Source organism: Cupressus sempervirens, chromosome 3 (assembly GCF_028749045.1).
Source record: "Cupressus sempervirens isolate cs-2001-9-10 chromosome 3, ASM2874904v1, whole genome shotgun sequence".
NCBI classification, from domain to species: domain Eukaryota; kingdom Viridiplantae; phylum Streptophyta; class Pinopsida; order Cupressales; family Cupressaceae; genus Cupressus; species Cupressus sempervirens.
The window spans coordinates 485,281,058-485,336,439 of record NC_143120.1 but is presented as its reverse complement, the minus strand read 5'-3'; the positions used below and the strand labels follow the sequence as shown (position 1 = coordinate 485,336,439).

Here is a 55,382-nt window from a genome sequence, read left to right as displayed (position 1 = left end):
TTTGAGGAGCACAAGGTTGTTGCACTGAAGGGGGATTTTTTGCAATAACAAGTAAATGAGTTAAATTGGCATACTCTTTTTTTTTAAAAATTGTTATAAGTTTTTCATTAACCAATAGAACATAACATGCATTTTTCTTACCTGACAATGCCACATCATGTACAATAACATTTTGATCAGTCACCACCTAAACATGCTAAACACTTCGAACATGCTCCACTCATTCACCATGATGTTCAACATGCTCTACAATATTCAAAAAAAAGGTTACATGAAAAATTTCAATTGAAGATGTTAAATTCTATTAATAATTATATAATTAATTTCCAATAGTAAATTAATACCTCCACCATTATGATGCACATCATGGCCTTCATCACGTGCATGTTTTGTAATAAGATTTGAAGGCTACAGTGAAATGTTATGCGCATTGTTATCATAATTTGATATATAAAATAGAAATAGTCAATTTATGTTTGAAATTAACACCAAACATGAAATTTCTCAACCATTCAATATGATTTAATTTTAATTTGACTTACATGTGTCTGATCTTGTGCACCAGATTCTTCGGTATGGCTTTCACATTCTTGGCATTGGTGTGCAACCACAACTTTATAGTCTTGCTTTAAGGAAAATTTTATATCTTCATCTGTGGGCTCTACATTGAATTTTGTGCCCTATACTTTTTTCTTAATAATGTTAGTTTTACATGTATGACTTGATTAAACAATTTTTTTTACAACATTATATATAAAAAATTAATATTAAATTCTATTGCTACTACTTACAAGTCAAGAGTGAAGTTTTATGTAGCCACCAGAGCCAAGTTTGTGTTCGTCAACCTTTTGTACTCTCACTTAGGTAGCTTTTGATGTGTCTCACAATCTATGAAAAGTTTGAAACATGTTAGATTATATAAATAAAATGTCACTAATTAGTGCATAATTACATTCTACTTAATACTATCATGACATACCTTCTTTTTCTGTCTACTAGTTGAATTCCTCTACCCTCTAGCTTTTTCTCATTTGCATCTTCCATTATTTCATTCCACTCCATCAGTAGAATCATAGGAGGATGCTTCTACTTTGGGATTTCCTTTAGAGCCCTTCTATATTGGTCCCTCACAATCTTTATATGTTTGGATTCTCTTTTAAGAAGTATGGCACTATCAATAATATTTTTTTTCCAAAAGGTCCTCAAAAGATGTACTAAGCTAATTTTTTAGTTCAAGACCCTATTCATTCCACCTTTTTTGAAAAAAAAATAAAAATTAGATCAATAACTTTAATATAGTACAATAAATGGAAGAAAAGAAAAATATTGTACCAATAATATGAAACTACATACTTTTTATGTATGGTGGTTCCAAATAGCTTCAATGTCATTTCAAAAAGAGTATCATAGAAAACATCATTTCCTACAAAAAACATCATGGGTTTATCAATCCAAAATGACTTATGTATAAGTAAACTACAATTACACTATAAATAATAACAATTTTAAAGCACTAAGAAGCTTTGGTACTTTTAATAGAAACAAATTTTTATTGTTCAACAAAAATGACCCCGCAAATGAACCAATACTAGTAACACAGGCTGATCCAGGAAATGGTTGAGCTTCACTAGTAGTGGTATTTTCTCTTGTATCAACTATAGGTGTATTTATTAGTGCACAAAATAGGTCCATGAGTATAAAATCCACCCAACAAAAAAAACAATGCATGATTAGCACATAACAAAGTATAGCAAAGTAAGGTTTTACCAGTTGTATTTGGTATAGAAGTTCTATGCAAGCTCCTTGTTGACAATACAGTCGGCAATATCAGAGTGGTGATTGAAAGAGGCATCCACACTTCATCATGATCTGAAGAATACATTGGTAGAAAATACATTTACAATGGATAAAGATCAAATGGGATACTAGCTAGAAGCATCCCAAAGGTTAAATGAATAGTTAAAGGTTTAAGGATTATTTACATGAAGGTTGTGAACTACAACCCTCACCATATTGACCACGTAGTCTCATAGGTGTCACAAAGTCTTGTAAGAAGAACATATAATATTTTAGATCACGATCCATTAAAATATAAACATCTATTGAACTTTTACTATAAACGTCTATTGATCATGATCATGATGCCTCAATTTTAGATTGCATTTGATTTGCTATCATTTTTGCTTTTCCCTATCAATTAGTATCAAGTTGTGACATCAATATCAGTAAATTTTTATAAAAGTATCTCTAGAGCCATAAAGAAAAGAACATAATAATATGACATTTTCTTCTATATAATTTGTACAATTACAATAATTAAGGTTTACCTTTGTCAAAGAAGGTGTTTGAGGAACATCCCCGCCTATGTCTTGTGGTGGATCCATCTCGCCTTTTCACAAAGATTAATAATTCTTAGCAATCGGTAGTGAAATAAAAGTAATAGGCTTAGCAAAAATATTTATTAATAAAATATTAGATTGTCTATTGGAGTCAATATTAATTGGAGGCAATTGGTTTTAATTTTATACTAACCAGTCTCATGATAGTGAATTTTGTTGTATCTACAGGATTCAAAGTGTAATCTATTAGAATATGTTCCCCTACACTTATTGATTTTATTGCACATACAAAAACACAATTCCCCTCGCATGCCTCAAATATACAATTTGACCACTTATTAGTTGACATAGGTCAAGAACTATTTATAAATCCTTCAATATTCCCTATTGCTTTTGGCCTTCCATCAATATACATAGTGAGCCTTTTTCTTTGATCATTTTCTTTGCATTGTATATAATTTGTTGGCAATGCATACCTATGCATACTTTTATATATTGCACAATCTGCATCTAATTGTTTTAATTGTAACAAGGTCCTACATACTCCATTAATTCAACAACTTTATTATAACAGACCTTTATGCCATCCATGGAAAATAGGCCCAAACTATGTAATGAAGATGGAGCTATGTGATATATCCTTTCATTAATAGAAAAATCAGTGTTAAATGGAGGTAGTTCCTTGGGTAACCATTCTTTTTGAAGATGTGTGTACCTTAAGAGAACCTTCCTATCACCTTCACTCTCATTATCATAAGAACATGACCCCCCCTTAGCAAGAAAAATTTGCATTCATTTATTGAATTTTCTTCTAGTCTTTTGACCTCTAGTTGATCTCCCTATTTTAGAACTACTAAATGTCTCACTTTTGTCTTATATTCTCTCATTTTCCTAACTCGAGGAAGATAGATTAGATAAATACCTATTTGGTGATACATGCAATCCATAAAATGAGAGACATACTAGGACTAAATTTGATGTTGATAATAAATAGAAGATATGAAAATAAAAAATTGTATCTCTAGGATCTATTGACTTATACCTATCAATCCATGCCATTGTGCATGATCCTAGTCAAAGGCATTGAAATTCCTCCTTCTATAAATAATTTATCTTAAGTTAGTGAAAAATTACATGATGTATATGATACAAATTATTTAGAAGAAAAAAATTACATGATGCATTTATCAAAATTATTTTATTTTTTTAATTCCTTACCTCTACTTTATGTGTGGTAGCTATGCAAAATCATTGTATATACTCCATGATAGTAGAGTTCAACATAATAACTTAATAATAAAAACATACAAGTCAAACAAATTTCTATGAATAAGTCACTCCATCATACTTGACATTGATCATCCATGTCATCATCATCACCATCATCACTATCTTCATCACCATGATCATCATCATCATCATCATCATCATCATCACCACCACCACCATCATCGTCAGCATCACTAGAATCATCTTCTTCTTCTTTATCATTGTGTAACAATCATTCATGATCATCATTTACTTCATCTTTGGATTCTTCAATATCTTCTTTTTTTATCACATTATACTTTATTGACCTTTCTCTTGGATCATCTCTAACAACAAATGACCAACCCAATTTATGTGGAATGCCAAAGTAAAATACTAGTTCACATTGGCTTGGAAGAACATAGGGCTCATCTCCACCTGGCTCATATGATCTTGTATTAATCATTGTAAACCTACTATCATGTTCAATAATAGTCCTATCAAGATCATTTTGATTTAGTTGTAGCATGTACCATTTGACGACAAATAGAACTAATTTTAATGAATTAAAATTAAACTCAAGTATATCATCCAAAATGCCATAGCATCAATTTTCAAATTGTTGAGGATGTATGTCATTTCTAGATAAAATATTGGTGACCTCAAAGACTGCACTTATCCCAGAATTAAAAGTTTTCTTCATTTCACCTAAGTTTTTTATGTAAAATTTATGGCCATGGTAGTACATATCTTTATGGTGTTTGATATGCAATTATTCAAATATATCAAAATTATTTGCATCGATCCATGAGTTGATATTAAACTTACGAGTCATGATTAGTAATCTTATATGTATATTTTTATCTCTTAAGCCATATGCTAGATCAAGTACCATTGACGTAATATTGAGATCTTGATTATGATGAGATTCTTTAATGAATGATGCAACAATGTCCCATGTTAATGAGTGACCATTTTCTTGAGACTTTTGAATCCATACCGTCATCCAATCAAGATTGTTTAAAATATACAAATGTAGTGCATCCCACTCATGACCAACTATAAAGAAAACAACTAGAGCACTAAGAAATAACTTATATTGAAGATTTATAAGAATTAATAAACTACAATAACATCTTATAATTACCTCCCACTCTCCTCAATCTACCACTCCCCATCAAGTATTCCCCCTCGAATTTGTTAATAGAGTTGGGATCCCAAATGTAATCTACATGGATATTTGTTAAAAATGTGAGAAAATATTTACTAATATACACCATATATCCCTCTACCATATAACCCTTAGGACGTGCTTTCTGTTGAGCCAAGCCCTTCATAAATTTCAAGTGCCTCTTAGCCATCCACATTGACCTAGTTTGTACAAGTCCACACAATTCAATCTCCTCAATTTGATGTATGAGGTAGTATTTTTGAGCATTGAAAAAAGTTGAAAGTAGACACTTTTTCATTTCACACATAAGCTGTGGGATTATTCTCTTCCAATACTTTATATCTTTTTTATCAATTTAGATGATAACCACCTAAAAGAGATTCAACATGCAAGAACATATTAACAAGATTTTAGATAAAAATATACAATAAATTACATAAAAATTAAAGCAAGTCATAAATGTAACATTTGAATAACAAATCTAATAAATAACTCTTCTAACCTCATGTATTTTTCAAGATCACATATAACTCATTTAATACTATTGCTAAATTGGTGTGGGAGGGATAGAGGTAGGACATAGTGGACTCATTAAAAAATGATCTTTTCAAGATATTATAAAATAATACAATAAAAAGTACATGCAATTTTATAAATATATTATAAATAGAGAACATGACTTACCTTGATGAAGCTATGTCAATCATGTGTTTTCAACCCTAGCCCAAAATCACCTTTCATTGATATAAGACTACTTATATTTGCAGTAAATCCTGTGAGAATTTTTTAAATTTTCTTTATGAATTCTTTTAATGCATCACTTTTTTGCTTCATTAATAACCAAGGAAGGGCACTAATATCTATGTGGTCTCCATTGTTATTTGATTCAATGAATATTTTCAATGCATGATTGGATTCATGAATATCATTACAAATTTTTGAAAAAAATTCTCTATCACACCTTCCATCCAATATTTTCCATTGTGTCTATGTTGCATTCTTTCCAATATGCATAACATCAAACAAATGCATGACTGAGAGATCCTTGTAGTATAGTAACCTACTAAATTGAGTAGGATAATTATTTATTCATCTAAAAATTTTATCATTGATGCTTTGATGACCTTCACGAACATCAATTGCATCATTACTAAATAAAAGATAATATCAAAATATAAATTTTAAACAAAAATTATCAAATAAACATTACCTCATCAATTTAGTCAATTGTATTCCAACTTCCATAGATGAAATATTATTCTTTGTGGCCTTGATGTTGTCTCTTCTTTCCCATTAAAAATATGCTTTTAGTAATTCAATACTTATGATTATTGTGGAGAAAGTTCCTAAACTCATCGAACACATTCTTTCCTAAACTTTTTGAATGATGAGATTTCATCTTCGGACCACAAACTAGACATGTGAATTTTCCCTTTGTCTGAAGACCTAAAAGATCATGTAAAATTATCATGTGCAACTTAAACATACAAAAATAATGTGTAAGAACTATGATATACCAAAAATATGTGACCTTAACAATATAACATACCACAAAAATGAGTTAGCGTAGGGGCATCATGTATTGTCCATAGAAGCATTGCATGGAATTGAAATTGTCTTTGTCCTATTGATCTAGAGATGTCATAGATAGTGACCCCATTCCATAACTTCAAAAACTCATCAATTAGGGGCTTAATATAGACGTTCATATCTTTAACTTGGTACTTACCTTGTAATTGAATGAGTATAAACATTACATAATTATTACGCCCATTTATAGGCCACACTAAGTAAACTAACCTTATATCTCCAAATAGATTGACACCATCTGCTACCAATGAAAGCTTGAGATTATGAGGTTATTCTTAAAGTGTGGCCATATTTTTCTATGTATTTAAATGTAGAACCATCTACAAGTATTCACATAATGTCATCTTGACTTCTATTGCATGCATGGTAATTGATGAATTGTGCCAAGCTAGTGCACCTAAATAATCATTCAAGACATAGAATAATGGGAATGAACCAAACAACCTTGTGAGTTATCTTTTTTGTTATTTGATCTGACTGATATCTACTAATATGGAAATCAGGGCATTCTGTTACAAATTCATGTTGTTTATGATATAGAATGTCATCATTGGGACATGCATGTATTGTCTGATACTTCATTCCAATTTGATTCATAATGGTAGATAATTCTTAGTATGAATAGGGAAAAATATTTGATGGCGGTAACACAAACTCACCTATCAACCTATAACAAAAAATTGAATTGTTAATATAATGAATAGTGATGGTATACTAACATTGAAGATGACAAAAATGGCATACCTTAGCATATGTGACATTGCTACATTGGATAAATCATTCATAACCTTCAAGTTCACCAACAACAATATAGAAAAGAGAAGAATTGTTTGGGAGCCTTGTTATAGGGGCTTTTCTTCTCAAGTATAGGTATATCAAGACCATCTTCATCATCATTATCAAATATGCTAGTACCATCATCGTGATCATCTTGATTAGCTACACCAATACCATCTTCTTCAATCATGTCCTCTGGAACATTATTAGCTATGCTAATACCATCATCTTCAATTGTGTTCTTTGCCACAAAATCATATTCTTCCATGGGAGATTATCCCCAGCTTGGATATTCACACCTCCATGTTCCTCTGGTTGGAAATTCACATTCACCAATCAACAAAAATTGTGCCTCCCTTCAATGTGGTCGTGTTTCCTATGATGACTCTAGGTTGTTGTGATTAGAATTCTTTGATTCTTTAAGCCCTTACACTTTTTTCAAGGACAATTACATTTATCAAATTTTCTTCGAAATTGAGACCATAATCTAGCAATTGTCTCGTTATTTTGTTCTAGGTTCATATTGCCAAGTGTGGTCTTTCTTCACAGAAAAATATTTGAGCTATAAATATACAAAATATAAACATACAAGAATTATTAGTATCTTTTATATAATCAAGAATAATAAAATATTACAACATTATATATGATTTACAAATATACACACAAATCATGCTCACAAGATTAGGCCAACTAATTTGCACATTCCTTCCCAAATCATATTTCCTAATATCTTTCCTCCACCATAATTTGGACTTATTATTTTCATGTGATTAAGGATTTTGTCATTCTATAATACCACATAGACACACACATGATCTCACACACACACACACACACACACACACAAAGTAAAATCATGTGAAAATTTATGGAACCAAATGTGATGGAAATTAGATTAAATGGTATATGAAGGGTTTTTTTCTTCCTAACCAAGTTTTGAAATAAATGATGAGGTGGACTATGAAACTTTTACATTGGAATTCTCAATATTAGTGGGTGGTGGTAAAAGGTGTTGCATTGTTAGCATCCTTAGCATTTTCATTTAATAGTTCATGGTTATGTAATGAAAAACTTCTATTCAATAGTTCATGGTTCATTTATCAATGGTTCATATTTCATGAAAAATTTATTTCATGGTTATGTAATGAAAAACTATTCACTTTGGAGGGTCATTTGATTATTTCATTTTTCATAATACTTTTAAATTGCTCTAAAATAAAATTGTCCCTGAGCTCCTATTCACTTTCTAAGGACTATTGTGGATTAATGTCTCGATATACGTTTCATATATAGATATGATCAAGACCACTTTTTTATTGAAATTAGATACTCTATGGTTCCTAATAGAAATTAAAGAAGGAAATTTGAAAGTAATTTAGAGGTTTCTTTGAGAGTTTTGTCAATCAAGTCCTTGGTTTGATGTTCCCACCTCTGGAACAACTAGATAAGTAGATAACCAATGATATATAAATAAAGTAATAGAGCTCTTTGGTGTTTGTAGAGGTTTTCATGGCCGCTCTTTGCCTTTATGTATTGTTTTATTTTGGTGTAATTTCTTTTGCAAAGCATCAAAGGGTATTCAACTGCCCACTTTATTATGAGCCTTGACTTGGTAAAAATACATATGACATTTAAGGACTTTGTTCAGGTAGGCAGGTGAGACGTTATGTACAAGAGAACATAACTATTTGTTCTATATAACCATGTTTCTTGATAAGTTTCTTAAGTATATGTTTTACTGCCTAGTACTTCCAATAGCTTTTATGATTCAGTAAGATTTTATCAAATAGAGTGAAGAATGTGTGAAAATGGGCTTTCCTCATTTATAATTTTATGTAAAGATTTTTTTGTAATCTCTACTAAAAAATAATGAAACAAACATCCATTTATGCCATGGTGATTAGTGAGCTATCCCAATTTAGAACCTTATTCTAAGGAAAAGAGAATATTTGAATGAAAGTGTAGGATATTGAGTTGGTGAAATTTCATGTATGTAAGGATATTTTGTAATCTTTACTCACAAATAATGAAACAACATGATATGTAAGGATATTTTGTAATCTCTACTCACAAATAATGAAACAAACATCCATTTATGCCATGGTGAATAGTGAGCTATCCCAATTTATAACTTTATTCTAAGGAGGAACAGAGAATATTTGAATGAAAGTGTAGGATATTGAGTTGGTGAAATTGCTTATGAAGAAGTCTTCTCTAACCCAATAAGAAAAGGTGATAAGCTAGGAGAGATATGGAAGAGTCCCCACAGTTTATTTGGTGGCCAAGGAAGATAAACTCATTTGGGAAGAGTTAAAATGATTTATTATAACTAATTTAAGACTAAACTACTTTATTCTTCCTTATCTTTGACAAGCATCTCAATAATATATGACAAAGAGTTAAAATCATTTATCATAACTAGTTTAATTTAATCTTTAACAAAAAAACTATATATATTGGAATAACAATATTTATACCACTAGGTCATTAAAAAGTATATCAAAATATGTGAAAAGGAATAGAAAAAGATTGAAAGAATATATGAACATGTTATTTGGAAAGGGTATCCATAGCTATTAAATAGCTAATTTCATGTACTCTAAGTTATTAATAATATAGAGCTATTGTTTTGGCTTATAAAGAGTTTAAGGATTTTCAAAATTAATGAAGATGAATTTGAAGCTGTCATCAACATATTGGTTTATGATAAAATCTTTGAAGAGGGGTTATGTTCATGAAAATCTCATATTAGAAAAAATTCTTATCAATTTGATTGTGATCTTCAAAAGAAATTAGATAATTCTAGTTAAAAATTATTAGTGTCCATGTTTATATAAAGAATCAATAAAATTGTTGGTTTAGACTACAATTTCTATCTTCAACAAAGATTAGTGAAATGTGAGATTTTGTGATATAGCCACGATGACTTTAAATCACATATGTAACACTAGTAATCTTTCTTTTATTTTTAATTCACTTGATGATGTCATATAGATATGTTTCATCATTCAAGTTTTTTTTTTCCTTTAATTCATGTCATATGATATGATATAGCTATTATATGTGTTCATCTTTTCTTATAATCAACTATTGATGACACATGTTGGTAGTAGATGGTTATTTCAAACAATATTGAAGTTGTTAGTTTTGAAGGTAATTTATATGTCCAATATGAAGAATTGTGAGAGGTGATGAATCCATAATAATTCATGTTGGTAGTGAATATTTTTAATGCATATGATCTTTGATTTCTTGATTTACTTGATCATGTGATCTAGATATATCTCATCATTCAAGATTTTTCCTTCAATTCACATGAAATGTTGTAATCTATCCATTGTATTTTTTCGCTTTCCCTTTAACAATCTCTCTTTTAAAAAATTATGACACATGTGTTGGAAATATGGTTAGTTAGATGTCTTCATGGTTTTCATTTATGGCAACAAGTATTTAGTATTTCATTTATGCATTCATAGACAAAAAATTGTCTAATTATTAGATAGTTTGCAGTAGTTCAAGAACAAATATTAAGAGTATGGATGATGGGTTGAGAGTTAGCTTATGTGTAGTTGAGGGAAGCTTCATGATAGTGTCATGATAATGTATTCTAGTACGTAGATGTGTACAAACAATACAACACAAGTTATAGTAAGATTAACAATGTAGAATAGAGCATATGAGTAATTAGAGTTTTATGGCTTTAGGAATTATTTTGTTTACAAAATAATTACTAATTTATGTTGAGCCAACTATGTGGATGTTATTCCATAATTTATTTTATACTATGTCAAGTGTGTGAAGAGATGAAGGCCAACAGTGCAAAGTTTTGTGATTATACAAGGTATGAGTAAAAATCTTATCTTGCCTAGATAATGGGGAAGTTATGTGATTAGATGTGACATGTGAACTATTGTGAGAACTATCTATGAGCCTTATTTGATGCAAAATCTAATGTAATATTAGAGAAAGTGCGAGTTATAGCAACAAAGCAAGTATTGTATGTATACCTTTCTTGTAAAGGAATTGAATTATATAATTGCATGTTAGAGTAGTGGGCTTTTCTTGCATACATTATAATTTTTCTACCAACTCCTAAAAAGGTTGAGGCTTCTAACAAGGCCTAGTCCTCTAAAAAGGACTTGAGACACTATATGTACTTCATAGACTCCTAACAAGGTCAATATCCTTAACAAGATCTTATTATTTAGTGAATCATCCTCTCTAGGGTTTTCCCTTGGCCAAGGTTTCCCTAGTTAAAAAATAATGGTGTTAGGATTTCTCTATGTGCATGGTTATATTTATTGTTTAACATTGTTGGTTTATTTTCATATGCAAGTTATAAAGTAATTAACAATATTCAGCCATGGGGAAAAGTTTGTAGAATATTGATTAACCCCCCCTCGCCCTTGTATTATATATTTCTAACAATTGGTATCAAAGTATAGTTACTTTAAAGATGTTTAATAGCTTAAGTAAGATCCAAATGAATATGGAACAGTTGAAGAAGAATCTTGAAGAAGCCCTTGAACAGATTGATCTTCTTATTGAAGAGAGAGATAACTTGAAGGATAGATATAAAGATGCAAAAGTTTACATTGGCAAACTAGAAGATGAAATTGATGATCTTAAATTTTGAAAAGAACCTTTTATGTAGACCAATCATAATGATGATACAAAAAATCTCAAGAAAGAGAATGAAATCTTGAAACATGAGTTGAAAATTCTTGAACTAAAGTTGAGTCTTAAAACTAGTGGCAATAAGATTGAATCTAATCTAAAAATGAGAATGCAGACCTTGGATCCTACTTGAGGAAAGTGATATCTAAATTAGATTCTATTAAGATAGAGCATGCAAAGTTGGAAAAATACAACATCATTGTGAAAGGAGATTGACACAAGAAAAACAACAGTTAGAGAAACTTTACATAAGTTCTGAGAAAATTGATGAACAAATATTTCATCAAAGACTTTCCTGTGACAAGACATGCCTTGGATATCTTCTTGGAGAGAATTCAAAAATGAAAGATGAGATCAGGATAGAACTAGATTCTATATAAGAAATCCCTAAAGAAAAGTTCAAGTACTCTGATGAAGTTGAGAAAATTGTATTGACAAAGAAATTTAATGAACCTAGAACAACAGAGTAAGTTGAAGAACCTAAGCAAGATGATTCATCCAAAGAGGTAAGAAATGAATTCAAAGGTAGATGCTACATATGTAATAAAGTTGTACAAATGAATAGAGATTGCACAGGTAATTATTTTAAACCTATTACTAATTTCTATTGTTATAATTGTCGTGGTTATGGACATAAGGTAATAGAATGTAAGAAGCCTAAATTCATTGATGATAAAAGAATAGTAGAATGTTTAGGAATACTAACCCTATAGTTAATGAAATAAGTAGATCCAATGATGGAGAGAAACCTAATGGTGAGAGAGAAATTTGTTTGTTACAAATGTAACAATCTTGCACACATTGCAAGAAATTGCAAAGCACTTGAAAGTTAGAATGGAAACAATCAAAGGAGAAATGAACTCATATGTCAGTTATACAATAACTTTGGACACATAGCAAGATTATATAGAATGGATAAAGAGAACTTTAACAGGAACCCTAATCATAGAAGGAACAACAATAGGAATGATAGAAGGAATGAAAATGAAATAAAACAATAGTCAGAAAGAAGCAACCAAGGAACATGTTGATGAATTCAAAGAAGAATTTGTGAAGGCTTGTAATCCAAAGAGTTCACATACAATATTGGAAGAGCAATTATTTGATGCACATGATGGAAATTTAAAATCATAGATTGTTTGTGGCTCAACCTATTTGAATTAAACTATTCTAGAAGAAATAGAGCATCAATTGATTAGAATCGATGTTAGAGAGTGAGTTAGACATTGCGCACTCAACAGGAAGGTAGAAAACATAGAGAGGAAACTATGGTTCAGTGTATAAGTCTAAATGTGTCGTAGTAAGTAGGAATTGTAAGAACAAGGTCACTGGTGAATAGAGACAATATTTTGAGTTTATGGTAGTTACGCATTTAATGCATAGTGCAATTTCAAATGATTTAAGGATCACAAACAAGATTTGATGTACCATTTTTTTATGTGAAGTGCCTTGAGAAAATTGAATATTGATTTGATATCAAATGAACTGCAAAGTAAAGTTTGTGAAGCCAAAAGTTGAAAAATCCCTAAATTGTGAAATTAAGGTATTTTATATAGTATTGAATCCAATTTATTGTAGCATTTATAAATATAGAGCAATGGCCAATCAGAGAGTGTATGATGTTAGTGACTGAGCAAGGTATGAGTTCAAGAAGCACCCATTTGTTTCTTTATTAGATGATCTAATAGGCACATTTTTGCAAGTTCCAGAATATATGTTACGTGTAGAAGATGTAAAGAATTATATACATTGAAAGATTGAGATCATAGGAGATGATGAAATTCACAAGGATTTAGGAGTCATGTGCAATAATTACTTATCCCTAAGTCTAAATATGCACACCTTGAAGATTTAAATTTAGTGAAGTATATGTTCTACATGAAATTTGATAATCATGAATGGACCCAAATCATTTTGAGCAGAATACATGATTATATGTTCAGGTTGGGTGATGCACAAAGTGTCATTAATAATGACCTAATTCACAAAGTCATATGATTAAGCAATGAAGGTCAGGCAAATGGTTGAGAAAAATCTAAAAACTAAATTTGACAGAAGGAATATGAAAGTTGATCCTATCCAAGATAAAGGAGTTAAGTCATTAACCAAGATTTTTGGGTACAAGTTGAACCATGGATCAAGGGTTAACTCTATACTAGCTAGATTTATTCATGCAGTATATGTAAGTGCTATTGAGAGAAGGAAAGTAAACTTATGCAACATTATGTAATGTCCCTTCTTTGAGGAACATTAGAATTATTAAGAAGGAACAAATTTACAATATTAAATTTGACTATGTAAGCTGGAGATTTATTATTAAAGGTCAAATTGATATTCCATGTGGTCAGAAGAGGAAAAGGAGGAATAAGATGATTTATCAAAGAGAAGTTGAAGAGTCACAAAGAATACGACAAAGGCTGAGGGAAGTCAAAGAGTCTCAATTTGTCTATTAAAAGGGGAAAAAGACTCATGCTTGGGCATGCTTGATTTTATGATTCGATCCATTTTTCTCTCTTGTGAGAGTTTCAAAAAGCTTTATTTTTCAGCTAGTTGGAGGACGTAGCCCCTCGTGCTAGCAAACAATGGATGCAAACCCATTATCCCAAGAAACATCATTTCAAGTGTTTCATTTGCACTTATAGGCTCTTATCCTAGCATTCCAATCTAACTATTAAATCTGTATTTAGGATTGGGTTTCGTGTACTGGTTATTGTATTGTTGTTGTATAATACAATAATGTATTTGCAGAGTTGTATGGAAGTTTCTAGTTTTAATAGTATAAGTATTTAATGCATTTCTATATGCCTAAAATCTTGAGCATTAGTCTAAAAAGGATTGGTTATTAATTTGTGAAGAATCTTTTAGTTTAAACATCATAGTCTATTTTCATTGCTTATGTTTGAGCTCGAATATTATAATTAAAGATAAAACTAGTTAAAAATCAGGTAGGTATTGTATTGGATTTGTGTGTTGGAATTTATTTGTAATGTTTTATTTTTGAAAGGAAAAATCAATAAATTTCCTGTTCAGGATATTGCAATGGTATCAAAGCTAGTTTTCTTGCTAGACTGTGAAGCTATAATAAAGCCTAATTATTCTGCCAATCTAAAGGGTTACATTGAAATAATGATATTCTTTTCTGAAGTCTAAAGAAGATTATTTTGATGAGGTTGTCATCTCCTTTAGACTCTACATATACATCAATTATTATAGGTTAGTAGTTTTTCCTACTAAGCTAAGGAATCATTTTCCAAGACAATCTGTGTTGGGATTAGAATATTTCTAAAGACATGACAGATAGAGAGAAAGTACAATGATCAAAGAGGGGGAACAACTGATTGGAAGGTTTGTGAATCTTAAGACAAGCTAAATAGAAAACTAGGATGCTAACAGGAAGAGTGGTCTTTTATTACTCTGAGATTAATTCTCCATGTTGAGTGGAAATAAAAATTATTAATATATATGGGGAGAATTTCATTATACTAGAGGTTTTTAATTCTAGAAGAGTTTCCAATTAATAAATAGGCTATTATTTTACAATGGAAGTTGGATGGCTTTGTTTAGTATCAAACTACAATGAAGAATGCATAGTAGTTGAGAGTAACTAACCTTACTCAATTTTCCTCTTGGGTAAATTCCGCACGTGATTGCCTCCATTCTATAATAGTAGGTCAGGTTAATAGCAAGTAGAATGCATTGAGTTTGGATGATCTATAAATGTTAAACATCTGTAGGTGAGCATTATTATCAATTATCATGCACAAAGGTAGAAGTGGTTGTAAGAGCATAAAGATCCTTGGCATTGATTTGGAAGTAGTAGTTTAGTGTTGAGAAATTTTTCTCTCTCAAATTCTACAAGGTCACACAACAACACACATAGAAAGTGGTGAATCTATAAAGAAGTAGTGAATATGCTCATAATTGGATTTAGTAGGAACAGGTGACATCGGTACATAAGATCAGCAATCTGGAGTGGACAACATGAAGATCTAACTCAAGAACAATAGTAACAAACAAGGTCATGATTTGTGAAGTGAATCATTAATAAAATCTATTATAAGGTAATATATTTAGAGGTATCATGGGAAGTGCATAATATGTGACTCCTAAAGTCTTGCAGCAAGGCTATGGACTAGAGATAGACATATGAAGTGTTGGAGTAATACTATACATTCTTCTAGCTGGTGTCCCTCCATTTTGGGTAGAATTAGAACAAGGCACTTTTGATGCTATATTTTGTGAACTACCTTTGGAGTAACCATCTAGAATCTTCTTTGCCATCACAACGAATAAAGTAGGAGTGACTATTGGTATTAGTTGAGCTATGAAGAACCATTTCTTGCTATGGCTATTGGGATTGCATAACAGCTATAAAAATTGGAAGGCCAATTTTAGAAGAATTTAGAATACCATTGATAGAGGGCATTACTCTACATTTAGGCTTCGACGGTATCTTTTCTGACTTATGTTAGATGACACATAACTAATATTAGATGAATCTCATAGTTAGGAAAATGGAGTAATAGGTGTCTTGAGATTGGACGGAGTAGTAATGCTTCCCTGCTAGCATCTTGAGACATTTGGAAGAAAAAGGTTGGGTGTGGAGTTTTATGTTATCTGATGACTTGTCCAAACTAGTGTTAAAAACAAAAGTATTAATAAATGTGTGGGCTTTAGAATGATCATAGGATTAAGTGAATTCATACCATACTTAGTATAATTAAATTTGAAATAAGTTTGCAAGACAATTTTGGTTGCATAGTAGATAACAATATCAGAATAGCCAGGTGTGAGAAAAAAAACAAAATCAATGGTAACATCATTATGCCATTCCATTGATACTAACTATGGACACACACCAATGAAGTAAATTTTAGTGCAAAGGGCTATTGGAATGCACATAGTGCAACATGACTATGATTCTTGGTATTCGCAAAGAGAAAAAAAATATAGAGAAGTTTTGAAGTTCTCAAACAGGATTCAATTGGTAACTTTAGTCTTGAATGACCTCATGGGTTTTGGCTACAATTCTAGATAGTAGTTGAGCCATATTTTGAGGAAAGCTAACAATATTTTATATGTGCTATTAGTGGCTAAGAGAACATATTATGTATGCAAAAACAATAGAGTCACTCAAGATTTGATACTAAGTGACTTATAGGAAGATTGCAGGTGGTAGCATCTGTGCTACAAGAATTCAATATCAGAAGTAGACAAGCAAAAGTGAAAGGAACTAAACACTATAGGTCTATTCCAATTATGTATCAAGCTTCATTAATGGTGTAGAACAACATACTCATGCATTAAATTGAGCTAGCCAAATATATCTAAGGCTTACAGGTTAAAGAAATTTTAAAGGAAGAGCTTGTTGCACGCACTGATTTGGTTTCAACTCTAGAAGAAAAGATTAACTCCATATCTATTGGAACAACCACAAACACCTAGTGAGTTGGAGGATTGAAGACATCAATTGCACATACACATACAAAAAAATAAAAAAATAGATTCAAATTTGGGTAGATTGCACACTGAATATTTTTAGTAAATTGAGGAATCTAGTCAATTAAGACAAGATTATGGAATGTGAAAAGCCAGGCAGGCCGCAAGATCAAGGGAAGCAATGATAGTTTGAAAGATCACATCATCAATTTTTTTTGAAATCTTCATCAACATTGAATATGGAAAACATTTATGATCCATTACAAGATTTTCTAGTTGTCACTTTAGTAACTAATATAAGTTCACAACAAAATGACACATTACATAATCATCAACCAATTGTAAGTGCATGAGGAGTAGTGGCATCTACAAATGAGCGAACTTCTGGTTATGTTTCATATGCCAAAGATATGGGCTCATCTGCTACTATTGGTAATAGGCATTCAGATACTATAAAAATACAAGAATAGTTAGGCCAAAAGTCTGAAGCCAACATGAAAGTAGAGATCCTTGACATTTTTGGAGAGTATGAAGAATTTCCTATCAGAATTTAGAATGAATTATCGTTCAATGATTACTTTGATTTTCATTTATAGCACCAAAATTAGACTGACAGAATAAAAAGGAAGTATCTTGAATTAGCTCAAGATCTCCTTGTAAAAGATCAGTGCAAAACTATGTATGGTGAATGTTCTGCAAATCAAGGTCATCAAATTAAGGTTTTTGAAGTAGAAGAGAAGCCAAATCCTATTGATTTATAGCTTTCCAATAAACACATGGAATATGTTACCCAAGGTACATTTTTTTATTTTGGTGAAGTGGAGGTTAGTTTTGACAAATAGGCAGATGAGGGTGGTTGAACTCGAGATTATTGCAGTTGGAATCTTGGTATGATGAACCTTTTAATTCTAATGCCCATGACATAAAATTAGAAGAACATACTGAGATGACCTTAAAAAATTATGAATCACTTCAAAATGACAATCATGAAATACACACCTTAAGGAGTCAGTTGAAGGTTAATGAAGATAGAATTGTGGCTTCTTTAGTGCATTATGACAACATTCATAAATTGGATAAGGATATCTGCAAGAAGGCACAAAGAGAAGGGAAAGGATATTGGCCTATTACAGATCTATTGGTGGTCATAACAACTATTAAAGCCATGAAATCAAAATATTTTTATTTTCTTTTCGATAGGGAATATATTCTTAAGGTTGTCAAAATTCATGTTGATCAGTTGGTTGAAGAAAGGAATGAGAGTATGGAGCTCAAAGGGGAGCTTAAAGATACACATGAGACATTAGATGATGCCCAATTTTTTCTTCAAAAGGTAGAAAATCATATTAGAACCATGAATCACTCTCAGAAACATGAGGATAGAACAAGGTGGGAGTTCTTCTAGGAAGTCATTGATGAAATTGAGAGCATTCAACAGATATATGACTTGGATAACTACCCCAAAAGGTTATGTAGCAAAACTTCTGAACACTTTCAACTTGTTGACAACCCTTTGTTTGAAGTTGTTGCTGATTGGATGTCCAACAATCCTCTTTTTGTGTTAAATAAGGGATCATCTCTTATTTTCCATGAAGAGGAAGAGTTTGATTCTAGACTTTGGGATCCTGGCTCAAATTCTAGTAGTGAATCTAACTCTTAGCATGGGAATGACGAATTAACTTCTATTTCTTATCAATGGATCAGCCCCAACATATTTTCAAATTTTACCCTATTCCGGAGTTGGGTGAATTTTATTCATCAACCTCTGAATAGTTTTCATTGGAGTATTTATGTGAGGTTCATAGCTAGATTCTAAGTATTCTTCATATTCATAGCTCCTATGCACTAGGGAATTCTCCAAGTTTATGCTGACAATATGAATTTTGATGTTCATTGGACAGAGGTTTCAGCTTTTGAGCATCTCATTTCTTATATCATCCATCTAAATAAGGTCTTCACATTCTATCGGATTATACATGGACCTTGGATATATTTCTATATCATCATAGCAACAAGGTAGCATAACAGAGTTTGGGAACTAGGTGTTGGCATATTGTATCTATGGTTGGATGAGGATTTTATTATGGTCTTATTTAGTTTGAGGATGATTATGGTGATGATCAGTTTTGATCAGTTTGCAAGTGCAACATTTTTTCAAAGCATAATATGGGATCTAGGAATTCAATTGACAGGTGTTTTGCAGAGTGGTACCTTGCTTCATAGTTTGGTTAGGTTTGTTGTCAGTTTGAGCTATTGGATTGACTAAAAATTTATATGGGATCTTGGTACATATTACTTGAGGGAAAGCAATCTCAAGGAGGGGAGATTTGTAATGTCCCTTCTTTAGGGAAAATTAGAATTATTAAGAAGGAATGAATTTACAATATTAAATTTGACTATGTAAGCTGGAGATTTATTATTAAAGGTCAAATTAATATTCCATATGGTTACAAAAGGACAAGGAGGAATAAGATGATTTATCAGAGAGAAGTTGAAGAGTCACAAGGAATAAGATGAAGGCTAAGGGGAATTGAAGATTCTTAGTTTGTGTATTAAAAGGGGAAAAAGTCTCATGGATAGGCATGCTTGATTTTATTATTCAATCTAGTTTTCTCTCTTGTGAGACTTTTAGAAAGCTTTAGCTTTCAACTAGTTGGAGGACGTAGCCCCTCGTGCTAGCAAACAATGGATGCAAACCCATTGTCCTAAGAAACATCATTTCAGGTGTTTCATTTGTGCTTACAGGTTATTATCCTAGCTTTCCAATCTGATTGTTAAATATGTATTTAGGATTGGGTTTTTGTGTATTGGTTATTGTATTATCATTGTACAATACAATAACGTATTTAAGGAGTTGTATGGAAGTTTCTAGTTTTAATAGTATAAGTATGTAATGTATTTCTATATTCCTGAAATCCTGAGTATTAGTCTAAAAAGGACTGGTTATTAATTTGTGAAGAATCTTCTAGTTTAAACATCGTAGTGTATTCCCATTGCTTATGTATGAGCTTGAATATTATAATTAAAGACAAAACTGGTTAAACATCTATTGGGTATTGTATTGGATTTGTATGCTGGAAGTTATCTGCAATTTTTTATTTTTGAAAAGATAAATCAGCAAAAATTATGTTTGGGATATTACACATTATCAGATTGCAAGTGTTGGATAATATTGCAAGATAAATAAAACAAAGAATGCAGTGTTTAGATTTGAGTCCCTACTGACTCATTTTTCCTTTTATGTTACAAAGAATTTTCCTAGAATAATCAATTGGGATAGTAGCGAGTGAGCAATGAAGATAGTGACTCAATGTTATAGATCCAAACCTGAGAATGTTAGAGAAATTGATATAGATAGAATGATGAAGAACTTTAAGTCTAAGATGAAACTAAGGTATAGGATACCTCCCTTTTTGGTGGAAAAATATAAGGATGATTTATGCTTCATGGTGGAGACTGACGACACCCGCATGGAAGCATTGATACCTAGAGTGAAGTTCATTGAGCTTATGACTATGAGATGAGTGCAGAACTGATAGAAGGGTGTGTGTAGATCATACTTGAATCTAAGTAGGACACATAATGTCCTAGATGGGGAACATATGATGAAAGACTAAGGATAGTAGAATCTGGGCTCCATAGAAAAGAGAGCAAGAAGAAAGTAGAAAAAATCGATAGATTGCATCCTCAAGGAATCTGGTATGACATGACAATAATTCAATGAGTTGAAAGGAATTGTGTTGGAAATGAGGGCCAGTGGGTACTCTGAAGTATTGACAATAACACCTATTGTAGTGGTAGGACCCTCAGAGGGAGAAACAATGGCACAATAATGTGTGTAAGCTCCTATTGCACCGTATGCAGTAGTTGCACAAATGCAACTAGTAAGAGCTAGCTATAAACAATCAAAAAGAAAGACAAAGGTGGAAACACCTTCTGCATAGAGGAACTTAGAAACATTGGTGAAGGTTAAGCAAGAACCTATATCTAAAGCAAAGAAAAGAGTAAAGAAGACCACCAGCCGGCCTAGTAAGAGAAGAAAAACCATGCAAGTGAATAGTTTTGAAAGCTCTAAAGATGGTACTGAAGATAAGCATGTTGAACAAGATGAGCATGAAGCTAAGAAAAAAAGGCATGAAAACCAAAGGTAGAGAATCTAAACATGCATATTATAAGTGATGACAATTTTGTTCAGTTAAATAAATTTTATAGCATGTATAGTAGTATGGATAGGAGGCAATTAGAGAATGTCGCGATAAGAAATATGATTTTAAGAAATAAGAGATTTGAAAGTATTCAAAATAGAATTCTTGAAGACCTATATAATAGGTTAATTGTTAGAGAGAGAAGATTATTTGAAGAAGATCTAAATCTAAGAATCACATCAATAAATAAGTTATGTGATGTTGTATCAAAAGAAGAATCTGACATAATTTTGAAGGGTGTTGAGCCCTTGCTGAGGAACAAAAGAAGAGTAATTCTTCTAATGGGAGGCAATTATGAGGAGGTTAGGCAAGAAATGGAGGAGGCTATAGTAAAGTATATGTCCTGCATGCCTAAGGAGAGTGTGCAAGCTAAGGTTGACAGTCTAGTATATGTACAAGAAGAAACATCTTCTAGTGAAGAAGAAGAGGCAGAAGGGACACAACAAGCACTACCACCAACTCAAATGGTTATGGGTAAATAATCCATGCAAGTGGATAGTATGCACATAACTATGGATGCAAAGAAGAACCCTTTTGTAGGGTATGGAGAAAATATTAGTGGAAATATCAGCAATATCACTACTTATACCAATTATAATGATGAGGAAGAAGGAAGAACAAGATAAGAGGGAACAAGAAGAGAAGAAAAGAAAAGATGTTAGAGAAAAGAAGAGAAAAGAAGAAGAGGAGAAGAAGAGGAAAGAAGAAGAAGAAAAGAAGAAAAAAATATAAGAAGAAAAGAAGAAAGAAGAAAAAGGTTGAGGCAAAGAAGAAAGTAGAGGAATAGAAGATAAAGGCTATTATACCTTCAGGAGTATTAACAGCTAGAACATCAAAAACAATATCTATTCCTTCTAATGATGAAGATTAGAAAGAACTAATGGGCACCCTAAGCAAGTTATTCAAGATTAATAAAACTATTAAGTCTTTGGATAACACTCTTGCTAAAGTCTTGGAGTACATGTAGAAGATAGTTTCCACAACTATAGAAAATCTAAACTTGCAAGCCAAGGAAAAAGATTTGGTCAAGACCTTTGATGGGGAATTCACAACCTTAGCTGAAGTAGCAGCAATGCAAGCACAAACAAATCATGAAGCAGCCCTATTCAACACAATATGCACCAATATGTGCAATGATTTGAAGGCACTTGATGGAAACATCAAGAAACTAAGAATGTGTATTGTTGAAGGTAATGCAAAGACCAAAGTCCATATGAGTGAGCTTTAGACACTCACTACAAGATTGCAACTACTAAAGATCAGAATTGAAGATTCTGAGAATGAGATTAAGAAGATCCACAATGTTTTTAGAGGTATTGAATTCAAAAAAGATAAGGTAATTAGGAGATTTTTTGTTCTCAAAGAATATCTGGCAGCCACAATTGTAATTTTGCAAAGGCAGTTAGAGGAATGTCTTATAGCTAAGAATTCCTATGACACATTTTCTTGTACTAACTTGAGCATAGTTGAAGTGGCATCTTATGCACTTTGTACACTCATCAGCATATCAGATACAGTCAAAGGGAACTGGAAGGACCTTGATAGACTAAAGATTGATTTTGTGGATTGCATATCTAGAATGATGAGCTGATCAACAATAGGTAACAAGTTTTGACACCTTTCCTATTGATGCCAAAGCAGGATTATTTTGTAGAAGAGAATTTGTATAGATGTAAATGTATATGTAAGTGGGATCTTATGTATGTATCAATGTAAAGGAGTGATAATGAATGTAATGATCGATCAAAACATGAATAATATTGTTATGTTTTGAAGGCAATTTTTGTGTACTTACTTTTATTTGTTTTTATTATGTATGACATCATTTTGGGACTTGTCCAAATTTCCCAAATGTTGCCATCAATTCCAAAGGGAGAGATTATTGGAAATATGGTTAGTTAGATTTCTTGATGGTTATCATTTATGGAAACTTGTATTCAGTATTTGATGTATGCATTCAAAGACATAAAAAAATTTAAGTATTAGACAATTTGCAACAATTCAAAGAACAGATCTTAAGAGTACAAACAATGCACTGAGAGTTAGCTTATGTGTACTTGAGGGAAGCTTCATGATAGTGTCATGATGGTGTGTTCTAGTGCACATATGGGTATGGATAGTATGCCACAAGTTATAGTACGATTAACAATGCTGGTATTTAATAGTGCAGAATAGAGTATATCAATAATCAAAGTTGTATGGCTTTAGGAATTATTTTGGCTACAAAATAATTACTAAGTTATGTTGAGCTAACTATGTAAATATTATTTCATAATTTATTTTATATTATGTCAAGTGTGTGAAGACATGAAGGCCGACAATGAAAAGTTTTATGATTGTGAAAGGTATAAGTAAAAATCTTATCTTGCACAAATAATGGGAAAGTTGTGTGATTAGGTGTGACATGCAAACTATTGTGAGAACTATCTACGAGTCTTATGTGATGCAAAATTTGATGTAAGATCAGAGCAAGTGTGAGTTACAATAGAAAAGAAAGTATTGTATATATACCTATCTTGTGAAGGAATTGAATTATATAATTACATGTTAGGGTAGTGGGCTCTTCTTGCATACATTGTAATTGGTCTACCAACTCCTAATAGGGCTCTAGAAACTCCTAACAAGGTTGAGGCTTCTAACAAGGCCTAGTCTTCTAACAAGGACTCCAGACACTATATGTACTTCATAGACTCCTAATAGGGTCAATATCCTTAACAAGATCCTATTGTGTAGTGAATCATCTAGTGGCTTTCATCCCCGCCGAGGTCTTCCCTTGTCCAAGGTTTCCCTAGTTAACATATAATAGTGTTATGAGTTCTCTATGTGCATAGTTATATTTATTGTTCAACATTGTTGGCTTACTTTCATATCCAAATTATAAAGTAATTAACAATATTCGGTTGTGGGCAAAATTTTGTAGAATATTGATTCACCCCTCCCCCTCTTAGTATTATCTATTTCTAAAAACATGTTAGTGGTCATTGTTTTCAATCAAGTTTTGATGCAAATAACTATTACTTTCTAATTTCTTTTACTTACTTATGAAATGGATGCATTTCATCTTTTTCTTCTATTGACATGACATGGCATGATACCATATATCTATTGTATTTGTTCTCCCTTTGCTTATAATCAACTCTTGTGAAAGAGTCAACTCATTAAAGCAAATCAGTGATGGAGGAAAAGGAAATGGTAGGGGCAAAGAAACACTTTGTGTTGGTTCATGAAGGATGTCATGGAGCATGGTGTTGGTGCAAACTTCACCCTCTCCTAATAAAGGTAGGCCATGATGCCATTGCAATAGATCTTGCCTCCTATGGAATTCACCCAACGGATGCCCATCAAATTCAAACATGGACTAACATAAATTAACCACTTATTGAGTTATTCAACTCTCTTCCTCCCCACCAAAAAATATGATCTCTATACCACTTCTTCTTTTTTCCTCTCAATAAATGATTTTTTTTACTTCCATCTGGTTTAAATTTGTTGGGTGTAGGTAATATTGGTGGGTCACAGTGTTGGAGGCATGACAAAATTCCCAAAGAAGATCAAAGTTATTATATTTGTGACAAAAATTATGTCTCTCAGTGAATTTTTTAACAAAATTAATGTTTTACAAGAAAATGCACCTAAAGAACTTTTAACTCAAAAGCAAGAACATGGTGTTGAAATAGTACAGAAAGAAATTGACATGAGAGATCCACAAGTGAGGGTGTTGATCAATCTTGAAATCTTGAATACTGAAATGAATGCTATCAATGATCAAACACCTATGCCAAAGTTACAGCATGATGTGAATTTGATTTTAGATATGGTAGAGGCAGATATTCAGAAGTTTCATAATCAAAATTTAAGGCACAAGAGATATTTTGTGGCAATATACTAGAAGGAGAAGGAGCAACTTTAGGAAGAGACTACATGGCAAAAAAAATAGCTAGACAGCATAGAGGATGTTATGGGAGCCACTAGATAGAATCTAGGAAAGTGTTGCAATAGGTACTATGACAATAGAATCACTTGCAATTATCTTTGAGAATTTATAGTCCAAATATTAGGACTAAAAGTTGTACGATTTCTCATGTATTGCATCTACATTTACTTTTCCATTGCTTATAAGAGTGTTTCAATAATAGGAACCACTTCAACACCCTTTGTATGGTTTAGAGGTAATGTCATTGTGGAAGAGACTTCTACAAGGGAATGAGCCTCATGATTGGGGCATTTACATAGAATAAGAACTTGGTTCTTCAACTCCTTACACTCAACTCTTTACTGAAGTTATTCTTCAGTAGTGAGAATAGATGCTACAAATCCTTGGGACCCAAGGGACCCTAAACCTATGCTACATTTTCTAGATACATGGGAGAAGTTACTACCAGCTTTAGTACTTCATAACATTATGGATCATATAGTGATGCTGAAATTAATAGCAGTAGTATACTTAGGATTCTCATAGGGAGATTGTGCCAATACATGTATGGTTACATCCTTGGCTTCCATTGTTGGGCCAGCATATGGAACCTTTTATATCTAGCCATTCAATTATAAGTTTGGGAATGCACTTCATTTGTAACATGCAAGTGATGCATCTACATATGTGATTTTATCACCTTGGCAAACTATATTTGATCCTACTAGTTGAGAACAACTGATTGTTGATTTTATTGTACCTAATCTGATGACTGTTCTATAAGAATTTGTAATCAACCCACCTAATCAGTAACTAGACCAATTTAACTAGGTTATGGTTGTTTCTTTCTAAATATATCTGCTATGATATGTTTTTGTAAAATTTCTTGTGAACTCTGCCCATTTCTCTAGGTTTGCATTATTTTTATTTAGGATCTTGAGGTAAGTCACTTAGCACAAGTTGAGTAAGTTATATTATTTTATGATTTGGATCCTGGAATATGTATGTAGTTGGATCAATTTTTCTATTATGCTAAGATGTAGTAATCACCTTAAAAAATATCTCTCTATATATTAAACTTAATTAAATTAAATTCTAAATTATATTTCTAAAATCCCCTAACATTAATTAAAAATAAAATAAAAATGATATTCTACTTTCCTTCTAAAATTCATTTTTTATATGCATTTGTAAAAAAATCCAATCCAACTTCAATTTACATAAGCTTATCCATTCCATTTTCTCCACAACTTAAGTAGAAAGAAGGGCAAACATGGAGTTCTACCATTGATATGATAAATGAGCTGTAAGAAAGAATTGAATCATGGGGAGGAACATAATTTATAATGAGAGATAATGGTCTCCCAATATCATTGAAGATTGGCCCTACTTTCTCAAGGCAAATGTTGTGCCAAAATAGCCCAATTGAGGTAATTAAAGAAGAAAATAAAGTTCAAAAAAAAGTTAGGGAGTTAGAATAGCAATGATGAGTGTTGTCATGAAAATGCAATTCTTCCAGAGAGAGGACACCATGATATCCAAGTATGAGCTCTTGGATATGAGAAAGTTATAACAATTATGAAGTGTTATATGTTAGAAATGACCTAAACCTATGAAGAATGCAAGGAAACCATATCTCATCCATGATAGTAAAATGATGTCTCTAAAATCATGAATATGATAAGTGTTAAGAGACCATATGAAAACCTACAATTAGGATTATATGGTAGTTGATAGATAGTCATGAAGACACATGTGAATGGACTTCTACAAGTTGTGTAGTGAATCAATACAAAGGCACATACAGACTCACACATCGACAATATGCATTAAGGAAAACCCCATGATGTTTAGCAATTGAGACTCCAAGGACATGACTATCACAGTCATGCATTAAAAAAAGAAAAAAAATGATTTCAACTATGATGAGAAGATTTGGAATAAAAGATAAATGAAAATAGATTGATGAAAAATGCTATAGGCTCTTACCTTACAAAAACATTTGGTTGCTTCACAAAAGATTTCTCAATCTACAAAATAGACATGTAAAGAGTTGTTAGTCAGCAAGAAGAGCATAGCCTACCCAAAATTTTGTACCAAAATAGCCTAACCTCAAATAGCTCATATGCATGCAAACCGCATCCAAACCTCCTTGTTCAAATGTCAATTTTTTTCTTCTTCTTTTTTATGAACCCGACTTTGTCAAAATTTAGACCAAATTTGGAAAACCTAATTTGTTCAGAATTTTGACCAACTTGGGCATAAAAACAAAAATAAAATTATTCAACAAGAAAATTAAGGGATTGGTCAAAATAAAAGGTCAAAAATTGACCTATAATGTATTAGTGATAGTAGATATAAGGTTATTTCTAAAGGAAGATTGACATAGGTTACTCCATTATCTTTTCCCTTGAGAGTTGAAATTTTAGTTAAGGGATGAAATCTTTATTTCCCTAGCAAGGTTAATATTATGAAGGTTTATATTGATAAGTGGTGTTAATCAATGAGAGTTGTGTCGATGGATTAAAAGGGAAATAAAAAGATACTAAATAGATTGAAGGGATATTTTAAAAGGTTCATTGATCTAGAAGATAAACTAATAAATATTGTGACAATAGATAGCACATTGATATATCACTTGGAAGGTTTTAGAAATAGTGACACATGTCATTTAGAAATTTCAAACTCTAAAAAATGAAAAATTGATGAACAGTTATGTAAACATTAATGGTTCACATGAAAAGATTCTTTGAAACTATTGATTGGATTAAGATTTTTTCATGCTCAAAATTTTGATCAAGAGACACACACATACATACTATTCAAAACAATTTTTGAAACACTTTAAGAATTCATATCAAATTATTTACAGGTTTTTGCTATAATCTCAAATACATTTAATTAGATTCAAGGAAATATTTAAAGTAAAATATATTCACAATATTGAATTTTCTCTTCTAATTTTACAACCACATTTGGATCTTCACTAAAAAACAAAATTATATAAATGAATATCTACATATGATCTTTACAATACAATAGCTTTATATGTACTCATTGTATTACATCTAGAAAATATCCACATAATATGCAATCTACAAAGCTTTTTCTTCAATACAACTCCATCATGAAACCTATAGAAAAAAGGAAACCATGGGGAGCTTACCTCCCAACCTATGCCTCTATGAGACCACCCACAAAGCTTGGAGAATAAAGACCAATTAGGTAACAATAAATTTCAAACACATAATAGAAAAATTATAGGATACAATATTTAATACCCCTTTTGAGCTTACACAACAGGTTACTATAGCAACCAATAGTATGGGTGAAGGTGTGCCTAAACTGATAGGAGAATCCAAATACATAATCAAATTTTCCTTCACAAGGATTTTTTTAAAAAAACACCATCTCTTATAGATATTCTCCCCTTGTCACCCCCAGAATCAGAAACAATGTATTGGCACATGAAACCTATACTTCATGCTTATCCATCTTCCCTATAGGGAAGAGACTCTAAACTCAAGGAAAGGCCCAACTAACCCCTTCACCTGAAGGCCACTACTTCCCTTTCAATGTTGAGTGATGTCCTTCCACACCCTTAAACATCATAATCTCAAAATAAAAGTAAAAAGAAGGTAATAGAAATTCATCCACACCCAGCAACACAACATGGACAATAAACAATCCACATATGCATCTATAACATAATTTACATAAATTTATACAAGAAAATAATACAATACATAATTATTTAAACATGGAAAAATCTCCAACCTTTCTCCAAGCTATGGAAATTGAACGATTTGAGAAGATCCCTTTATCTTTCCTTGATGCAATCTCCAAACTAGAAAATCTCTAAAACTAGAGAATGGGTGAATGACAACTCTATTTTCAAAATCCCCTCTAATATGAAACTAACTCCTTCTTTTTCTCCATCATGAAAGAGGATAATCACTTTAACTCCACCTAATTTTCCCTATTTGATTGGAACTCCAACTCACTAAAGATAAGGTGAGAAGTTGGGTAAGACTTCTTCTATTTTCAAAATACTTGAAAAATTGGATTTTTAAAAAGGTTAGACAAATGATTTAAAATAAAGTAAAGTCAAAATTAAAGCCCTAACATATAGTACTACAATGTAGGTATCTTATTTTCACTAAAAGAACACCCTAAGACTCTAATAAAGTCATCTAAAGTCACCCTAAACTTGAAGTCCTAATTTATTCTTTTTAGAGCCTTCATTTGACACTATTATGCAATAGGATATAACTTAAACATTTATGATTGGTAAAAATTATGGTTAGGTGTCTTTTCCCAATATCTCAATTTGACTTGCCACTTAAACACATAACATCACAAGTGACAAGTGACAATATAAAATATACACTTTAACATTATGAGTTGCAAATCAATTTTCACAAAATGATTCTAATCTAAAATACCCATTCTCTTCATTAGATCTAACCTTGGCATTTTTAGTGTATATGTGAAAGCCTAATTTGTCAAGAGCACGTGTAAACAAGTGAATGTTAGTAGCATGTGCATATATAAAGATTGAAATTGAAAGAACTACTAACTAACTTGAGTTTCACTATACTAATGCAACCAATAAAAAAGACTCCCCACGCAACCTCAGAGTAGCTCAACAAAGGCATCCAAATGAGACCTTTTTGGTGTTCTCAAGATTGATGGATGGGTATGTGTTCTCCTCAAACATAACTATTGAATCCCAAGATGATGAAAATGTGAATGAATCTAATATATATGAGTGAGGAATGCTTCAAGAAGAGGATATGGAATAAGAAATTCTTAAAAGCATTCTAGGAAATGAAGATGGATGCAAGAAATAAATCTAAGAGTGCAACACTACCATGAATATACTAAACAAGGCAAGAAGTAAACAACTACCAAAGGTTTAGTACTAAAATATCTAAATTCACTAGAAAGGTCTAAGCATAAACTAGCACGATAACAATGCAATGGGGGAGATGTAAAATGCTTGAGACAAGGGCTCTATTTATAGGCTTGACAGAGACCTTGAGGAGGTAGCATCTATGTGGCATCCACATAGATGCCACAAGGGAGACATGTGGGTTAAAGGACAAGCCATGAAAAAGTCAAAATATGCCTTTATGATTTGGTTAGCTCAAGGTTTCCTCACACGTGTGAGAAACCTTAGGAAAAGGAATGGGGGGACAAGGATGTAAGAGTCTTTTTGGAGAAGTTAATGAAAGGGGGACTTCTAGGGATTGAGTTTTTCACACATGTGTGAGCAACCACTTAGGGGCTAAAAAGTGGTTAAAAGGGAGGTTAGGATTAATAAAGTGGATTTAGCAAGTGGTAGGCTTAGAAGGATGAGAGTGATGGGTGGTAGGCTAAGTTTTAGGTGGGATTAGGATTAAATCAGATAGGATTTAATTTAATCATAGAATTAGAGAATTTAATAAAGTGGGTGAAATTAAATAAATTGGAATTTATTTTAAAAGGGGATTTATGGAGCACTATGCATGAAACAAATTTAACACATTAGGGGGCAGTATTCAAATTAAATTTAAATACATTAGGGAAGTGAACCTATTTAATTAAATAAATTTAATTAAATAAGTAGAGGAATTAATTAATATATAATTGATTATAGTGTTAAGGGAAATATTAAATAAATTAATATAGTGTTTGGGATAATTTTAAGTGTATATATTTTGCCCCTCTTTGATGTATTGTCAAAACAACATGGCATCAAAGAAAAGAAAATATAGTTTTACCCGAAGAGGAGAAAAAAATCTAGGAGTTGTGTCATAATGACGAAAGGGGAGGAGGGTGCCCTATCATGAAAATAGAGAAAAAATAAATTTGGTGCAATTTTCACGAAAAAAAAACCCAAGAAGAAAAGAAAGGGAAGGGAAAAGGCATAGATGAATATTTTGCATGACTTGGGGATAAATAAGGTTAGATAGGGCAAAGGAATGGTCAGGGGCTCAAAAGGGGACCTCTGGGGGCCTATGTAAACCTCTAGGGGGCTCTTGGAAGAGTCATTTGTACACCTAGAGAGAAGAGAACTAGAGTGAAGGATGGATTCTATTGAGAGATTACAGCTTGGAGAGTGCGATCAAGTGCACCAAAGACTAACCGACATGGGACCATCAATAAATTGACTAATCCAACTTGTCAATTATTTTCTTTTGCACTTAAATGACAATTTGTTATAGCAAGAAATTGGTGAAAAATAGGGGTGGGGTAGAGAGGATGATTCTTGACTTTTTCGTCTTTAGGGACGACAAACCAAGGAATCCATCTCTGTGGAGACAACATGAGTCATCCTGTCATCTTCAAAGATGATAGGTTATATCTTACCATCTATGCAAATGACAGCATGGGGAGAAGAACATGTCAGAGATGATGATCTCTATGTCATTTTCTACAAAGATGTTGTCGATGAGAAAAATGATGTTTACAAAGCCGCCAGAGATGCCTGATTAGTGTCTCTATGGTTTGGCATCTCCATGAATCTATGTTTATGTGGATTAGCATCTTCACTAATATTGATACATCAACAAACTTGGGAAACAAGGATGGTCAAGGATGACAAGGAAAGATGCCCCATGCTTAAATAAAGAATACTATGAGTGAAACAAAGGGAGGCTGACTATTGTATGTTTATGTTGTAGGATCCGATAGTGACATTCTAGTCGCGAGAGCACTATCCTATTATGACAGCATTACGGGATAGATTGATAGAGGTAGAGTGGGGACACATGCAACTTTATGGAATTGAGCATGTCCATGAGTGGCTAGACTTGGGGGAAAATTCAATGCAGCTATCAGCATTGGTGGAGCAATGACATACATTGACTTTGAGCTTCCATCTACCGACAGGGGAGGCTACAGTGACTTTTTTGGACATGTGGAAGATTCTTCAAGTTGTAGTCCATAGGAGATACCTAGAGTACATTCTAGAGGGTGTAGATCCATAGTTGTGGGAGTGTTTCAGTTGATGGAGACATTGAATGCCAATTTAGTGATCTTGGTTGACATGGAGAGAGGCATTAGACTAGGGACTATTGTAGATAGCTCTTTATTTGGCTCCTTTGATATGGAGGATGGTACTAGACCATGCTAGGCATGGATTTCTAATTAGATGGGCATGAATGCTTAGCACTCTACTATAGGACGATGGAGCATTTTCTTGCTAGGGGCATACCATCTTAGTCCACCTATATTACAACTTGTAAATGTGTGCTTCTAAGACATAGAGGAACATAGACCCAAGATTGAGACTACTCATGGTATGGTCATGGGAGCACATAGGTGTGACATAGCCTATTACTTGACATGAGACATGATATCCTGGGGAACCATACTTATGTCAATATAGGTCATCCATCCAGTATATCTCCACTGAGTCCATAGGATTTTGATGACTGTGTCTGGATGAGATCATCATGTTTAACTAGACACCATATGCAAGCTATGAGTGTGGGGGGGCATACTACCTATAGGTGGAGAGGATGATTCATAGAATTGACTCTTCTTGTAGTATGTCTAGTCAAACTATTGGTTGATCAATTAGACGATGCACATTGTTATGCGCTACATGCCCTCTAGTGTGTAGAGATAGTTTGTGCACATCCAAGATGTTGTAGCTAACATGTTTATGTATTTAGTAGTTTCCTAGGATGTGGGCAGGTTGTTGGGATTTGGGACTACTATCAAATTAGTTATTGCTTCATGGTGGGGCATACTGCTAGTACCATGGGTACATGGATAGGATCAGGGAGATGCAAGGATGACATTGGTGTACATACAGTGATGGGTAGCACATCAACCATTGAGACTAATAGTACTAAGAGCACCACCACTAGTGGAGCAAGAACAAAGTGGGGGGATGGTGCTAGAGTAGGAGAGGAAGGATAAGCACCCTAAATATTAGGGCCACAAGGATGAGGAGTCATCAGTAGTGTGGATAGGAACCAACAGGGCCACCACCAATGCAAGGACTGCAATAGGGTCCACAAGTACATGGACAGGGGTCATAGAGAGTACCCATACCATAGGGGCCACCTTCAACACAACAAGGTGATGCAGATATAGTTAGGGCAGAGCAAGATAGCCTCCAAACATAGGTTTCCCAATGGGAGATGGCAATTTAGAGTGTCAAGGCTACTAGTGCACATGTAGAGATTGCCAAACTACAAGCAGAGGTATAGGCAAAGTGAGCTAGGGAAGATAGTGCACAAGAGGCCCTAGAAACATTATAGGAAAGGGTAGACATTGGCAAGTTTAGTGATCTTATAGTACATGCAGATGTGGAGGAGCTGACAGAGCTAGATGCTCTACAACAGGATATGGTTGCCCTTCGGTCTGACAGAGAGACGTTATAGTGTCAGGTTGATGATTACCATGGTTAGCAAGACATCGTGATGTAGATGATATGGAATAGGGGTATGGTCACTATGATGTAGGAGATCATGTTCACATGTATCCATGAGGTATGAGCTCTGCAAGAGGCAGGCTACTACTAAGCCTTATATTATGATGTCATGCCAGCAGATCAATAACATCTAGAGTTTTAGAAAGCATCTACCTCATGGGCCATAGATGGTCGATAGAGATCAAAGCAGTCAGTTGGGTAGGTGAGGCCACCATGAGGAGTACATATAGGAGGAGCAAGGCCCTCATAGCTAGGCACATGATCCCTAGAGAGATCAAATTTTGACATAGTGATGTATATATAGATGCAATGACTTTTTGATGATGTATCTTGCATGATGTACTACATAATTTTTTTGTATATGGATTGCACATGAAAACTTATTTTTTGATATATACGATCACATGATTCAATGCTCATAAATGTGTATGTATGATGGTGTTTTATTGATGCTTATGTTTATGAGGCTTTATGAGTACTATATGTGATGCATGTTGTGTGTGATGTGATGTGGTATTTTGATGATGTGTATATGATATCTAACTCATGGATAATACAAGTCCTATATGATGGCAATGTATGAGATGTATGTATTTTGTTGTTTTATATGTATGGACTCATTATATGATTTGTGTTAATGAAATAGATGTATCGTGATGTGTATGTGATTAAATGTAGTGATTGTAATGATGATACCTAATGGATTAATTTAATGAATAAATTATGTAACCTAATGATGATATGCATAATATAGGTGTAATAAATGCAAGGTATATAAAAATGAATGTATCCTAAAGGAAAATGCTAGTAATATAACAAGTCACACTAATCATGAATGAGATAAAAATACAAAATGAAATGATGCCAACACAAATTATAAATGTGAGACATGAAAATGCAATATGAATGATATCTAACGAATGGACTTGTGTTAAACTATAGCTCATAGGAATCAACCCAGCATAGGAGGGAGTGGGATAAATAGAACCCTTGGCTCAAGTAGAGTATAATGAATACCTATACTACATGAAACCTAACTACATGATATCAAGGGATTCTGGTGTGTTTATACAGGAGAGTACACCTTAGTTTGATTTTTCAAAAGGAGTTATGCACCAAATGCTATAGTAGCATAGACGAAAAGATTCCTTTGCATGGACTGGACTCTCAAAAAAATAGAGACTTCAGGAAAATAGATGTAGTTTTCATAGTCATGATGAAATAAATGACATATACACATTGGAGAGGTCTAGGAACATCCAAATTTCTTTTAGGGATCTTGGTGGAAATTATGCTAACTTGGTGCCCCCAGTGAGTAGTGCATAGTCATAAGTCAAAAACTGGCATAGATGTACTAAAGCATCAAAAAAAGATCATACTTCAAACAAAACGTGTAGTCAATTGAACCATTCCAATGATACCAAGATATGAAATATCAAGGCACACCAGAGAAGGATACTACTAACACACAAAGATGAAATCAACCAAAAGAGACTGCATGACCAAGTAACCATTCAGTCCATAGTTTCTACCATAAATGCTAATCTGAGGGAGAAGTTTTGTGGTGCCATGTGTAGGAAGGGTTCATCCTATCAAATTTTTTTGTCTAAGTTGTTGTCATGAGTGTTCATTAGCAATAGCTATGGAAAGAACAGTTTCTCGAATCATTAAGTCTCAATGGTGATTTTGTTTAGGGTCTGTTGTAGTCACTATTGTAGGAAAAAGCTTGGGATAATGGGAGTAGGGAAAAAATTCAACAGAAAAGTGCCTCATAGACTCTCTTGTGAAAAATGAAGATGGATGGAGGCCTTGCAAACAAGAGGTGTTTTATTGGATGCATAAAAAGCGTGAGCTAGACAGGACTCCTACACAAAGATGGGATGAAATGGGGGCAACATGGTGAAGTGGGATGAGTCTTATAGATAATGGTCCTTATTTATTTTACACAACAATATTTTCAGGAACTTTTTTCTATTTTTAGTCTTTTCTTCAAAAACTTTTTGCAAAAGTTTTTGGAATTTCTAATTTTTTTGGATTTTTGTGGACCCTTAACAAAACTCTATAGGAAATACATAACTCAAGCATAGAACCACTTGAGGTATTGAATATTTACAAGATTTGGGAGTAGATCTCCCTTTGAAGTGGTAATCTGATATTCCCTAGAACCATATTTGGTTCTAATGATAAATGGACCAAACCAATTAGCTTCAAACTTTCCTTTATTTTCTCAATTTTGGAGTTCATCATGTTATGGTGCAACACTAGGTCACCAACCTCAAATTCCCAAGGTCTGACCTTTTTTTGAAATTGGAGTTGAAGGTAATGTTGATACACATGGAGGTGGTTTAAGGCAGTGAGGTGTCTCTCATCGAGGAGTTGCAACTCTTTCAAGAAAGTAACTCAATATTCTTCTTTGGACATCAGATTCTTGAGAAAGATTTTGAGGGAAGGGAGCTCAATTTCAATGGGTAATATAGCCTTAGAGCCATAAACAAGGGAAAACCAGTGGCTTCCATGTGGGTACAAATGGAGGTGTGGTAGGCCCAAAGGGAAAGATAAATTTGGAGGTGTCAATCATGACCAACTTCATCAACAATTTTCTTTAGGATTTTCAAAATGGTTTTATTAGTGGCTTCAGCTTGACCATTTCCTTGGGGGAAGTATTTTGTGGAGAAATGTTGGGTGATTCAAAATATCCTATAGAATGTGGCAACCTCTTGATTTTTGAAGGAAGTCCCATTATCAATTATGATGTCTTTAGGGATGTCGAAATGACAAATGATGTAGTTCAAGGTGAACTTTGAAACCTATTTTTTGGTACAGTAGGATTAAAGGGATAGCCTTGACCCACTTTGTGAAGTACCTGATGGTGGCAATAATATACTTGTGGCTATTTTCATAATTGGTATATATTTGACCAATAAGGTCAAAACCCCAGTAGGAAAAGGGCCATGGTGTGATGGTAGGTTGAAGGTCTTGGGTGGGAGTGTGTATCAAAGCTCCATGTTGCTAACAAGGAACATGTCATTTCACAAAATAATAGGCATCAACTTCCATAATAGGCCAATAATAACCTACTCTAAGGATTTTTTTTCCTAGAGTAAGTCCACTAGAATGGGCACCACAAATTCCTTGGTGAACCTCTTCTAACATCGTTCTAGCTTCATCTAAAGTGAGATATCGGAGGAGGGTTTTGTTGAAGTGTTTTATGAATAGTGTGTTACCTAGGATAGTGTAGTTGAAAGTGTGACAGATGAAGGTTTTAATTTGGTTTGTGGAAAGGGCTATGGGGATTATGTTATGATGAAGGTAGGAAAAAATTTTAGAGTACCATGGAGACTCAGGACCAACAAACTCATATACCAACCCTGATTCAGATTGCTCATAAGCAGGAAGGAAAAGACTCTCAATAAGAAATTCACACTTAGGACTATATTCAAGCATGTCAATCATGGAGGCTATGGTGGTCATAGAATATTTTTTTTCTTATTGTTCCTTGGTATCTTCTAACAGACTATCTTAGTGAAATGTTGTTTAAGATCTTCTACTATCCAGCAATATGGAAACAACTTGTCATCCTTTGTTTGGTATTCATTTGTAACTTGTCTAATGACTGATTGGGAGTCCCCAAAGACAAGTAGGCTCTTGATATTCCATCAGATAGCTTGATGTATCCCTATTACTAGTCCTTCATACTCAGCTAAGGGAATGAAATTTTATAAGACTTAGGGATAAGGTCTCCATGTGGTGTATCAAAAAAGAAACCTGTCCCCAATCCTTTTTGTATGAAAGAGTCATCGAAATAGAGCTTCCACTATATACTAGAGGGAACTGTTATAATTGTTCCATCTAGAAAATATGCTATGATAGGATGATCTCCTTGAAGAGGAGCTTTGGAAATTTTATCACTAATAGCTTGTCCCTTGATGGCCTTGCAGTCTTTATAGACAATATCGAATTCACTTAAATTTAAGACCCATTTTGTAGCATAGCTAGTGAGGGAATATTTGGATAGAAAATATTTGAGAGGATCTATACTAGTAATAAGGTGTATAGTATGATTAAGCATGTAATGGCATAGTTTGTGTGTGCAAAAGACTACAGCCAAACACGCACGCTCAATAGCAGTGTAGTTCAACTCATAGCCAACTAATGTTTAACTGAGATAGTCAATAGCTTGTTCATTTCCATTATCATCTAGTTGTGCTAAAAGAGAACCTAGTGCAACTAAAGTGGTAGAAATGTAGAGAATTAATGTTCAACCTATGATTGGAGGGACTAGTACTAGTGGATTAGCTAGGTATACCTTGACTTGCTCAAATTCTTTCTAACATAGGAAATCCCATTGAAACTTGGTTTCTTTTTGAAGCAAGTGTTGGAGTGGATTAAATTTATCTACTAACTAGGACACAAACCATTTGATGGATTATAACTACCCTTGAAAGTTGCAAAGTTGTTTCAATGTAGTAGGTGGAGGCATTTCCATGATGGCTCTTACTTTTGTGGGGTCTACCTCAATGCCTCTTCTTGACACTATGTAACCTAATAGCTTTCTAGATTGGACAACAAAAATACACTTTTTAGGGTTAAGGAAAACTTTGTATTTCTCTAACCTTCCAAATATGGTGGTAAGAACATCAATGTGTGAATTATGTATCTTAGATTTTCCTGGGATGTCATCAACATATTCTTCCATTATTACATGTAGAAGATCATGGAATATTATGGTCATCATGCATTTATAGGTAGCACTAACATTTTCTAAGCCAAAAGGCACAACTTGGTAACATAAAGTTCCCCATGGGGTAGTAAATTATGTTTTGTGTTGGTCTTCTTCTGCAATTCCAATTTAGTTATAACCAGAGAAACCATCCATTAGAGATAAAATTTCATGTTTGGTTGTTAAATCTAATATAATGTTTAGGACATGCTAAATTCAAGTATCAAAAATCTGAACATATGTGGATGCCTCCAAAGGCTTTTCCCATGGGAACTTTGCTTCTAACATTTTATTTCATTCTTCTTTCACCGAGAGTGCTACCTTAGGATGCATCTTGCATAACTTTTTCTTAATAGGTCTAATCTTTGGATCCACTACTAAGTAGTGCACAACTAAGTCTATGTCTAAGCCAGATATGTCCTTGTATGTCCATGCAAAATTGATTTTACCTTTCTATAGGAATTGATTAGTCATCGCTTCTTATTATTTTGTACTTAGGGTAGTAGTAATGTAGGTGATTTGTGAATTATCTACCATACCCAAATTAACTGGAATTGTGTCTTCATTCAATATAGATGACTTTTCTGTTGGTAGAATTCTAAATGGAAATTCAACCTCCCCCTCTTCTAGCACCTCTAGGAAGTTTTCACCAAAACATGTATCCTTATTTTATCTTTTTCTTCATCCAAGAGTGCTCCAAAAGAGTTTTCACTAAAGGATGTTTCTTCTATTTTTTTATTTTTGGTTTCTTTTTCACTTTTGTAACTAAGAGAGTTGACTTGGCTACCAAAGTAGGTTTCCTTATTGTATTGGATCTCATGCTCATAATCTTGGAGAATCTTAAGGCCAAAAAGATCCATCACTACTTCATTAGTGTTACAAATATCGAAAGTCAGTGGTGTTTCTTGAAGGTTCTAGTCTATCATGTCAAGGTTAGTGATGGGTAGGTTGGTGGATGAGATGTCAGCTATGGTGAGGGCATGGAGATAGTTATCTAGGTCATCCTCAATGTATTGGAAAGTTACTTTGAAGATTTCCTCCTCCTCAGTCTCAGAATCAGATTCAACCATACAATAGTTTTCAACAAAGGACACCTTGAGTTTAATGGAGCCCAAAACCTCAACTTTTAGGATAGCTAGTAGCCTCAAGGGGTTGTTTAATTCCATCTTCTTTAGGTCCAAGGCTTGTGTCATAATATCCCATGTTCTTAATGATGGGAGGAGCCTTGACATACTTATCTTTGGGAAATTCCATAGGGGCATCTTTATCATCATAATATAGCCAATCTAAGATATTAGACTCTATTTTTTCATCACTAAGAGAACCCCAATGTTCAAAGGTTGTTTTATTAACATGCATAGTACCATTATTTATAGAGGGAGGTATTTGGGAAGGTTTATGAAAGGATCAAGGAGAGAGTGGTAGTTGTCCAATGCACAAGGCATTCTCAAATTTATACTCTCCCATTCCTTGATCTGCAAAGGTAACCTTCTTCATTGCAGTATTGACCTATATGGCTTTGACCTTCTCTTTTCCTTACAAGAACTAGAATCAATATTGGGTGACTCTAAAATCATTGTGGAAGGTACTTTTGTTATGTTGAGAGATTGAGGTATAACCTTAGCAAACTCACTAACTGGACAAAAATTCATTGGGGCACCTTCCAATCACTTACAAAACATAAAAAGAAAAGGATCTCCTAGAACAATGACCTCTCTTCCCTGGTGAGGAAATTTTAAGCATTAATGATAATTAAATGGGACTATGTTCAGTGTATGTATCTAGAGTCTACCAAGAAAGATGTTATATGGTAAATCCAATTCTAGGACATGACATTCAATGTTGATTACAGTTAGTCTCACATGTAGAGTTAGCATGATAACCCATTTTGATTCTCTTTATCTCTCATAATATGCTTGAATAGTCATCATTTTGTTGATTTCTAGGAGGTCTTCTTGAAGACCCAAGAATTGGATCATCTTCAATGTACATAGGTTTTAACCAAATTCATTATCTATAAGGAATTGTTTTATTTTCTGACATTATATAAGGACATCATTATGGATCAATAAACTATGGTGGTGATCAGGACCTCAAAAATCTTTTTTTTTTAAGACAAGGTGTTTTTGTGTGGCATGATTTTTTATCACAAAAGTGAATTGGGATGCATTGATGTTTTGAAGGACACAAGAATCTAAAAGAGCAGTCTCAAGGATTTCCTTATGGATGGGTGAGGTGGTGAGAATCTCAAGAATAGATATTTGTGCTAGAGTCTTCCCTAACTAAAATAGGACATCATAGTGAGAAGTGGGTCTCTACAAAGTGGATGGCATAGTAGGCGCATGTGGAACTGATGGATTGGTGGGAGTGGAAGTGGAAGCTTGCAAAGTAATTTTTCCCCATCAAGTGGTTGTACCATAATCAACTACTTGTAAGACAAGGGTATTTACATGGGTGTCTACTGCTTCAATGCATTCACACATGGAGTCAAAGCCACATATATCATGTGTTCCTATTTTGCCACACAAGGAGTCAAAGCATGATATGTGGTTAGTAGAATAGTCATAATGGAGTACATTAGATGTGGAAGCTTAGTTGATATTGCTTGTGTTGTTGTTTCCATTATTTTTGTCATTGTTGTGGTCAGGGAACAACTTTTGAAATATCTTCATTTTAACATTTTTAAAGAATGGTCCTCCTTCAACATCAATTTCCCCATCATTGACAAGGTTTTGGATGAAGATTTTAAGCTTGATACATTTCTTAGTGTCATGTTCTTTGATTTTGTGGTAATTGAAATACTCATTATCTCTATACCACCTAGATTTGGGTTGATTTTTATCAAAAGGTCGTGTGTTGGGAAAAACCATCAAATTGTTATTCACTAGTTTTGGGAATATGGCATCTAAAGGTTCATGAAAGTTAGTTAAATTTATATTTCAATCATAGTTATGATTGTAGTTGTTATTGGTATTGTTTTTGTTGTGAGGAAAGAATTGTATTTTATTACAAAGTGGTTGGTTGTTCTGATTGTTGTTTTGATTATGATTCTGAGTGTCATGATTTAAATTGTTATTATTTTGATGATGATAGTTTTTGTTGTTATTATTTTCACCTTGAGTATTTTGCACACTCTTGACATTAGTGACACCATCATGGGTAATGCCTTTGTTTTTGGACCATAATTTTGGTTTTCCATAATAGTGTATTTCATTAGTGGATGATGATGAGCTATAGTGTTTAATGGAACCCTTGTCTAAGAGTCCATTTTCAATGTTCCTTCTTTTCTTGATTAAAGTTTCAAAGTCTTCAGGACTAGCCATCTTCATTTGGAAAGACATCTCTAGAATCATTTTTTTGATGAATATTTCTACAAGGTGGGAATCTTCAATTTTGTAGAGCATGTGATTTGTAAAGTGCCACCACCATTGAAGAAAATGAGAAATGGTTTCACCATTTTTTTTGTGTTGCACAAATCACTCAAGTAGACACAATGTTCAATATTGTATGAATATTGAGCTATGAATTTTCCTATCAAGTCATTGAAGGAGGTGATGGAACCTCTGGATAAGTTCATTAGCCATTCAAGTGTAGGGCCTCCAAGGCTTCTTGTGAAGAGCCTCTTAAGTTAATCCTCACTGCAAGAAACTTCTTGAAATAAGACAGAAAACTCTTTGAGATGTGTGACAAAACATGTTTCTCTTATTTATTTGTCAAATTTGGGAATCTCAAAGTTTGGAAGAAATGGTATCATGTTGATAGATCTATCAAATGGAAAAGGGAAAATTTCCTCAAAAGACAAATCTTTCATCCCTTTGTTGTTCATATTGTGGACAAAACTTCAGATTTTATGTAATTTTTGGACCAAATCTTGGTTTGGTCATTTTTGTGATGGTTGTGAATTGATGTTGAATCCACCTTCAAAGTTGTATGAGTTGCTAAATAGATTAGAGGGTGGTGGTGGATTATGAGGTGGCGGTGCACCACTTTGACCAATGTATTGATATGTGATTTTTGGGATTGGCACAGATGTTTTTAAAATACTTGTTGGCATGTGTAAATAGGAGGAATACATTGGTTGTGTCAAGACTACCATTTGTTGGATAGGTACTTGCCCAATGTTTAAGCATCCTACAATTGGACCTGTCAAGGTTGACTGCAGAATACTAGCATGTGTAGTTGTGTTGGGCATAGCACTAATGATTTGTTGAATGTGTCCCATACTTAATTGGATCATGGGTTGTGTTGGAGTTGATGTAGGTATAGAACTAGTTTTCACTATAGGATTTTTTCCTTTGCTATGGTGGGATTTGGAAATATAGGAGCATCATATTTGGTGATTTGAATAAACAAAGTGTTCTCATTAAAACTCTTAGGGACATTAACACCATCCTTGACAAGGTTTAGGAATATCTCAATTTTTTTCACAATTTCCTCAAAAGACAAATCTTTTATCCCTTTGTTGTTCATATTGTGGACAAAACTTTAGATTTTATGTAATTTTTGGGCCAAATCTTGGTTTGTTCATGTCTGTGATGGTTGTGAATTGATGTTGAATCCACCTTCAAAGTTGTATGAGTTTCTAAATAGATTAGAGGGTGGTGGTGGATTATGAGGTGGTGGTGCACCACTTTGACCAATGTATTGATATGCGACTATTGGGATTGGCACATATGTTTTTAAAATACTTGTTGGCATGTATAAATAGGAGGAATACATTGGTTGTGTCAAGACTACCATTTTTTAGATAGTTACTTGCCCAATGTTTAAGCATCCTACAATTGGACCTATCAAGGTTGACTACAGAATATTGGCATGTGTAGTTGTGTTGGGCATAGCACTAATGATTTGTTGAATGTGTCCTATACTTAATTGGATCATGGGTTGTGTTGGAGTTGATGTAGGTATAGAACTAGTTTCCACTACAAGATTTTTTCCTTTGCTATGGTGGGATTGGAGATATAGGAGCACCATATTTGGTGATTTGAGTAAACAAAGTGTTCTCATTAAAACTCTTAGGGACATTAACACCATTCTTGACAAGGTTTAGGAAGATCTCAGTTTTGTTCACCCTAACAGATTTTTCTAACATTTCTAAGTTATATGGGTCTACAAAAAATATATGAACATTATTAGGAATGTCATTATTTTCAATGGGGTCTTCATCTTGGTACACTTCTTCTTGATCATGTGTGTTACTGCCTATAGCGGTGTTTCAAAAGGGATTCTCTAGTTCTTGTGTGGGTGTTTAGCTAGGCATAGAAAAGTTTGTAATAGGGGGAAATGTGTTCCCCAATGAGTTTAATTGAGGAGGGAAAGGATTCTCCATCTCTTGTTGTCTTAGTGATTCCAATAAATGAGACATGGGGTTAAATGTGAATCTGTCAGATCATGTTTGTACCATACAATTGTAACCAAAATAATGGGTGAAAGCTTGTGGAAGGATAAAATGTGAGAGAGCAATTGAAACTTATATGAAAAAAGGGAAACTATCTCAAGGGTTTCATGATCTATTGTTGTGTTGAAGATGACTAGAGCATAAAACAACCTAAATGTGAACAAAAGACCTTTTGATTCTACAAACCAAGTGTGATCTAGGATAAAAGTATCCTTTTCCTATCAAAGATGGACAAATGATCTTTAGGCAAGATAGGACACCAAATATAGAACTCAATATTTGGAGATGGACTTGTGATCCCAAATGAGTGAGTGCAACTATGATAAACATTTTCTTGTGGATAAAGGTCTAGTGTTGTAATGTCGGAAGTCTTGTGACTAAGATGTTCTCAGGACAAAGAATTAAGGTTCAAATGATCATGCTCTCTAGAGGAAAGTTTACAAATGGAAGAATAGAAGCTTCAAAAAAAGAAGAGATGGGAATAGATTTATTTGGAAAATGAGGGTGATATGGTCACTATGTGGGTAGCTAATCCTATCTCTTTGGAAATAGAAATCTTGGGTTTACTCTGGGGAAATTGGACCATTCTTAGAGTTTTGCATTGAACAAATTCTCTCATAAAAATATTACTTATCCTCTTCCTTTTTTATGTCTTTGATGGCATATCAAAATTGTTTATCATTGTGTGCTAGAATTTTTCTTTCCTTGTAGGAAAATGATTTGGATAACTTCACCTTCTTAAGTTTCACTTTGTCACACATGGAAGGAACAAGATAACCCCAACTATAAGACCAAGCACAAGAATTTTACAAAAATATTGGGAAGAAAATACCCAATGAATCTTAAATACCAAACCAAGTACAAGGACTTATGAAAATAGCCATAGGTCAAAAGGACCTACTTACAACCATTTTTCTCACTAAATGTTTAGCTCACCATTTCACTCATTTAGATTGTTTTATGTGTGTATTGGTTTTGTCTTTTAAACACTCAAGCATGCTAAACACATCAACAACCATATTAATGCTTAAACTAGGATGTACAAAGATCAACTAGAGTGTGTCCTTGATATACACAAGGTGCGTGAGGCCCAAATATATAGATGAAAGAAATTAATACCACATATCCAGGAGGAGGCGGTAACCCAAATATCCACATTCACTTCCTGAAGGTATAAAGTTCTTGGGGGCTTAGCCAAGAGTGACAAGATTTTACTTCCAAGAGAGGTGTCTTTGGATTCACCGCTCACTATTTATACTCCACTAGAACATAGAAGTTGAGGTTGTTTCAAGGGATGATGAAATCCCAAGCAAGCCTCCTAAAAATAAAACAAGACCACTTATTTCTTGTGCACTAAAGATCACCCAAAGGCACGAGAGGAGAAAATATGTAAGTGGCCTCAAGGTTTAAAAGAAACTTGTTCTTTTACAATTGAAGCTTTATATTTTCTATCTACTCTTGAAGACACTCATGTTTAAGCATGCAAAGTTCTTTTCAACTTGACAATGTCGTCAACATAATAAATTCAAGGTTCATCAACAAAAATAAATTGTTTCAAACTTGACAGTGTTGTCAAAATAATAAATCAAAGGTTCATCAACAAAAATAAATCAATTGGCATCAACATAAGGAAATCAATAGGGATAGAGCAAGTTCCTTTAATTCATTCAAGATTGAGTGTGTTCAGTTTAAGCAACAAGTCCAAATGTTTCATAGAAATCTTCTTTGTCCCTTAGGTGTTCGAGATTTTATGAGAATGTTTTAAGCCCAAATTAAAATATTTCATCACATTCTTCTTTGACCTTTAGACACTCAAGAGTGTGTTTTGTTATTCTACACATCCATTCCAATTAAAAAATTGTCAATTCCTTTAAGGCATTTTAGATTGTATTTAAACATTCATTCCAATAAAAGGTGCGTAAATTCTCTTAAGGCATTCAAGATTGTGTGAGTAATGTTACTTTTAAATGCATTCAAGATTTTTTTTGGACTTTATGAATTATTTACAACATTCATTCAAAGGAAAAATGGTTAAATCATGCAAGTTCATTTATCCCCTAATTCTAAAGTCCTCCAAAGTTTGTCTCCTACAATAAGATATGATCAGTAACCCTATATATCAAATAAATAATGAGTTGAGTATCAAGAACTTTAAAAATATTAACCAATCTATCAAATATCAGAGATAATAGAATGCAAGCACAGACGAAAAATATTGGAGATGACTAAACATAGATGGTAGAATAGAATTGAGCAAGTTATACTTGATACTTACACTTGTAGACTGCAGATGATAGGAGAGAATCAAATATGACAAACATTGCACATGCCAAAGAAGTGAAGATGAAAGAAAATTAAGACTACAAAACTGTAGCCACCCACAATGTAAATGATAGATCCTTCATATTCATAGAGGCAGAGATGCCAGTTCACGTAGATGACACAACTCCCAGCCACCAAAACATAGATGACAGAGTTGAATTTGTGGAGATGTCAAATCGCATAGATGATGAAACAAGTTTTGGTTTTAGTTTTAAGGTGATTTTGAGTCTATCAATGGCATAGACACCAAACTATGGAGATGATGATCTATGGAGATGACAAAACATCTTCGCAGATGACACTACATCCAAACAGATACAATAGTGCATTATTTTTCTAGAAACCTCCAAGTGTTTTTTGGCCAAATTTATTTTAGAATAGGTACATGGGTCCCACCGGATGTGCCAAAACATATACATGAAAACTTAATCTGTCAGGAGCACATGTAAACAAATGAATGTTAGTATCATGTGCATATATAAATATTAAAATTGAAAGAACTACTAACTAACTTGAGTTTCACTATACTAATGCAACCAATAGAAAAGACTCACCATGCAACCTTAGAGCAACTCAACAAGGGCACCCAAATGAGACCTTGTTGGTGTTCTCAAGATTGAGGGATGTGGATGTGCTCTCCTTAAACACAACTATTGAATCCCAAGATGATGAAAATGTGAATGAATCTAATCTATATAAGTGAGGAATGCTTCAAGAGGAGGCTATGGAATAAGACATTCTTAAAATCATTCTAGGAAATGGAAATGGATGCAAGAAATAAATCTAAGAGTGCAACCCTACCATGAATATACAAAATAATGCAAGAATTAAACAACTACCAAAGGGTTAGTACTATAATCTCTAAAATCACTAGAAAGCTCTAAGCATAAACTAGTATGATAACAATGCAATGGAGGAGATGAAAAATGCTTGCGACAAGGGCTCTATTTGTAGGCTTGAGAGAGACCTTGAGGAGGTGGAATCTATGTGGAATCCACATATGTGCTACAAGGGAGACACATGGGCTAAAAGTCAAGCCATGCAAAATTCAAAATAAACCTTTATGATTTGGGTGACCCAAGGTGTGCTCACACATGTGTGAGCAACCTTGGGGAAAGGAGTGGGGGACAAGGATGTAAGAGTCCTTTTGGAGAAGTTAATAAAAGGGGGGATTCTAGGTATTGAGTTGTTTACACATGTGTGAGCAACCACTTAGGGGCTAAAAAGTGGTTAAAATGGAGGTTAGGATTACTAAAGTAGATATAGCAAGAGGTAGGCTTAGAAGGATGAGAGTGATGGGTGGTAGGCTAGGTTTTAGGTGGGATTAGGATTAAATCAAATATAATTTAATTTAATCATAGGATTAGAGAATTTAATAAAGTGGAGAAAAATAAATAAATTGGAATTTATTTAAAAAGGGATTTATGGAGCACTATGCATTAAATAAATTTAACAAGTTAGGGGAAGTATTTAAATTAAATTTAAATGCATTAGGGAAGTGAACCTATTTAATTAAATAAATTTGTTTAAATAAGTAGAGGAACGTGATATATATAATTAATTATAGTGTCAAGGGAAAAAAAAATAATTAATATAGTGTTTGGGATGATTTTAAGCGTCTACACTTAATTAACACAAAGGTATAGTCTTGGTTCTTCATTTTACCATGGTTATATCCTACACACTCAGTAGTCCAAGATAAATAAATCATATGCATGTATATAAATCCTAAATCAATTCTACATCCATAACTAAAATAACACATAACCTTTTCCAAAAAAAAAGCAATAAAATTTTTCATTTCTAAACTAATGTACATCTTCAAATAAACATGATATATTTCATCTAACATTTATAGTAAAACATGATTACATATCCATCAATAGAATAGGAAACTAGAAGCATAAATATAATTTAATCATCAAACAACATACTAAGTCTTAATCATCATAAATAAGCATCATATAGTAATCATCACATGGTATCCAATAATCTGAATAAATGTCCCAAACAAGTCTAAAGTATAACAAGGTCTCAAAAATATAAAGTATTTAAAATGCAACTAAATTGGTATGCTATGCTAAGATGGGCCAGGGTGAGGCCTCACATATTTCATCCAAAATTGTCTCTAAGAAAAATCTTTGCATAAAATATGAGCTAGAGGATTTTCAAAATGGAATGGTGTCATGCCCTAATTTTACCTAGGCAAAACACACTATTTTTTTTTTAAATCATATTATTATTTTTATTATTATCATTAGGTTTAATCTTTACTAACTATAACCAATTTGATGTCTTGACTTAGCCTTTCAATTTACTGAAAATTACTTATGCCTCTAAGTTTTTATTATGCAACTCTCAGATAACTGATCCCTATGGTACTACTATGTCTCGTTAAGTTTCTAAATGTTATTAACTTAATCAAGGGTATCCTCCCAGTGGTTGGACTAAAATGAGTACATTACTCCTTGATACCCCTCATAGCAAAGTCCTATGTGAAAATGTGAGTGTTAGTACTAATAGGTTCAGAGAAAAAGCTCAAATCTCAATTTGATTTTGACTCTAACTCTTACTACAAGAGTATCCATATCCTAGTCATGAGTGAGGTCATGTTAACTAAGGCACATGATCAAGACTTGCATCGATGTAGTCAACTAGCCTTAAATTCTAAATGGACAATATCAAAGGACATACGAGAAAGTCATTTGCGATAACCATTAACATCCACACTTATTATTCTCTAGTTGTTGAATGACAGGAAGGTGTATAATACTTTAGCTATAAAGTAATATTTTGGTTTCACAACCTAGATTAATATAAAGGGGCCTCATTATGCATCTACAATGTAACATCCATAGAAACACAAGGTCTACCTTATTCCAATCTATATTGATTTTATACTCATAATTGAGTTAAATAAGAGGATATATATAGGCTTATATTTTTTTATCCTCTTTTATATTCCTTATATAATCTGATCTACATTGCCTGTTAAACCTATTTCTAATATACAAGTAACTCCACACAAAAGCAATTAATTTCCTCTACCACTTGCTAGTTACCATAAGACGGGTTATATAACCATATTTAAACACTTATTAACATGTAACTACCTTGGTCCTATGTTCCTACCAACTCATTAGTAAGAAATTAACAAGTGGAACACATTCTAACTACTCTACCAACTCTTACTACCTAATTATCATTATTTAAAAATACTAACTAAACCATGCTAACTCCAATTACTTAATTAGCTAATTTATTTTCTCTAAACTACTACTCCCTATTATCTCATTAGAGGATTCTTCCTTCATAATTTTAAATTCTACTAATATTTCTTCCAATTACTAATTCCAAACTATACCACTTAATTAATTTACTTACTAACTAAATTTCATTCACTTATCTAATTACTAATTTAGATATGTACCATGAATTGATTCATATTCTAACCCATATATTGTGCTAACTAACTTAACTACATACACCCAATACATCCCAATTAATAACTCCATTCGTCTAATATTTGAATGCCCCTACATATGCTTACTAACTAATAACAAATATATTTCTACGTAACAACACACTAAATACTACACCATTAACTAAAGACCTTTATCTATTACTTAATTTATTTGGATACATTACGAATATGCAATGTAATTATTAACAATGAGCCCTTGATAATACCCCCCAAACTTAATGAAACTCATACCAATTTTAAAGTTAATAATCCATTTATTAAATCCATCTTATTATTTAACAAATCATACACATTTAGGGCCATGGGATCTTATGTCACGAATTAAACATTTCCATAGTACTAAGTCTAAGTGGAAATTTGCACTTAAGGGAGGGTTGACTCGTGATTTGCTTAAACTTTAATCATGCAAACTCAGTTGCTACTCCAATTTCAAAATTTATGGGTATGGGGTCACGTGCTCACATAACTCTCCTTCTATAACATTATAATCAAGAATATCTTCCTTTCATTAAAGCCATAAGGACAATGTTTGACATTTGAGATCCCAAGACATGGCTTTCTTTCTAACACAACCCATCTTCTCTCTTTTCCAACGTGTGGGTCCCCTTTCCTAGGGGTGGGGCATGAAAGAAGATAGCAAAAAAAACAATTTGCAAGCTCCAAAGCTTGGGCACCAAGTTGGGGAGTGAATCCTTATTGGTCTTAAGGCACTCCACTTTCTCACTTGTACCCAACCTTATCAAAGCTGCTCCATCGTCCTATGTGAGTTCTGGCTAGGTGGAAAGTTAGAAAAATTTAATCTTACAAGTTTCTTACCTATTTGCTAGCACCTAGGAGAAAATGCAAGTTATGTTACCAAGGCAGATATGACTACCCTTTCCCTCTACCCACGTCTTTCCTTCATGGAAACTTTATTTCACTGGTGATGAGAGATGTGTCACCCAGGCAAGTATATATATCAAATTGGTGTGAGGTATTATTTTTTAATTATTACCTGGTACTAGTTAGATTTTTTTATACTTCCTCATAGATATTATATATATTTTCTTTCATTTATATTTCCTTTATTTGGTGAGATAGTGACTTGCAGTCACGTGACCTATATGAGCCTCCCCCATTGCCATTGATACATTGGAGTGTTTATTATGTTAAATTATGCCATTTAGAATATAGGTTTTTTTTAATCAATGTGGATGCACTTGATTCTACAGAATATTCTTTGATTATTTTAATGTTTGTATTATGGGAAGGGATTTATTTTCCTTCCCCGTACATTTTTCAAAGACGAAAAATAGCATCTACAGAAAACTCATATCTTAAGTCTTATATGTATTCTATGTCATCTATTTATTGTCCTATTTCTATAGCTCAAGGTATTCATACTATGTTGTTGTAATGATAAATTAGGAGTTACTTATTATTATGTTATATATAGTCTAGTTTGATGAATTCTTTCAACATTTGAACACTAGACTCAAAGAAAAAACATATTCATATTCCATAACCAAATTATATATAATACTATTTGATTGTTTTTATCTAAAACTTATGAAGTTTGGAACCATTAACTCGAGAACTAATAGTGCATTCTCTTTTGAAGGATTAAAACTAAATTTGCATATACAATTATTGCAACATTAAGCTAAGATGATAATAAAGTTTAATGAGGATAATCCTCCTACCATTAGAGTTCTTTCATGATATCAAATCCTTTTGGAAACCTACATAAACATGGAGGAGATCAAGAACTTTAAAATAAGACATCATATCTCTCAACCACATCGTATACTTCTTACAATAACTTCCAAGATGCACAAAAAGGTGGTGAACTACCATGCAAAATTATACAAATGGGTAGATCTTTACAACACACAAATGTTCACAATCCTTCTATTGTTACTTGAGAATGAACAACACAATACTCTTACACAACACCAGTAGAACACATAGCAAGATAGAGTTTTTATCTCCATCATCAACTCATTTGGAACAGTATTTACTTCCTTATGCAATGAAATGTTCACGACTTCCAAGTATCCAAGTCCATCAAAAACTTGCAAAGATCAAAATTGTAGAACCATGGAAGCTCAACTCCCAACCTAGGCCTTGAGGAGGCCACCCCTGTGCTAGGGGAAACAAGGGTCAATCGGGATACATTCAAACAACATCACAATAATAAGAACCAACATGAATATCACAGTTTAACAACACATTTGAAATCCCCAACCAAGGCTTGCACAATGATTCACAAATGGAATCATGAACATTGGGTGAAGGTGGGCTCTTCAAGGAGGAGAATTTTGTATCCTTGTGAAATAACAACTCTTTCACTTGCAATATTTTAATAATGCTTCCAAGAACATGCCTCAACAAGGCTATCATCACTTACTCCTCTTCACACATCCTCACTTATACCTCCCATGGAATAGTAGAAAGGCATATGGCTTCAATGGAGCCCATACTCCATGAAAATTGTCCCCTCTCCAAGAGGAGGATTTCTCAACTTCAATGTTGAGCCCAACTAACCCCTTCACCCCAAGGCTTCCCTTCCCTACCAAGGGTGAGTGAAGCCTTCACACCCAACACAACATTCAATCCACAACCACAATCCAAGAAAACAAAACCAAATGCAATATAGATTTAGTATGCTCACTCACATACACAACATTTACAACATGCACCATATCAAACACATAGATCCTATAGGAAGCACTCTTACAATTTTCATCTTCAACTTTCATGAGATAAAAAAAAACATGGCATGAAGCACTAACCTCCTTCCAAGCTATGGTTATCAAATGGTGATCAAGATCATTCCTTCCTTCACTTCCAAGCTTCCTCTCCCAAAACCTTATCTGTCTCTACAATTAGAGAGTGGGTGAACAACCTCTCAGTTTGGCAAAAGCTCCCTAAAAGAACCTCCACTTCCATCCCCACCTACCCCTCTTACACCTTTGTACCTTTCTACCAATAGGAACTTACCCAAGTGAAGGGATGAGGACAAAAGTCATGTGACACTCTATTTTCGAATTGGCTTGAAAATGACTAGTTTAGAGGGTCTCATAAGTCCCCTACGCTAACTTATGGTTATATTTAGACCCCCAACCTATACTACTACCATGTGGGTAACTTATTTTCACCAAAATGACACCTAGGAACCACTTTTAGGCCCTCTAAAGTTCCTATCAATTTAGTTTGAATTCCATCATGAAGGTGACTCATCCTAACAATCTCCAAGGTGGGTTAACTTAATTTCATAATGGGATTAAGTCTAGGTTAAGTGACTTCATGCCCCAAAATCCTACATGACATGTCATTTACACATAAAAAACACAAGTGTCAAATGACACACACATTAAATACTTACACATCACGATGACATGTCACTAATTAACCATGATCTTTAAACTTATAACACCCATGCACAATCACATTACAACAAGGTTTTGAATCTTTCAAAGATTCACCTTGGCTTTACTGTGTTCACATAGGTTGAACCTTGTTTCCCCGAATAATCTCCATGGTTCAACTTTCCTGCACACTCAACTTAATGTCAGTAGCCCAATGAAATAATATAGAAATACATGTAGCTAAGTGTAGAATAATCCAATATCACTTAATTGCATTAACATATTCAATTTACTTCCATCTAATCATTTCCATAAAATATTCAAAACCTTGAAATATCAAGATATGTATAACATTAATCTTTCTAATCATAACAAAATTACCATTCTAAATACCATCATAATCCTTGTCTATCATAACAATGAAACATTGAAGTCATATCTATTGAATTATTAAAACATGTAAAAATGGATTTTAGTATATATGTCATAAGTGAAAATCAATATTGTGTAGACCTGTTATCTAATATCCTTTCAAATTAGCTAACCAAAATAATATTTCTAACAATGTCCTTTTTGTCTCATTATGAGGTGTGTGTGCCCCTAGGGTTAATTCTAATGCCATTCAATGTCTCTAAATTATGTCATCATATTTTAAAACCAATCTTCAAGTGCAATCATTATATTTTGTTATCATATGATCTATATTCATTGTCATTTCTTACGAGGGTGAATGTTAATTCATCTCCCCTAATTGTCTAGTAAATCATACCTTGAATCTCGTGACTAGGTTCTCAGCGTGAACATGTTGAGTCTCATTTTCACATGATTTAAAATTTTTGAATGGGTATTACACTTATAATAACCAAAATCTACTATAGTCTCTAATAGATTCTCATAACTCATTATTAGTAACAAAAAAATGTCAGTCATAACCTAATTAACTCATAATCATATGTGTTCCATCAAGATCTATAGTAGGGTACTAGTGTGGGCCTTTCAAATGGTAGAAACATTCTTCAACCAATTTTAAGTAGGTTATCATTCTAGTATTTTTAACAATATATCTATAAATTATTCAATTATGTTAGATTTTTTAGTGACTCTACAACTATTAGAAATATTTAGAATAATTGAGAGGGGGGTGAATCAGTTACTTGAGGTCTATATGTACCACTTGAACTATTAAACATTAAACACATCAATGTTCAGCTAATCCTACTTAACTTTTTGCTCAATCTATATTGTAATTCTATCATAAACTTAACTTGAATTGCATAATGAAAAACATCATCACATTTAAAATATTCATAAGACATTCATCACAATTTGACACTAGGATTTTAAGTGAAAACCCAATTTGGTAAAAACCACCAGCAACATGTCACTCATTTTCACTCTTTTGATGTGAGCTATGTTAGGAACTAACCCTATTAAAGGTTTACAATACATGCTATTAAATGTGACCTGGTTAGAGGATTTAATCACCCTATTAGGAGTGGCCTTGTAAGAGGACTTTTATCATTCTATTTATAATGTCACATAGTTAAAGGATTTATACAAACTATTAAGTCTTTTAATGACTGTTAGGTCACCCTCTATTAAAAGGATTTCAATACAAATTGTTTACAATGATAAGAAATAAAATTGCAGGTTTTGATCTATCTGATTATGACTCACATTTTCTAGTTCAGATCTATTTTCAGTCCTTATGTTGGTTCACTGATAAGCCTTTCATTGTCATCTCCGATCTTGATATGCTTGGATACCCTTCAAGAAATTATTCTACTCTTCTCATCAACACATAAGCCTTCTTCTCAAAATCACTTATCAATAACAGCATCACATCTTCAAGCTTTTTCCTTTAGCTTTGCATTCACACTCTTGTGTGCTTATGATCAACCTTGCTATGTATAGGAACTCACTCATATACATTGGTTGGGCTAGGTTTGACTGGACACGACACCATAAGTTTAGTTTAGTATCCCTTTAAATAGGAAATTTTTTCTTTACCATTTTCTACATCTACCATAGATCTTAGGGTTTATGATCAGCTTCAACTCGATTTAATGTATTTGTACAACTTCTTGATCATCATCTAGAAACTTCTCTAGAATCCTTCTATTAGGTATTTACCTAATTGCCATCTTGAATTTAATAATCCAACTCATTAATCTAATCTTCAATATATTTTACATCTCCCAAGGAATCAACTAAGTCGGCTTGATATTACAATTCCTTTGAATTTGATCTTTTACTATTACTCGGCAATCACTAAATCATGACACTCAGTCAACACGGAAATACTCGATCATTGT

At 33.1% G+C, this 55,382-nt stretch overlaps 1 pseudogene; it reads left to right on the top strand.

The window, feature by feature from the left end:
• Window positions 1-24,623: 24,623 nt before the first annotated feature.
• Window positions 24,624-26,843, top strand: LOC149567284 (putative inactive methylesterase 20 pseudogene; annotated as a pseudogene).
• The last annotated feature ends 28,539 nt before the right edge of the window (window positions 26,844-55,382 follow it).